The 72089-nt window shown below is 42.6% G+C and overlaps 5 protein-coding genes across 5 annotated transcripts; 3 read left to right on the top strand and 2 right to left on the bottom strand.

Moving 5' to 3' along the window:
• Positions 1-24715: 24715 nt before the first annotated feature.
• LOC311182127 (olfactory receptor 52I2-like) lies at positions 24716-25690 on the top strand (the record flags this gene model as incomplete). Its single annotated transcript, XM_084250727.1, has 1 exon — positions 24716-25690. The coding sequence occupies one exon, from the start codon at positions 24716-24718 to the stop codon at positions 25688-25690; it is 975 nt and encodes a 324-aa protein (XP_084106853.1).
• A 4892-nt stretch (positions 25691-30582) lies between these two features.
• On the bottom strand, positions 30583-37961 carry TRIM68 (tripartite motif containing 68; the record flags this gene model as incomplete). The annotated part of the gene is made up of 6 exons (XM_084251461.1): positions 37503-37961; positions 35532-35627; positions 32386-32646; positions 31977-31999; positions 31325-31425; positions 30583-31133 (listed from the first exon to the last, which is right to left on the bottom strand). The coding sequence occupies exons 1-6, from the start codon at positions 37926-37928 to the stop codon at positions 30583-30585; spliced, it is 1458 nt and encodes a 485-aa protein (XP_084107587.1). The 5' UTR covers positions 37929-37961.
• An 8588-nt stretch (positions 37962-46549) lies between these two features.
• On the top strand, positions 46550-47533 carry OR51D1 (olfactory receptor family 51 subfamily D member 1; the record flags this gene model as incomplete). The annotated part of the gene is made up of 1 exon (XM_084248566.1): positions 46550-47533. The coding sequence occupies exon 1, from the start codon at positions 46559-46561 to the stop codon at positions 47531-47533; it is 975 nt and encodes a 324-aa protein (XP_084104692.1). The 5' UTR covers positions 46550-46558.
• Positions 47534-59745: 12212 nt separating this feature from the next.
• On the top strand, positions 59746-60699 carry LOC311182257 (olfactory receptor 51E1; the record flags this gene model as incomplete). The annotated part of the gene is made up of 1 exon (XM_084250924.1): positions 59746-60699. One exon carries the CDS (start codon positions 59746-59748, stop codon positions 60697-60699), a length of 954 nt encoding a protein of 317 aa, XP_084107050.1.
• A 5640-nt stretch (positions 60700-66339) lies between these two features.
• LOC311180543 (olfactory receptor 51I2-like) lies at positions 66340-67314 on the bottom strand (the record flags this gene model as incomplete). Its single annotated transcript, XM_084248471.1, has 1 exon — positions 66340-67314. Exon 1 carries the CDS (start codon positions 67300-67302, stop codon positions 66340-66342), a length of 963 nt encoding a protein of 320 aa, XP_084104597.1. The 5' UTR covers positions 67303-67314.
• Between the last annotated feature and the right edge of the window lie 4775 nt (positions 67315-72089).

Raw genomic sequence — 72089 nt, 5'->3', positions numbered from 1 at the left:
TTGTGTTCTTTTCCAATTATAAAGTATCAGAAAGAGTTTCCATTCGCATGGGATGGACAATAGTATTCATACAGTGTGCCTCAGGGTTATTGTCAACTCTTCCTGTGCCATAAAGTAGACCATAATGTGGGACGGATAGTCACAGATTATGCTAGTCCATCAAGGACATTGCTTGAGCAAAGTGATTGAGAGGTATTTTGTACAGTGGAGGCCTGAACAAGACACATGCTCTAGAGGGTGGGAGGCAAATCCTGAGAATGTTCAGGAACCTAATATGTCAGTGAATTTAGGAGTCCAATGGTGAAAAAATCTTACCAAGTAAACAATCTTTATTTCACATGTTTTACCACAAAGAAAGCATACATATGGTAGGTCACCTTGACTTCCGAAGATAATTTACTCATAACTCATCATTTAGGAATCCTAATTTGGCCCATATACCAGAAGACACAAAAGGCTTCCAACTGATTCCAGAGCAGGAAGGGACTGTGCTGTAGGTCCAGTCTGTGGTGCAAACATCACTGTTACTTAGGTCTCAGAATCTGGTGATTGAGGTACAGTGATGGGAAAAGCAGCATGGAGCTGTGGAATAATCCATAATATAAGTTGTGTCTCATCTGCAGCAGGAAATTGTTTAGATTTATGCAAGAACTGGGGTACAGGCCAGATACATGGGAGGGTGAGAGGATTCACCAGAGAGCGGGGAACAGAACAGGCAGACTGATGAAATACACTGCTGAGGGGAGCAGTGGGTGAGACAGGAGAGGTCTGCGGCGCCATGTGGGATTCTTGCTGGCCAGCAGGGATAGAACCGGCACTGCAGAGGCTGCGGACAGCTTCACGGTGCAGCGCTCAACCGCCTGCGCCACTAGGGGAGGCCCAAATTGTTTAGCAACTATTCATTGTGAATTAAGTCTCAAACCCACTAAAATTGGACAAGTGCAGCAGTATATTATGAGATAACAGTTTATCCAGGATCAAACCAAGTAGGATCAGAGGTCATAAGTTGAGAATCCCAGACCCATGTCATCCACATTCATACTTTCCCCAGATCACATCAATGGTCATATGAAGTAGTCTCGTATAGCAAAGTGGAGGAAAAAAGATGGGTTCTTTTACATATTGTGGTGCAATCGATTATCCACTCTGCTAAAGGACACAGACCTAGAAAGGTAGAATAGATCTGAAGCACAGAGGCCTGGGATAGAGGTATAAAGATGGGAATATGGGAGTTACTCAAATTGTAAAGGCTATTTTTATTCATACGAAGCGCCCAAAAGAGGCACTGAGGAACTAGATGAAGTAATTCTGGCAGTTGACATTCATCACTGGTCACCTCAGCTGATCGTCTATGGGCAACAGTGGCAGTAAAGAGACTATAGGCCCAGCCTTGTAGCCTGCCACTCACTAAGGTGACTACCTACTGCTATGAGCATCAGCAAGAGGTTAGTGCTTAAAACCAGAGGTAACACTGTTATTCCAAGGAGACCACTTGGTGATAGTCAGCTACTTTGGGCATCTTCATCCCGGAAGAGGCAGTGGGCTATACTGCCAGTGACACTTCTGATCGTGTATTTGCCTGTCTTTTCCATTGAACTTCATCCAGCACTACTCTGAGGGGTTCCTGAATGCCCAAAAGTGTATAGGCAAGAGATTTCAGTGTTGGTATCAAGAGTGGATATGCAGGACAGTGCTCATGACCATGGGCCCCTACTTCTAATATCACATCACCTCCCCAAAAAGCAGTTAGCCTCACAGAGTGCTGGAGAAGTCTTCTGAAGACAACTACAAAAGATGTTTAGAGACAGCACTTTACAAATATGGGGAATAATCTTTTAGGCTGCAGTACATGCATAGAATCAGATCTCTATGTGGTGCTGGGTCCTCAATAGAAGGACTACAGGGGTATAGGATCAAAGCAGTAAAGGCAGAATATTCCACATTCTCATTAGTCCAGTATGGAATTTGTTTGTCTCTGCAAATCATGGTTCTGGAGGATTGAAGTCCTGGTCCCCCAAAGGGACTTAATATCGCACAATTCTCAATAGTCCAGTATGGAATTTGTCTTCTGTCTCTGCAAATCATGGTCCTGGAGGATTGAAGTCCTGGTCCCCCAAAGGGACTTAATATTCCACATATTCAATAATCCAGTATGGAATCTGTTTCCTGTCTTTGCAAATCATGGTTCTGGAGGATTGAAGTCCTGGTCTCCCAAAGGGATTTACTTAATATTCCACATATTCTTCATAGTCCAGTATGGAATCTGTTTTCTGTCTCTGCAAATCATGGTTCTGGAGGATTGAAGTCCTGGTCCCCCAAAGGGACTTAATATTCCACATATTAATATTCCAGTATGGAATTTGTCTTCTGTCTCTGCAAATCATGGTCCTGGAGGATTGAAGTCCTGGTCCCCCAAAGGGACTTAATATTCCACATATTAATATTCCAGTATGGAATTTGTTTCCTGTCTCTGCAAATTGTGGTTCTGGAGAATTGAAGTCCTGATCCCCAAAAGGGACTTACTTTGGTTAAGGAACACAGTAGGATACTGTATAGAAGTAAGGAATGACTACATTCTAATTTAACACAGAAAAAGAGAAACATGGTTCTTGTGCTATTTTCTAAGTTGGAGCTCACTTCATTTGAGCTGCTTCCAAGAGAGACATCTTGTGATGAACATGAACTTGGGACTGCCACCACTCTACAGAGACATGTCTTTACTGTTCCCACTGGCTTTCTAAATCTGAAGTTGTATTTCACTAGTCTATATGCTACTATCATAGACTAGGCATAATAGACATTGTTTGTGTTGAAGAGCTACATGCCCTTGGGATGTCCAGTTATATAGACTAGCTGGATCTCTTAGGTACCACACATATTTTTGGCAACTTTATTGGGCAAAGAATTTGTAGCTGAAAGCATTACAAAAACACTCAACTTCATGAAATCAAAATTCTAAATTTAGGTTTGCCTTATTGCCCAGCATAGAGAGCTAAACTTTGGCCCATTTTTCTTCTTCCTTAGTGTGATCTCCAGCCTGTATTATTCCCTGGAGGAATCTGAGCCACTGGGCAGTTGAGTCAAGCATCTAACATGTTGATAAAAAGTAACAGTTAAGGGTAAATACAGACAACCAAAACCCAATTTGGGTCTCCCTGATGTGAAGTGTAAGGGCAAAACCTTTCCCACTCTTTGAACACCCACTTTAGAAGAGTTCTATTTCAAAGGGCCCATAATTACAAGTATTTTTAAACCCAAATAAGCCTCTTGCCCTTTATAATGTAATATTTGGTCAGTAGTCCAGTATGAAATTTATTTCCTGTCTCTGCAAATCATGGTTCTGGAGGATTGAAGTCTTGGTCCCCAAAAGGGACTTACTTTGGTTAAGGAACACAGGACACTGTTGAGTGTCCTTTGGGAGTTTCTGTGGGAGGGTAAGAAATTGCCTTCAGCCAATGCTTAGCTTTAAGTTACAAGCTTCCTTGCATTACAAAGGTGAGAAATTTCTTTTGGATAAAGGCAATTAAGCAGGGGGACAGGTAAATTTCAGGTGAGCTAGATGACCAATGGTGCTATTTAGTTCCTAGTTATTTACCTCAATAATTTGCATATGCTTGTGTATACAAATGCATACAATTTCAGTCATCAACTCTTTAGACATTCCTTGTAATGAGCATCACATGCTATTATTAACTCAAACCTTCTCTGCTCCCTTTGAGAAGTAATCTGTTGGCAAAAGGTTAGGTTTGTTGTTTTTTTGGTGGGACCCTTGCTGGCGGCCAGGTAACAAACCGGTGCTGCAGGGGCTGTGGGCAGCATCACAGCCCAGCGTTCAACCTCTGCGCCACCAGGGGAGGCCCAAGAGATTAGGTTTTCTTTTAGGCAAAATTAGTAGTCAGGATGCTGAGTTGAGTTGTCATTTCAACTCTACCAAAGTCCTAGGCTCCCAACAGTGATGCTGTCTTAGTTTCTGGGTTATCTTATTCAGAATCTGCTATTAGCCCTCAACCAGAATCTGTCTCAGACCATTAGGAAGTTTAACTACTTGTGACATCTTTTTCAGCTTGCAAGGAGGCCTGTTACTTCTTTATTCCTTAAGCATTAAGGAGGGAGAGAGAATTTAGAAAAGTAAATGTAATCATGTGTTATTAACACAGCAGAACTATGCCTGAGGCTGTCTTTTTCAAAGTTCTCTCCCTCTACTTTTAAATTAGAAATTTCCCCATTATCCCTTGTATCTGCTTGTTTCTTTCCTTTAAACTTCGAGTCCTCACTGCATTTATTAATGTCAGCTAGCATTTAAACAGGCAGCTTTTTCTTGGTTCTTGAGGACTCTAGTTATCTTCATCTTGAGTTAGCTGATTCACTGTTCTGATCCACCTTGCTATGATTAATTTTCTGTCAAACTTCACTGACCACATGTTCCCAAGTCATTTGAAAACACATTCTAGATATGCCTGAGGTTTATTTATGGATATAATACAGAAAATGATAAACTGAATCAGATGCCCTCCCTAATGGGGGTGGGCCTTCAATCACTTGGAGATCTGAATAGAAAAGGCTGAATATGAGTGTAGGGTAAGGAAAAATGTCAGGCTTTTCTGCCCTCCCGCCATCAGGCTAGATGATAGATCCTTGTGGTCCTGAATGCATTCCTGATGGCGGGCACCTGGAGTAGGGTGTGGGCAGATGTAGATGGGATTCACCTGGGCTAAGACTGAGCTTCTAAAGGCGGCGTCATGAGGACCCCAGTAGAAGCCGGAAGAAGAGAGAGAGAACACCAGAGAGCCCAGATAGAGTGAAGACTTGCTGGGGGCCGGGAGGCCTGCCAGCCTCCTAGCCCCCCAGTACCGCTGCCTGCTGTGTACCTGGTAAACCCCAATAAAAGCCTGCAAAAAGCCACTGAGTACTGACTCCTCCTTTACCTGGTCTGCTGGATCATAGAAAACCTGCACCATGGTCTTCCAACCCCGACAATGAGGAACTTCTGTGTAACTGCTTTAATTTGGGGCAACAGTCTTCTCCTGCCTTTGGACTATGATTGGAACATTGGTTCTTCCTGGGCCTCCAGCTTCCTGGCTTCAGAACTTACAGCATAGATTTTCTGCGTCTCAGGCTTTGGACTTTGAGTGCATCAGTGGTTCCCCTGGGAACTGGGCTTGCCACCTTCATATCTCTACTTCTCAGCTTCTAACGGCACAAGCCAATTCCACGTAACTTATAGGCATAAGCTATAGGCTATGTTTCTCTGGAGAATGATTTGACTTGTCCCAGTTTTTTAAATGCCAGAATTCTCTACCCTGGTCTTGTCAGATCAGTAACTTATTTCCTTCCCCCCCCTCTTTAATAAGCCAATCTGGTGGTTAAGGAACAGGGAGAAGGACTTTCCATTTTCTGAAATGCTTAGCTATATAAATAGCTAAACTTAAAGAACCTAGGTAATTTTTTTAAAGATTTATTTATGCATACAAGAACTGGGGTACAGACCAGAGGTGCTGGGGGTGGGGGGGGGTGAGGATTCACCGGAGACAGTGGGGAGCAGAACAGGTGGATTTATTGAAATGCACTGCTGAGGGGAGCAGCGGGGTGAGACAGGAGAGGTCTGCTGCACCATGTGGGTTGCTCCCTGGCTGGCTGAGGATCGAACTTGTGCTGTAGAGGCTGCAGTGTCGGGGACCAGCCTTTGGCAAAATGTGTCAGGGGTTTCTGAAAGGATGAGACGGCGTTGGCGAAAACGAAAGGACTGAGGGGAAGGGGATGAGGTAGAATGAGGAGACACTGACACTTGGTGAGGTGCTAGTATCTTTTGCCGAGAGACTTAGGTTATTTTAAGTAGAAAAAAAATATTGTTATGTGTAAAGTAGAAACAATTAGTGTATTTTATTTTCATGGACTACTGGCTCCTATAGGTCTCAGTTAGATGGTAGCCTTTAAGGTTAATAGATAAAAAACCAGACCTACACTAAAATTTTTTTAGCTAGACAATTATCTAAGACAGTGGATAGTCGCCAGTACATTCCTATTAGCTAAAGCCTCAGCATCAAAAGACTAGTTCGTTTACATGGCCTTTAGCTGGAGACCAGCTGCTGCTTAGCTATTAGAACTTTTTTTACCTACAAACTTAACACAGTCAACTTTATTTTTAAAACTTTCCTAAGTTTTAGAGAGAACAAAAAAGTACCTACTATTGTATTGCAACGCTTGTCAGGCATGCTCAATAAGTTGTCTCCCATTGTCAAGTAGGCCAAATTGTTTAATTAGTTTTTAACAGATAATTTTTCGTGTTGTTTATTTGCAGTATACTGATGCATATAATGTAGTGCCTAATGTACTTTTTGGGAAATTTTTTTTTATGACCAAGAACAAAAAGTGAAGGAATGTTAGATCTTCAGCCCCATGGTGTGAAACACAAGGAATCTTTAGCCCCACAGTGTGAGGCTTTTTAGCTTTGGCCCCATGGTGTGAGGCCCTTTACCTTCGCTGCTTGCCAGTGTCTTATCTGGCTGGGGCATCAAGGCCTCCTGCACTACAGATAGCTTTACAGTCTGTGCTTAACCCCTTGTGCCACTGGGGAGGCCCAAGAACCTAGATAATTCTTAAGTTTATGCTTTGTACATACTCATTTTTCATATTATCACAATACTGGGTTTGTTGTTTCGTTTTCAGACAATGTGGTGGGACTTACCCACTGAGTTCAAGCACATAATAGGTTTACTCATTATCCTTGCTAAGGGACTCCATCCAACACAGGCTTCCAGAGTAGCGATACACTGTTCCCGTTCTCTTTCAACTCAAGTCTGAGAAGATGTAGGCAGCATCAGACTTCTACATGGTAGAACAGTGTTCCCATAGCATCTTTGGGTAAAAGTGGGAAAGGAAGGCCTGGGCCTGAACTAGGAAGTTGGGCTGGTTAAAAGGTAAACAAGGTTAAGAAATCTGTCAGGCCTAGATACCAGCTGCCATACGTTTGACTTTTAGCCATTTCTGAGCTATCTTTTCACAGCTTATCAAATGGCTGCTATGGGGGAAAAGGGAGTTGCAGACCCTGAAAAGTCAGACCTTGAGACCAGAGCGGTTCAACCTGGAGCTGTTTGACAATTAACAACTCAATTAGGAATAAAATTAACTTCAGCCAAGCCTACGGTCCTTGCTTCCTCAGTCAATGAGGTTTAATACCTTGTTCTCACACCCCAGTCCTAAAACCTAGATAGACCCCTATCCCCGGCACCTCCTCGAGTCCCTCAGATCCAGAGAGGTCTCCCCAGACCTCTTTCCTTGCTGTTTCACTCGCCTGTAAATCCTGACTCTGCCCATCTTCTGACTCCAGGGTCTGGAGTCCTCTTTTCAATTTTGACCAGCAGGTTTTCAAGAGCCCTTTCCCTGTCTGGGAGCAGGGCCTCCTGGGTCCATCCCTTCAATTCCCACTAGGCTGATCAGTGGACAGTGGCTAGCTTCCTCCCAGCTCAGCCACCTGTGTGACTGGAGGGTGGGATCGGGCTGAGAGCCCCAAGCTCTCAAGACTCCCTTGCCTGGTGACCTGGGCACTGCAGTTGTTACTGGATAACACCCCACTGCAGAAAGGCCCAGCTCTTAGGAGTCCAAACTTCCCTATTTTCAAGATGGCATTGCTTCCCATTTAGAATTGTTCAAGAAGGAGATTGTGGATTCTCAGAACACAGCAAGGTTGGAGCTGCTCATCCTTCATGTCTTTTTCTGAGGATAGTTATCCCTGCTGATTCTTATTTCCATAAAAGGTAACAGCTGAAGCATAGAACTGCTTTAAAACATCCTGCATTGAATCCTGCTCAGGAGTCATCACCTAAGAACTCCCCCCCAAAAAAAAGCCCAGGGGATGCGAATCATCTTTGGCAGGAAACTATTCAGATGCATATATCTGAGTATCTGGTGAACTATCATGGAAACAGCAATTGCTTCTTTGGGACAAGAAGTCTTTGGGACAAATTAGATCATGTAATACTCTTAGCCAGTCAGGAAATATTAAATCCTAGGGAAGTCTCCACTGGGCTTTAATAGATATCAGTGAGTGCCAGTTGCTGAAAATGTGTTAGGTTGAGCAGCAACACTTGGCCCCATAGCTCCGCTGCATTCCCTGAGGGGATTCTCGAGGCTACACGCCTATGGGGCCTGCACCTGGCAGGTCTCCTTAGTTGTCCTGTTCTCCTTTGCTGTTGCAAACTTTCTTCATCCTCTGATCCAGGCTATTACCACTTTCTTTCCCCCTAAACATACATTGTTAGTGGGTGTCTGGTCTGTTTAGTATCTTTATCTAAAGATTTCCTGGAAGTTTCTAGGAAATGGGATCCTGAGATACCCAGTCAATAGTCGCAAAACCTGAGAAAGTTTATCTATTCTTCCCTGGGTCAAGATAAACTCCAGAGGAAGGTGGCCATGGTGGGCCCTCTCATCCTACTGGCACAGTAGTCTTTAGGTGATGAAGAACATCTGTTAGTTTCTGAATTAAGGACATGCTTAGCCCTCAGAAAATTGATAAGCACTATTCATGTACTGTAAGGAAAAAACCTTTCAATCCACTTCCAGGGGCTAACAAGCAAATGCCACAGGAAGCACACTTAGCTTTCACCCAGCAGCCAAATAACTCTTCCAGTCAAGGGTAATAAAACTAGCTTGAAGTTATCATGCTAAAGTTAAACTGCCTCTCATGGCTTCTGGCTGATCAGGATTCTTTCATTCTCTAAGGAGAGAAGTAGCTTGAGCTTGAGGAGGGGATGAAAATTTCTAGGATCTGGTTCACAATCCCATTCATTATCCCTCAAGCCCATATACATTCCAGGGATCTTGTTGCTAAGTTACAATTAACATAAGGTAAAGTAGAGGCTCAGCGGCAGACTGAGTAACAGTAGAGTGGAAAAACCCATCACAAAATGGATTCTGGATCTAGGATCTCACAAGAAAGCTGCAGATAGGATTTCAGAAATGTTACAATGAACTCTACGGTCCCAGGACCGTAAGAGATTTAAAAAATGGACCATGTGAAATAAGAGTTAATAGCCTCCAGTACTGGAACAGCCAGAGGACAACGAAGTATGATGGAAGAGACCAGATGCTTCTGCTAGGATAAAACCACCACCAAGTATGAGCTTGAAAGGCAAAGGGAGAGAGCCAAGCAGTAGGAATTTAAGAAGTTAGGGGAAGTGTTTGTATCCCCCGGTAAACTTCATTCTCTTGCCTTGGGGCCTCCTAAGTAACAGTGAGACAAGTCTAGTCAGACCTTTAAGTGAATACCAAGCGTCTTCCAGATTTTGAGGCACAGAAGAGGTTGATTGAGAGGTAAAATAGAATCAGGAAAGTTGATTTAGACCAATAGTCCTCGGGTCCTAAAAAAGGTTTTTTTTTTTTTTAATGGAGCTTAGGCAAGGCAGATATTCTAGAAAATATAGATGTTTAGAGTTCTTGAAATGAGTTTGAGGTGGGAGGTAGCAGTAAGGCCAGCCTGGTGGAGGTTCTAGGTAGATCATAGGATATATACACTTAGTTTCCTTTTGAAGTGGGGTATTTTGAGTCAGAATAAGAAAGTAGCTGCTAACCTCCAAGCAAGGGTAGTGAAACTACTTTGAAGATATACTGAACTTAGAACTAAAGTTAAGGTAGCCAGATAAGGTTTTTCTAACAGCCTTCTGTTTGAAGAGATGCTAAATTTAAGGATTAAAAATGTCCTTCCCAATATCAGGATTAATGCACCAATCCCAGCTTCTTAGCTACATTCATTTTTGAGAATAACTTCCAGTTGCAGGTTTTCCAAAAGACCACAACAAGCCAAGTCAAGGAAAGAGGGGAAGTAGGAAGGAGTGCATCGAGAGAAGAAATTTTTAGTAATTGATCAGCCCAAAGAATTTCCCTCGAGCTAGTTCTAAGTTACACTTCAATATTGAAAGAAAATGTTGAGTTTGTTGCCCCAGTCTTGACTGCTTGGGCATATTTTGTGATTACGAGTAAGATGAAAGAAAAGAGAGCTCAGCCTAAGAGCCTTTCTCATTTTGCCTGTTCTTTGCACAGTCACACACCAGGAAAGCCCCTGACTCTTAAAGGAGGCAGAAAGAGAAAAACAGCGAGAAACATACAGAAAGTAGAGACTTTGAGAGCTTCTGGCTTCTTCCCCCCACAACCCTGCTCAGGCTCAGCCCTCAGCTTCAGTCAGCAGCTAGAATCCTGGCTGCCTGTATAAGTCTCACTTAAATAGAAGGCGAGAGAACGTGAATGGTCAGGGCTGAGGTCAGATTGGCTGCTCAAAAGCCAATGAGCTTTTAGAATCGATTAAGACAGAAGTAAAGTGGCAGCTGGTGTAGATTTTTTAAAATTGAGATACCCCTGAGTGTGTTCGCCTGTAACTACAGCATGATCATTCACCCTCCAAATTTACTATCTGGCTTCACAAGGGAAACAAAAAGTTAATGTTAAAAATATGCCAGAATTCAAAATTTGATACTAAAGAAAATAAATGTGATATTACACATGAAACACCTAGGATAACATTAAATAGCTCAGAGGATGCACATTATGTTACTTTCTATGCGAGCATAAACCCCTGCCTACTTCCTCCATTTTAAATTTTTTTTTTTATAACTTGTGGCCAATTAGTCACTTCATGGGCTCAAGTATTTCATGAGATGCCTGTACTTGATGTCAAAATTCACTTTTTATGCCATAGAGGTTTTTTTCCAGCAGAGTATCTGCATCCTTAGCTTTGAGCTTAGGAGAATTGGTAAAATGTCTACTGAAGACAACTGGCATGCAATTATTATTTTTACCCTGACAAAACCACCTTTGTAGCTGTCAGGAGAATATTGAAGTTCACGAATCTTCTCTCCAACAGCTTTACAGCAAAGTCACCTGAGACATAGTAAAAATGCAATTTTTCAATCTTTTTGAATCAGAAACTTTGGAGGTAGCATTCAAGAATTAACAAGTCCTTCAGGTGGTTCCAAGGCAGGCTAAAGTTGGAGAAATGGTGCTCTATACAAATTAAGACAGAATCAAGGGACCATGTAGCTTTTCTAACCATCAGGTGTTGCTATTGTGAAGCTCTCTGGATTCTGTCGATGTTCAGCTGAGGTTGTTAACTGCTGCCTTCATTATCTGTGGATTGAGTTACCATCTCTGCAAACTACAGATGCTTACCAAATCTTTATCTCTGATTCAGACCACCCTCCTCACCCTCAAGTCAATATATCCAATGATTTGCAGAGAACTAATTACACGTGGGGCTAAGTACTAAGTATTTCACATTTACTACTTTGTGTGATTCCTCTGAGATAGCTATTGTCACACCTCTTTTATAGTTGAAGAACTGAGTGTTCTAGATATTAAATAACTAAACATTTAATAAACTGTTAAGTCTGGATTCAAGAACATGACTTTCTTGATGACCACTGTGCTGTTATTGTCCTTGCTACTGCCCAGCTCTTCATTCATAAATGGAAACAACTGATAGGATCAAGGGAGAGAATAGATTTAGAATAATTGAGAGACTTCTGGGAATTATAGAAGGGCTAGGATACATACAAAGTACAGAAAATCCTGAAAGAAGGGTCTTAAGAACACGAACACAGTTCTAGATTTGGGGGAATAAAGTTGAGACCTTTCTTTGAAGTGTCAAGAAAATCTTTTCTCTCAATATACTGCCTTCATTTCCCCTGCTATACAATAAAGGTTTTAAACTGTATTAGTCCTAAGGTTACCAAATATTTGTGTTTTTTAAAAAGGTCATCTAATTTCCTAGAACTATAAAGAGGAGGAAAGCTACTTAGTAGCACTGAGGAATTTCTGGTTCAATGAGTTATTAAATCAACAAACAACTAGTAGTCAAATATCTCCTATGAGTCAAAAGCTCTTCCACATATAGACAAAAGTCTATGGGCAGAAAGTAATTTCTATAGAGAAGCCCTGATGGAAATCCACCATTTGAGGAGGCTATTGCACAATATAAATATGGAAAGTGTGTCACAATTCATTTTATGGAAGTAATGTCTTCCTAAACTCAAATTAGGATAATAATGGTATAGAAAAGAAATAAACAAAATTACATATACCATTGGATCATGAAAAAAGATAAAAATCCTAAAAAAAGTAAAAATCAGTAAATCAAAACTAAAGGTACATTATAATGATAATATACAAATAACCAAAAGATTCCAATCCAAACATACAAAAATAGATTAACATTAGGTAACTTGTTAATGAAATTCATTTTTTAAAAAAGCATTCCTGATTGATCACAGATTAATAGAGTCTTATTTGTCCTTATTAGGTTATTTTAAATCCATGAATTATTCATCCAGGAATCAGAGGTCAGGTGCCCACCGAGAGGAGTGGCTATAGTAAATTTTAGAGAACTTATATGGCAGGGGTGGGGGTCACAGCTGTCAGACACACTATAGCAGCACTTAGAATATTCCTCCATCTGGATGCTCAAAACTTGTTGAACCTCTGCCCTTTTAGATCGGGGAATTAGGTCACTACTCAAAAAAAAAAAAAAACAAAACTAAAAACAACAAACACTGATTTTATGTGTATCCTTTCAGGGGATGTTTATACAGTCTTTTGGCTTCTTGAGCCAAACACAATGTCACCAACATTTGACATTTCATTCTGGGCCAAAAAAAAAAAAAAAAAAAAAAAGCAGAATTAGTGTCTGTGGATCTTCAATTAATATTTCTGTTTCCAGCTTCTTTCATTCTCGAAAGACCATTTCCTTCCTGTTACATTTACAGAATTAAGACATTAATATTTCGTGAATAAATTCAACCTGTATTAAACGGTCCTCTACATGCCAGGAATTTCACTGCGGGAAAAGGAGGGAAATCAGAAAGACACAGCAACCTGCCTAAAGAGAGGTGCATTCTAGCATAGAAGCTTAGGGAAGGTAAACAGATTATTCTGTATGGGTCCCTTCGGGGGGAACGCCTGAAACTTATTTACTATGACTTTATTGAGGGTTGTTATTTTGGAGAAGCAAGAACGAGGAAAGGGGCGAATGCTATAGAGAAGAAAGGAAAGTCAATAGGGTGGTTTGTTAGTTCCTAGACTCTACCATTTATAACAAATATGATGGAATACTGACCAGCACGGATGGCACTGTTTCATAAGAACACATGAATGTCATGTTAGAAGACCCTTACGAGAGTAAGGAGAGGGAGGACAATGTATCTGCCGGTTTCCATAACCAGTTAATAGCACTGGTTGGACAAGTTGTCCACTCTGCGTTGCCCATGCCTGGGCTCCAAGCGGGTTCTACAAGATCTTATGACTCAGTGGCAACAAGAAGTCTAGAGTTGGGAAGTGAGAGAAGAGCAATTTGGACACGAGGTGAAGGGCTGATGGTAGTGCCCACAGGAACTTCATCTGGCTCCACACGGAGCAGCTGTCACAGCAGTGGCTGGAATGAAACGAGTGGATGAAAATCAAGGAGACACATGAAGATGAGATGATCCAAAATGGTGTAAAAGTGAATATAGTGGTCCTCCCTGGTGGCACAGTTGTTAAAGACAGCGCTATCAATCTATCGCCAGCCACTGCAGCACGAGTTCGATCTCCTGCTGCTGGCCAGGAGCAACCCAAATGGCGCAGCAGACCTCTCCTGTATGGCTCACTGCTCCCCTCAGCAGTGTATTTCAGTGGATCGCCCTGTTGGGCTCCCCGCTCTGTCTCTGGTGAGTCCTTTCACACACCCCCACCCCCTGCACCTCTGGTTTGCACCCCAGTTCTTGTATGCATAAATAAATAAATCTTAAAAAAAGTGAATGTACTGCCAAATGTACCTCCGCCAGGGAAGTGTGGCATTTGGGGACACCATGACTGAAAATGTAATGCAGCAGCAGTCTACTTGTAGCTAGCACCAATGTACCCTGTTATATTTCCTTCTGCCAGGTAGTCACCAGAAACACCTTGAAAGACCATCAGTCTGAGCGAGGGACTGTTTGGTCAGGGTATGGGGTGTGAAGCTTTGAGTAGCCATTTTCATTTATGTCTCCCCATCCTCCACACACATCTTGGACATCTGTTTCCTTGGCCTCTCCTCCATCTAGTCTAGCCTCTCTGAGTCCTTCTTCACCAGTCACATATGTGAGGAGAAATAGTTAAATATGGAAAGGGAATGGTTTCTTGAAACTCTTTCTTCTTTTCAGCAAACAGCAGACCCTGCACAAGGCTCTCTTGGATCTTTCCTAGTTCTTTTTCTTTAGGGATGACTTCTCCTTTGAGTCAACACTGTTGGACATTCCTTTCTCGCCCTTCTCTGACTTCCTCCCATGTCTGAAGGTCATGGAGTTATGCCAGCAGGAGTCATTATCCTGGTCTCCTCTTTAGGGCCACTTTTGTGAAAGTGCAAGGTTGTGCAAGTATAACCTGATTGTTAAAACCGTCACTTCAGTGGGTCTGTGTTGCTTCTCTGTGGGACAGCTCTTCCCTACAGCCTATCCCTGACCCTGAAGTTCTTATCTTAGCCTTCCCCTTGGCTCCTTCTCCATTAGTCCACACTTCAGGATTCTCTTCTCTGCTATAGGGCAATTTAATTTTCTTCACAAGAACAATGATATATATTCAAGGGGACAAATTACTCAGGCCTAGGCTATGTTGAAAATTGGCGTGCACTTTCTTTTCTTTTAAAGATTTATTTATTTATTTATACAAGCACTGGGTACAGTCAGAAGCGCGGGAGGGTGAGAGAATTCGCCAGAGCGGGGAGCAGAGCAGGCAGAAGGACCGAAGTACACTGCTGAGGGGAGCAGCGGGCAGCAGGAGAGGTCTGTGCGCCATGTGGGACCCTCCTCCGGTGGCCGGGGAGCAGCCGGGGATCGAACCAGCGCTGCAAAGGCTGCGGGCAGCTTTGCAGCCCAGCACTCAACAGCTGCGCCACTGGGGAGGCCCAGCACTTTCTGATTTGAAATCAGGATCTTAGAGAGAGATCTGAACCTCTCTCGTCATTGCAGCATTATTCACAATAATCAAGTCAAATGTGAAAACCACCCAAATGTCCATCAACAGATGAATGGGTAAATAAATGTGTCATATACATTCAATGGAATATTATTCAGTCTCAAAAAAAGAAATACTACTACAATTACTCAAGGGTATGAATAACAGGAAGTGGGAATCACTGGGACCATCTGAGAGGCTGCCTACTCTACCCTCCTGCTTAAAACCTAAATTCAATCAACTCTAGAACCAACTCAGAATAAAGACACTCAATCAATATTAGTTAACCAATATTAGTTAAAAGTACCTTTAAATGTAATAAAACAATAAAAAAGGGAAGACTATGGACCAATGTGATGTTCTCTTGTTTGAATTCTGTCCAGGGCAGCTTAGAAAATGGTCTTCTGGGCTCTCATTTCCAGTCTGCTAACTTGTCACAGTGGAACCTACTTTCTCAATCTACTCCTGCTAACAACTATCTTAAGTTGTGCTCTCCAGGAACAGACTCAGACCCTTTTAAGGGGTCTCACTTTATCATGGAATATCTTCAGAAACAACCATGTGGCCAGGTATTAAAGGCAGGTGTGAAGCACTGTGCAGAGGGAGAAGATGAATGACAATGATGTTCCAGCAGATTCTTAGTCAATCTCACAAGGACTTGAGCTCAGTTGGGACAGTAACCTTTTCCTGAACTGGGCAATCTTTATGCCCAAGATCAACTAGTCACTAGATGCAGCAAGTACATTAGGAGGAGCATAACCCAGGCAGCATGCATGGGCTGCAGTTAACTTCTGGAAAGGAATGAAGATGTGATACTTCAGTGTGATACTCCCAGCTGCTGAGTGAATGAGCGCTTCAACTCTGAAGGGGAATCTATAGTGCTGCACAATTTACTACTAGAAAAAGTTCATAACTGATTAGAATTATGAGATGGTTGGGTGTATATAAAGGAAATAAAGCCTCAGACTTTTTGTGATTGGACAATGGACTCTCCCATTGTTGTTCCCATGCTTATTATCTTACCTCTTGATTGAGAAATCATGAAACAAATAAAACAAAAGTCAACATAATTTTAAAATATAATAGAGACCAAAGAAATGAACAGAAATAAAATCAATGAGATACAATGCAAATGGTCAATGTAATGAAAATACATTCACTTTCTCAATTTAATTGTCATTTTTCATTCAAATGTTCAATGAATGAAAAGATAAAATTATTAGAACTAAAATGTGAGAAACAGATAAATTTAGAAAATTAATTTAAATACTCACCTGAATTTGTTTGTATTTTATTGGTTAACTTTCTAGCAATAGAAAACATAGGAAAGGATGCATATAGGTGGTTGGAAGTAATAGATTCTCATGGCAGAAAGATTCCTAAAATAATTGATGTGTCTCTATCTGAGCCCTGATCTCAAGAGACTTGTTAAACTGATATAACTCTGAGGAGAATAATTCTGCTGTTTGGAAAACTCTGCTTTATACTCTATAATAAAGAGAAACTTTTATGGAGAAGCAATTGAAATCTTGTACACTTTTAATTTGGTGGTATCATGACTGGGTACAAAATGAAATTCTTTCCTTGAAACATATGACAACGTCCTAGTGAAAAGTAGCTCAAGCAAAAAAGGGCTATGTGATTGAAAGGGGAATGTGTACTAATACTTGCACGCTCAGACATATGCACAAACATGTCACACATAAGCCTGATACATGCTTAGGTAGCATGTCCAAATACATTTTTGGATTAATGAATTATAGATATAATTAGTTCCCACTAACATAATTTCCTAAGGTTTTGGTGTCTGCAGGCAGTTGAAAAGTTCTGCTATTGCCTAAAATCCATCCACCTGTTGATTAAACCATCTCGTTTCATGCTGTCCTTCACTGAGCTACCTAATGTATGTCCTAGGCCAGTTTAAGTCATAGATTTTCATTTACAAAAAGACTATAAATGTGATCTAAAAATATTGGAGTCATTAATTACTCTAATAGACCTATATGACATGACACCATATCAGCTAGAGAATAAACCTCTAAATTCTCCTTCTTGGCTGTATGCTGGGGCTTACTGCCATACCACTATGCTTAAATCTGTGATTTTAAAAATGAGTGGTCTATGCTAGTGTTTCAGAAATCTTAATATGCACACAAATCACTTGGGAGGTCTCGTTAAAATGTAGTCTTTCATTAACAGTCTGGGTTGAAACACAAAATTTTGCATTTTAACAAGCTCCCAGGTGAGATTTATACTACTGGCCTGAGTAGCATCCTTTGAGTAGCAAGAGTTTAACAGACCTTGATAATTTTCTAAGCATAGCTGAGATCTTAACAACAATATAGAGTATTGTACTTGTAATAAGTATTATTTTGATTATCACAATTATAAATATTTATTAACACATACATACATTATATGTTTTCTTTGCTTTCATTATGATCTTCATAAAAATGAAATAAACTATGACACTCCATTGTTTTTCAAATAAAATTAATTAAGAGCTAAGGGGTTATTTGTCTTGGATCATCACTTGGCATTGTGTAGAAAATATGATCATATGTATAATTTGGCATAATTAGCTCTATGCTATAAAAGACTGACACCTCCTATCAAATTTACCCAGTTGTTTGGTCATGGCACATTTCATTGACCTTTGAATCAGGAAATCTAAGTTTACTGGGTTTATAGAGCAATCAAGAGAATGCTATGATAATACAGATTTGTATGAGTGATATGCTCAAGCTGATTCATTGGCGACTATTTTCAACTGAACATTAGTTGCTCTTGAAGCAGTGGGAAAATATGGATGACATAGAAGAACTTGTCTTTTTCATCCTGGACCAATCAAATTCAGTCAGTGCTTTCATAGGCATTCTCAGCTATGCAAAATTAATTTCTGCAAATTGTGAAGATTGTTCTGCTTGGGTATTAACCTCCCTAATTTTGTTATATGTGTTCTTTCATTAAATTTACTTAACCTTCTTTTCTGGTAGTTTCTGACATTGTAATCATTTCCATTTTCTAGACTCTTGGAAAACATGGGCATAATATTCATGATGTTTAAAATTTAAACTAGAACGCTATACAAAGCACACAATTAATCCACTGGTAAAGTCATTGACAAACTGTAAATGTTTATAATAACAGTAAAAGACAGTATAAAGACAGGGAAGAGATTTCCTGCTCATAGATTGGAAGAATCAACATTAAAATGTCTATTATACCCAAAGCAATATACAATGCACCCCAATCAAAATTTCAGTGACATTCTTGAAAGAAATGGAGGAAACATTACTGAAATTTATGTGGAGCCACAAAAGACTCCAAATAGCTGATAAAAAGGAATGGTGCTATCACACTCCAACTTCAAACTATACCACAAAGCTACAGTAACCAAAACAGTATTGTATTGATATAAAATGGAATAGAATTGAAATCTCAAAGTAAACCTATATTTATATGGACAGTTTATCTATGACAAAGGAATCAAGAGTATTCTCTGGAAAAAGAAAATTCTTCAACAAATCAGGGTCAGAAAACTGGACAGCCATTGCAGAAGACTGAAACTAGACCTCTGCCTCACACTAAACTAAAAAAAAATCAACTCAAAGTGGATTAAAGACTTAGACATAGATCAGGAAATCATAAAATATATAGAATAAAACATAGGCAAACACTCAGTAACATTGGCTAAGGAGATGTCTTTTGGGACTTGACTCTAACAGCTAGGGAAACAAAAGCAAAAATAAACAAATGGGAATATATTTAACTAAAAATCTCCTCATTAAAACAGAGACACCTACAGAACGGGAGGAAACATTTTCTCATCCTGCATCTGAAATATGTGCGTCTACAAGTGACAATGTGTCTACAAATATATTTGTCTATAAGAATGCATATATTTCAACAAAAAGAGAAGAAATAATACAATTGAAAATTGGGCAGAAGAGCTAAACAGAGATTTCTCCAAAGAATATACATAGAAATTGCCAAAAGTCACATGAAAAAAAATGCACATTTTCACTTATCTTCAGGGATGTGCAAATAAAAACCACATTGAGATACCTCATGCCTGTAAGAATGACCCATATCAATAAAGAACAGAAACAAGTGTTGGTAAGGGTGAGGGGGAAAAGGAACACTACACTGTGAGTGGAGATAGACTAGTCAAGCCCCTATGTAAAATTGTATGGACGTTTCTCAAGATATTAAAAATAGATCCATGTATCATCTAGCAATTCCACTCCTAGAATGCAAAAACACTAATTCAAAGGGATATATGCACTCCTGTGTTCATTGCGACACTTTTTATGATAGCCAACTTATGAAAACAACCTAGTGGCCAACAACAGATGAGTGGATTAAAAAGTTTTGGTAAACAAACACAATGGAATACTACTGAGTTTTAAAAATGATGAAATATTAATATTTGTGAGGCTATAGAGGGAACTGGAGGTAAATATGATAAGAAAAATAAGTCAGAAGACAAATCACCAGATGATTTTACTCATGTGGACTACAGAGAAATAAAACAAAGGAATAATCAAAACAAAACCCCCCAAGCCCTAGAAATTTGACTGAAGAATGGAGGCTACCAGAGGGAGATGGTAGAGAGGGTAGGGAGCACAGGGTGCATGAGGCTCAGTGGACTATGTGGAATATTATGGGTGCTTTGATTGTGTTATGACATACACTTGGGGATGTCTGAATCTTATACCTCTAAATCATATAGTGTTGAAAACTAAATCACTTCAATAGAAAATAATAAATCTCTCAAAAATTAAAAAAGAAATACAGTGTCATAACAAATGTTTAATCATTGAAGCCCACCATGAGTTCACAGGCAGAACTGGGGAACTGAACAGTGACGAGGACTTTGAGACATTATGTATACTATTTGTGTGAATAATTCTACAATAAAAAGGAGTGAATGATTCCTAGGCTTTGAATACTGTCTCTTACTAGCTTTGTGACCTCCTACATACCTCAGATTCATCTTTAAAGTGTGGATGTGATAATGGCAGCTACTTCAGAGGGTTGTAAAAATAGAATAATCACTGTTGAACAGTAATTAGAAGTGTGCTCGTCATGTAGCAGGCTTTTCCAAATCTAATTAATCTTGGGCTTTTTGTTTTCCTTTCAGGATATAATCTATATTCGAACTTTCAGGTATCCTCTGAGGACTTGGAGAAACAAAGACTCTTTATCTGTGATACATCTGTCTCCTCCTGCGATCTGGAAAGCACTAGGGATTGCAGCACAAAGAAAAGCATCTCTGGAGGAGTTAGTGTTGGCTGCCGGGCAGAGGCCAAGGGAAGCTGGGGTGTCCAGGGAAAGAGCAGGAGATAAAGCATCTAAAGGAGAAAGAGGATTCCCAATGGGAGTCTTTGAAAGTGACAACATGCCTCACATGACTCTATGTTGTTCATCTTTGATCTCGTGTCACTTTCCCTGCTCCTCCTCAATGATCTGTATAAATCCTTTCGAATGAAAGAAATGTGGATGACCAGGCATAGACACATCAGAGGATGTTGAACAGAGAAAACTTCAGGGATGTGGGTAACTGACCTGGGGACTGGGTGTTGGGCTGATGGAGTCTCAAGGCTGGGGTCACCCTAGAAATGAGGATGTCGGCCCCAAGCCTATTATAAAGGCTGGCCAGGTTTGGTGAGTACGGCTGAATCCAAGATCACCTTCTGGAAATGATAGGAGATGGGTGAGAGGCAGAGAACAGGGAACACAAGATTATTTTGGATCAAAGTTGTGAGAGTAAGTGGTAAGTCCAACCTTGGAACAAAGAAGGGACAGCTTTCAGGGACTAGGAGTAGTCATGAGGAAAGAAATTGAGCAGCAGGGCTGGTTGGGTACATGTTTGTTTGGTTGGAGAGGGGTAGTAGAGGGTTACCATAAACACGAAGGCTCCATTCAAATGAGTTTAACATTACTGCTTTTGCCGTTAAGGCAATTTTAATTTGAATTGTGTTTCTCCCATCATTTAAACAAGGATTAAAAATCCTTACATGTCCTATGATTTAAGTTATTAAATTACTTGTGTAAGCTTTACTTTTTTTTTTAAGGTTTGTGTGTAGAAGAATAACTGGGGTGTAGACCAGAGCTCTGTGTGTGTGTGGAGAGGTGGGTGAGAGGATTCACCAGAGCCAGAGTGGGGAGCAGAGCAGGTGGATTTACTGAAATACACTGCTAAAAGGGAGCAGGGGGTGAGACAAGAGAGGTCTGTTGCACCATTTGTGGGTTAGCTCCCTGGCTGGGGATGGAACTCAGGTTGTCATGGTAGCTCTGAGACCTAACCCCTAGGCCAGCAGGGAGGCCCTAAGCTTTTCTTTAGTGATTGAACCTCCAGGTCTTCCTGTAAATGTCTCTGCAGTGTTGAAGGCAATGGCAGTTTGTGTAAGGGAGAGCTGGCCTGAGCTTTTTCAACAGTGCACCTCAACAACCAGAAAGCAATTGTGTCTGCATCTTGGTCTGGGTAGTAGCCATGAGTGCGTTTATAGGTTCATTTTATAACAGTTTATCAAGCTGTATATCTGAGATTTGTGCATTTTAAGATGTATATGTTATAGTTACAAATGTATGTATATAGTATGATATATAATTTTATGGCTAACCATAAAAATGAGGGAGCAGGTAGTGACTGGCACTAAATGTTTTGGATAGTAAAATTATGAATGAAAATACATCACTGATTTGGCAACAGGTGGTTGATGAACATCATTGTTGATCTTAGCAAGACATTTTTCAGCAGCAATAGATTGAAAAGTGAGATAAAAATGTCAAAAGATCATCAGTCACACTAAACATCCTGTTGTCTGTGAAGACTAATATATGTAAACCTCTAATAGTGTGAATCAAGAAGAAAAAGAAATGAGGAAAATTAAACACTCTCCAGGGAATGAAAGGTGTGAACAGGTAGAAGTTGCTGGGCTGAAGAGAGGAGGGGTGGGTAGGGAAAAGGTGGATTTATGGAGGGCCCTGAGCCAGGATAGGAAGGTCCTGGATCAGAGGTGAGTGGGAGGAAGCTGGCTTTCTGGCTCCTCAGGCTCTTTCTTATTCAGCTGATTAAGCAGTGAAGCTCAACTGGGTTTGTGGCATCCAGAAAAACCACACCACTTGTGAATTATTTTTGCTACTCACTCTCCATTAGTATTCTACTTCAAAAGCTCTCTCGGTTCTCTCATCAATACTGCAGAAGATGTCTCACCGTAGCTATATATAGCAAGTTTCTTTTAATATGACCATGAAGCAGAGCTCACTATTTTCTTTTTTTTTCTTTTTTTTTTTTTTGGGTATCTTGAAATTTTGACTTTTATTTTACAAACATTTATGAGTATCATTTGAGAGTAATTGTCTTTTCTTAATTTTTTTTTATTATTAATTTTTTGCTTATTCAGCATTTATTTATTTATTTATTTATTTATTTATTTATTTATTTTTTTAGAGCTCACTATTTTCATCAATGTTTTCCACTATAAGGCATTTCTTATATCTAGGTTTTTTGTTGGTGGTGGTAGGTGGTTTGTGTGTTTCAATAAAGATCACTGTTTATAGTCATATTCTAGAAATTTAAACTTTTAGAAAACTTCAGAGACTCCTATCTAGTCTGGCACTCAGGTATGTATGGAGTCAGGAAAAGCTAGTTGCTTAAGGGGGTACTCGGAAGGGACAAATATGTCACTTGGTTAGGACTGAGACCCAGGTGAATGCTTATCAAGGGTTTGGTTTAACAGAGAATATGTCTGCCTCATCTGATGGGGCTTGGCGGCCACAACTCCATCAATCTGATATCCTCAGTTATTCTCAGGGAGGGGCCATTCCTCCACTGAGAAATAGAAAAGGGGTAAGTAGAAAAAGCATCCAAGGGTAGGGACATGGAAACTTCATAGCCTAGAAGCCGGTTATTGAGGACAGAAAATGATAGTTGAGGGCAGGTTAGTCTTGACACTTGACAGGTAAGCAACCCTTCATTTAAAATTGCTGGGTCATCTAGAAAGGAACCCTGTTTTACTTGTAACTCTTTAATCTACTATTGAACTTTGCTCTGCAGGAAAACAGGCTGAAATTTAGAGAAAGCAGGGATTATACACATCTTCAGGCTGTTTATTATCTCCTATGGAAAGTGACCATGTTGCTCTCTTGTGACCTTATTTTCATGAACACATTAATTCTTCAACAAGAATGCTTTATGCATCTTCAGTCAAGGCACTATACTAAGGGAACAAAATGTGACATGTAGTGTCTCACAAAGCTCATTGTTTGATTCCATAATTATTAACCCTTTGCACTCCGAACCATTCTGGACATTGGCTACCAGCTACTCGACGCTACTTTGCGGCAGAAACGTGCATTTACAGACCCTCGTATTATTTAGTATAATTTTGGAACCAAGTAACGTATTATAATAATATTGGACTTATATGAATTGGGTGACGTCGAGGAATGTATATTTGCAAAAAAACCAATATTTTATTGTTTATAATTTTGTACAGTATGATAAGTTTTGTAACACTCCCCAATATGCATTGCAGGCTGATTAGTGATGTTTGACATGTCTGTATAGAGGTCTATCTGGAGCTCATCTTCACTACTACTTGTGTCATGAGGCTCATTCGTGGTTGGACGCTTTGCCATTGTTCTAATAAAAATATGAATAAATGCATGGGTTGAAAATTTCTAATTGTTATTACTAACTGACAAGATGATATTTACCAAAATAGCTTTCACCAAACAATTTATTCACTAAGAGAAGAATCACTTTTCCAATTTTCTCCTCGTTAGATCTATGTGCACTGCTCGAAGCTTCAAACCAAAATGAGCTCAGCTTTGAAAATCTTTTCCTCCAGATGTAGACTTGTTTATTTGTAATTATATATCTCACTATACAGTGTGCGCTATGTTCGAAAACCGACCTTTCTTCTACAAACTCCCCTTATCGCTCTTTTCAAGTGGCGTCGCGAAGTGCTCAGACCGTCGTGAGCACGCATCTCACGTTCTCGTCCGACACAAAACCCGCTGACATTTCTTGTATATATCTTAGTAATTTTACGATATTTTGATTTAATTTCTTGTGCCATTTCAAGATAAAACTTCAGGGAAACATGCATGTCTCAAAAAGTTGCGTTGAAATAACTCAATTCCCCGTAATCACTAATAAATTGCAATGTCCCCTGAGAGGGGACATCCGAGTGATATGCTAGAATTCCGATGTCCCCTGAGAGGGGACAGTGGAGTGCAAAGGGTTAAGTCTTAGGAATTGAACATTTAAAGAAAAAACTTTTCCTTCTGATTTCTCATTCTATGGAAAGTATTTGCTATATTGAGCACACCTATCTTCTCTTAATGGGCTTTTGCACCATGACCATGGGTCATACATTTGGTATGCCATGAACAAAACGTACACAATTAGATCATTGGTACTGTCATCAATTTAGGCCCTTCAGAAGTCAACATGGAACATTCAATGAAAGCTCAGAAGAAAGGTACCTGAGTTAGCCTCAAATGGGATGAGGGAGATTTCCCAAAGGACGTAACCTAAAAGCTGATCATTGAACAAATAGAAATTAGTAAGGCAAAGAATAGTGAGGAGGATGGAAGGTGGGGCAGGACAACGTATCAGCTGTCAGTTTTTTGAACCCATGGTCCAGAGCTGGGAATAGCTCTCCTAACAACTCAGCTAGGCGCAAGTCTTATAGGATTATAATCTTTTCTCATTTTATTTATTAACAGGAAAGCTGTTTCCTATGTGATGGTGGGGCCAGCTGACAACCACACAGTGGAACCCCCTGACAATTTCTTCCTTGTGGGTATCCCAGGTCTGCAGTCTTCCCATCTTTGGCTGGCTATTACGCTGACTGCCATGTATACTATAGTCCTGTTGGGAAACACCCTCATCATGACAGTAATATGCATGGATTCTACTCTACGAGAGCCCATGTACTGCTTTCTGTGTGTTCTAGCTGCCGTGGACATAGTTATGGCTTCCTCGGTGGTGCCCAAAATGGTGGTCATCTTTTTCTCAGGAGACAACTCCATCAGCTTTAATGGCTGTTTCATTCAGATGTATTTTGTCCATGCAGCCACAGCTGTGGAGACAGGGCTGCTGCTGGCCATGGCTTTTGACCGCTATGTAGCCATCTGTAAGCCCCTACACTACAAGAGGATTCTCACCCCTCAAGTGATGCTGGGAATGTGTGTGGCCATCACCATCAGAGCTGTCATATTCATGACTCCTCTCAGTTGGATGGTGAGTCACCTACCTTTCTGTGACTCCAAAGTGGTTCTCCATTCTTACTGTGAGCACATAGCTGTGGCCAAGTTGGCATGTGCCAACCCCATGCCCAGTAGTCTCTACAGTATGATTGGTTCTTCTATTATTGTGGGCTGTGATGTGGTCTTCATTGCTGCGTCCTATAACCTGATTCTCCGGGCAGTATTTGGTCTCTCTTCAAAGAATGCTCAGTTGAAAGCATTAAGCACATGTGGCTCCCACATGGGTGTTATGGCTCTGTACTACCTGCCTGGGATGGCGTCCATCTACGTGGCCTGGATAGGGAAGGGCACAGTGCCTTTACACACACAAGTGCTGTTAGCGGACTTGTACCTGGTCATCCCACCCACCTTAAACCCCATCATTTATGGCCTGAGGACCAAACAAATAAGGCAGCAAACACTGAGTTTGCTGATGAGCTGCCTCTTTGGCCACCCCAACCTTGGTTCATGAACCCAAAGTCTGGTCAGACCTTGAGCATTCCATCCAATATCGAAGACGCCTTAGAGATCTGTGGAGGTGGTTTGGTTCACCTGGTGCTACAGGATATCCTGTGTAAAGGATATCCTTGCATCATTTTTCAATTTTTAACAAGAACATGAAAGAAATAACTAATTTCCTGACAATACTTTTAATGGTTTAATCAACTAGTATCTGAATCAGAGATAAGTTTGGGCAGAGAAGATATATTTAGGGTTTTTCTTTTCTTGTCTTATTACCTATTATTTCTAATTTAGTGTCTACTAGTTTCAGAAGAAACCAACTCTTTGACCACTGTACACCTAGATGATTTTCTCAGGTTATATGGAAGCAACTGTTAACATATGACCCTGCCCTGTGGTCCAATGATGAGTCCATTAAATTTGGCTCTTGTGTGCAGACTTGCACCAGAGTCCTTCTCCAGTCAAAGTGGATTTGAGTTTATCTGAGGAGAGAACTTGGGACCACTGCACTGATGGAGGCCTTTTTCCAACACATGAATTTGGGAAGAACCTGTTCCTCTTCAAGGGAGGCAAATTAGCAAGGGAGGCAAATTAACAAAATGAGATGAATAAACTGAGTCTCTGGTTAGTTTATTTTGGACACCCAGGTATATCCCTATTATTAAGTTCCATAAGATTCCTCTTCTTTTCCTATATTCCCTATTGGTAAGCAGTTGAAATCAGTGTGTATAATTACCACTCTTCTGTTTCTGAGCAGAAGCTAACGGGATGTGAGTTTGGTTTTGGGCATTTTGTCTCTGCTTTCTAATCTTGCTTAACTCTAAGACCCAAAAGGGATCAGATACAACACACGTCTTTCTTCTTTTGGATACATTAATGGAAAATAATATCAATAATGAAGCTGAAATGTCACTACTCCAGATACTTACTTGGCTTTTGTTTTTATTTTCCCCTTTCAGAAAGTCTTAAATGGAATAATCAGTGTATGTTAAAAAATTTTATATATAAGATACATATATTTAATTCTGGTACACTTGGAAATCTTAATTAAAGATAATTTCCTAAGTGTTGATAATAAGTTTTCTGAGTTCTAGTATCTCCTCCTAGTTGGGGGAAACAATGCTAATTCATAGAGTACTGAAAACAACAAATATAAAGCATACAATGTAACACTGATATAGTTTAAAAGTATAGGCAATAAATTTCAAATTCTGTAATTTTAAAGGTAGTTTTAGGCACTATTGAAACTGCAGTTCTGATCAGTACTTGTGATAATTGTAGACTTGTTATTCAACAACTAGCACTCATACCTTGTGCTAACACTGGGCTTGTTTACCTACCAGAATGTACTCTATCCTTTTATACCTGTATTAGGATTTAGCCTCTAAAAATCTGATAATGACGCACTGAATTCCCAAAGAATAGTAAAGAACTCTTCTCCCTGTGCAATCCCTAACCTAAAAACAAATTAAGATCAGGAAGCAGTTAAGCATTTTTGATTAAGATTTCATTTTGTAAAGTCATATAATTCTTTCTCCATAAGCAACCCCAAGAGTCGACTATGATATGCACTAAAGAAACTGAGGTAAGGTGACAAAGGTATGGTCCAACCTGTGCCCTAAACAGAAATTGTTCCCCAGCATTTCCGCTGGAAGCCTGACCTGCTGGCTCTGTATTCTACCATCACTGGTATTCCCTGAAACTACCTGGGACCCACTGTTGGTACTCAAATATTTATTGCATTACATATTTCTAAAGTAGACTGGCTCCCTCCCATGGCTACCCCAAAACATACAATCCTGGACTTCTCCAAATATATTCAGATCTGACCCCTGTTCTATCACATGAAGCAGTACGTACTCAGTTAACTAGTGCCTGGGACCCACAGTAGATGCGATGCTTGAATATTAAGACATTACAACCAATCTTGCTCCAAAAGAAGTGCTACTGGATCTCCTGTGGGGAGTTATAAACCCAAGGATTTGCCCTGTCTCTTCCCTTCAACCTTTTAGCAGCCTTTTTCTTCACTGCTCAGGCTCTGCGTTCCTTGGTTTCTCTGAGAGTAAAACAGGCAGGGGCAAAACTCATCCCTACCTTGTAGTGAATGATCACACCAAGGTGCTGGCCATCCCAAGCAGTCCAGGGAAGGTGCTGGCACTGTGTTCTCTACCTGCCTGCTTCTTCCTCTTCTGGCCTACTTTTGTAATTATTCCTTAAATTAGTTTTGAACAAGATTATAACTAAGCGGCATTCAGTATTTCAAACATCTATGAGGCAGAAGAGTTAATTTCTGTTTTGATTCTAGACATATGAAAGAAAAGTCCCTCACTTAAATATTTATCAACATGTCACTAGACTCACTAGATCTAATGACTCATGTCACTAGACTCACTAGATCTGGTGACCCAGATCTCTGTCTTCATGGGGTTCTTACAAGGGAAGTATAAACAACTACCCTGGAGAAAAGGGTTTTCATATCTATGAACTCCAATTTTCTTGCCTGCTCTTAAAAAATCAGACAATTGGAAATAAACAATGAAGCATCATTTAACCTTGTAATCATTCTAACAAGTAATGATAACATGTAAATTAGCTTATATCAAATAACAACAAAAAGAACAATAGCACATTATAAACAAGGTCATCCTGCCCCTTAACTCATCTTGATTTCAAAGAATTTATCACCAAATAATGTACCTTTTCTAGAAACCTTCCAAGATGTGTCCTAATAAAACCATAGTAAAAGAATACTACCGACTGGACCAGTAGCTTCTTCTGCTAAGTGTCCATGAACATAACTGGAAGAGCTCCCTAAGGACCTACTTTTCACATCCCTATGCAAAGATTTATGTCCCACTAATACAAGTCAGCTCTACCTCTGCCAAGACCAGATTTGTGAGTGAGCAGTTCATTCCCATCCAAATGGCAGATGGACGGAGACTTCTCCCCATCTACTGTCAATACTAAAGGATCAACTTAGAAGCATGTGGGTAGAATGAGTTTTTTTTTTTCATTTGGCTTGTTTCCCTTCCTTCACAGGGGACTGACTAGCCAATACAATTAAGGTAGAGACTATTTTTGCTATTCTTTATTACAGCCATTTGGAACTGCTAAAATACAAGGCTAGTATCTACTCTGCTGCCAATCCTAAACCCCAAATCACTCCCTTCAAGTTTAAACCATATGGAAGATTGTGTTACACAGCATCACGGTGACAATGGCATGTTGTACTATTGTAGTCCCTTGCAATAAGCAATGCCAGTAATTCTCATGAGCTTGCCTTGCAGTTTGTTAGTTTCCAGCCACAATCACAAGACCTGGGGTGAACTGTTTTTGCCACACATAACAATCAGTCTAAGATCAATGGCCCAGATGAATAGTCTTAGTTCCCTTTTATTTTATATATGGCTTCCCAATATGCATTTTGAGCACAGTCATATTTCTTCTCAGACTCCCCTCCCCCATTCCTCTTTATATCACAGATTTAGAGGAGACAGAAGCAGGGAGACTATTTCAGCTACCAGAACCACAGACTTTCTTGGTGACATGAAAAGATCCAATCTTTAGCTCAGCCAGCTTGTGGGAGAGGCTTCCTTGCTGTCATTTGTTTTATTTTTTCTTTTTACTATCTTTATTCTCTACCCTGAGGTCCCGTCCCCATCCCAATTCAAAGACAACAGACAGAATATATTCCTATGGGCTGGAGTTTGCCACTGGCATGGGTGCATTTCTGTCTAAAGGGCCCTAGGTGGCTTGCAGAGAGACTCTAGGGAGTGAAGGCACTGCTGTAAAGATGGAAGATGCTGGCTGTCCAAAGGTGAGAGAGGAAGGTCCCTACATGCAAACCCATGGCTTGCCTTCCTCGGCTCTTGAGACAGGAGCAAAAGTATGAGATAGATCTAAGATATTCACATCGATCCTGGGAGGCAGGAGAGCACACACTGACTATGCACATTTCCCACTGAAGACACTGAGCACCTTCCAAACATGGGGGCTGTTCCAGACCCTTGAGTAATGAATGATACATACAGACATGCGACCTGAGAAGCGAGTTTGTCAATCCTGTTTCATTTCAGCATGAGAAACACATTATAATCTTTACAATCTTCTTTTAATAGCTCTGTGAGGAATAACTTCTGCATTGAGGCCATTTCAGTTTCTTCATCCATAAAGCGAAAACAAAAATACGGCTCAGGGGTTTTCTGATTTTGTCATGTAAGAGAAAAGGGCAGGGCTGGGATCCGACTCTTTATAGAGTTTGAGACCAAGTGATTTGAGTAACTTGCCCAGCTCATGGCTAGCGAGAGCATGGCCACTGGGGGGGTGGTCTGGGCAAGCCCCATACCCTTTGCTGCAATGCATTTCTCTAGTCAAGAGGTCAGGGAGCTGGAGTCAAAGCAGTTTACTCAGTAGAGGTCAGGGAGCTGGAGTCAAAGCAGTTTGCTCAGTAGCAGCAAACCTCAGGTGCTTCTGGTACCAACTGGTACCAGCATAGCCACCACTCTGGAAATGGACTGTTTGGCTTGTTGGCTAACCCCACCCAAAGGGTTCCCTGGAGGATGGACCAACATCCTCATCCTCACTGACTTAATTCTGACAAGGGCAGGGAGGGGGGAAATGGGGTGTGAACTACAGAGAGGTCAGCATCCTGATCCTTAGAACTGCTTTGACCCTTACCATCAGCCCTGTCATCTTTCCCTCACCAAGGCGTGGTGCTCATTTGACTGTGTCTGAGGCTTAGTGAGAGAATTTGGCCCAGTAGCACCAGACCACTGGGTCAGACAAAGCTACCCCTGGGTTCTTGCTCAGCTCAGTTCAAGGGGACGCTTGTCAGTGGCAGGTCCACCAAGTCCCCTACGGGCAGGAGCAACTCTAAGGCCTCTTGCTGGGAGGGTGGCTCTCCTAGTCCTCCCCATCCAGGGTGCAGATGGCCAGAGGCATGGTGTTGTTAGTGTCAATGCTATAGCAAGGGCTAAAATAGGGCAGGAGGCGCCCGGGGAAGGGGTCGTGGGGGAATGTGAAAATGTGGGAGTCATTGTCTGTCACGTTGTAGAAGGAGATCTCATGGGCTTCGTAATCCAGGAAGACTCCCACCCGGCGGGGAGGCACTGACAGGGACAGGAGCGGGTACTCATCAGTGCCTGCCCGGTACTCATTTCCCTTCCTCAGCCTTATCACCCAGAATCCACAGTGTGGGGATAAGTAGACCTCCTCCTTCCGATCCACATTCTCCTTACACACTCCCAGGCCCCATTCAGACCTGTCTCCCACCTCCACCTCCCAGTAGTGCCGGCCTGAGGAGATGCATTGGCTGCCCAGGACGATATTGTAGCGGTAGAACCGCTCAGGGTTGTCTGGCAGGTTCTGCTTGGTGTCTCCATAGTGCACGCATTTTCTGTCCTCTGACACGATGAGGTGGGAATAAGCAGTGTCTGGATCCAGGCGCACATCAGCTAGGGAAAAAGATCCGCTTGTGAGCTGACAGAGAGCCAGCACGCCTGGGCGTGGTCTCCTGATTAGTACAACCACAGGTTCCTCAGCGATGAGATGGGGGTTGGATGGGGCATCCAGAGGACACTGAACTGTTTTATTCCCCAGGAGGGTCCCTCCCACTGCTCATCACAACCTCCGCCAGCACCATTACCTGCATATGACCGCAGAATCTTTTTTAGTCCCAACACACGGCAATCTGTCTTCAGCTCCAGGGAGACTGGCTCTGGCCGCTGCAGGCTCCACGACTTGCTCCTGGTAGAGGAGGAATAAGCCTTGGGGCCGGAAGTCCTGGCTCTGCACCTGGGCCTTCCCTTAGCATGGGGAGGGGGTTTGGCCAGGGATCTAGTCAGTGAGGGACCAGGCAAAGCAGAGCTGTGATGGTTTTCTGACTGGCTTTAAGGGCATGTAGAAGTGAGAGAACCGTCACATTCCTACGCTGTGGGGGGGTGAGAGGTCCACCTGACAGCAGGAGGGGAAGAGGTGTAATGCAGGGGAGAGGCTGGTGCTTGGGATTTAGAGCATCGCCGAAGGACACACTGTAGTCTTCTCCCCAATCTTGGGGGAATCTACTGGAAACCATGTGTTTTGCAAATTCTAATTGGGACAACTGGAAATAAAATTGACCATGTACAAAGATGAAAAAAGGTGAGCAAAGCTTTAGCCAAGACCATGAGAGAGAAGGTTATGGGCCAGCACATGTTTTCTGTAAGTGCGGGGGTCCCTGTTCCTTCCCCACTTCTGGCTCTGGCCAGACCTCACTTTCCCTTACCAGACTGTGAGGGGATCCAAGGATGGGCACATACCTATTTAAGACTTCATGAATATCCTAGAAAGAGAAAAATAATCAGGACATGAGTATGTGCTATTCCTCAACGGGATTAGACAGACACTGAGCCACAGGGCTGGGTGGGTTACCAAGGGAATGTGACACAGAGAGTAAGGTGGGAGAGAAGTCACCAGAGACACACCCACAGGAGGGAAGCAGAGCATGCTGAGCTCTGGTTGGCATGTTGCCAGAGCTACCTGAAGCTGCCCCATCTATGAGGCACCAGGTCAGTCATCCATAGGGGGTAGTAATCTTGGCGGTACACAGGATCCAAGCCTGCAGGTGCAGTGCTGTCAGGGCCCACTGAAGACTAGCTAATCCTCTCTTCTGAGTCCCAGGCTCTCTTCAGCTCCCACTCAGGGTTCCCAAGAAGCCCTGCTACTCACCTTCAGCATCCAGCGGACAGGCCATTGGGACCGCTCTTTCAGCTCCTCAATCATCCTCCACAGGACCTGGCTCTGCTCGGTCAGCTTCTCATGACTTAGTTGCAGCTTCTGCATGGTCTCCCTTTCCTCCCGCTCCAGGCTGGCCAAAGCTGCGGATGCCTCTGCCTCTAGCTGCCGACCTGGGGGCTGCTTGTTCTCTAGTAACCTCCGATACTTCTCAAACTCCCACATGACACTCTGCTTCCGGGTTTCCACCTGCATCTGCAGAGCCATGACTGGAATCAGCACTGATATTATTTGTATAAAGGTCTCCCAGGATTGAGCACACTGGCATATACATATACATGCTCACATGGTCTAGAATGTTTTGGTACCAACCGTGTGCCATGCATTGTAGAGATCAAGGACATGAGTTTTCCTGCCTTTCTGTTCCCATAGCTTCAGCACATGCTGTTGAGCCCTGATTCCTACTCCTATTGATCCTGGGAGGGTCCAAAACATTTCTTGGTACTATATACTCCAGACTTTTCTATTTTCAGAATAATGATGATAGCTACACTTAAGAATCTAAGACAGTGTAGTTTACACTATTAGATGTTTTTGCTTCTTACTGGTACTGTATCAATTCAACACACTGTATTAGGCTGGTTCAACATTATCTTCTACTGATCAAAATTTTTGATAGTTTGGTAGTTATGGGCCTCAAATTTCAGAGATGATTTTCTAATATTTAATAACTCTTGGTAAATATGTTCTAACTGGGTGTAGGGTAAGGTAAAAGGTATCAGGCTTTTCTGCCCTTCCGCCATCAGGATAGATGATGGATCCTTGTCCTGAATGCATGCCTGATGGCGGGCACCTGGAATAGGGTGTGGGCATAGGTAGATGGGATTCAGCTGAGCTAAGACTATGCTTTTAAGGGCGGCGTCACGGGGGGACGCCAGCAGCCCCAGCCAGCAGCAGCAGAACCTGAAGGAGAAGCCGACGCAGAAGCAGAGAACGCCAGAGAGCCCAGATAGAGTAAAGACTTGCTGGGGGCTGGGAGGCCTGCCAGCCTCCCAGCCCCCCAGCCAGCACCCCTACCTGCCATATGCCTGGTGAACCCCAAATAAAAAACCTGCAAAACTACTGAGGACTCTGACTCCTCCTTTACCCGGTCTGCATGGGATCAGAAAACCTGCACCTGTGCCCAGTCCTGACCTTACAATTGGCGTAGTCGGCAGGATACATGCAGACGGGTATTGGAGCCCTCTGAAGACCTGGAGGGACTAAGGAGAACAGACTGTTTGCCTTTGATGATGCTGGAGGCGCCATGGTGGCACAGAAGGTGGACAACTTCCACGAGCTACAGGACGAGACCTGGCGTGAAGGAGACGCCCAAAAGGACCAGCCAACGACACCGGAAAGGACCAGCCAACGACACCGGAAAGGACCAGCCAATGACCCCTGAGGCAGCAGGCTGTTGCTGATGCAGGGAGAGGCCAATGGAGTTGAACTGATGGACTGATGGACTAGGACTGACAATACCCGCCAGAAGGCGGAGGACCTTGCAGGTTGATATGTTTTGGGACCCTGGGGGTGGAACAGTTTTGTTTGTAAACCCCAGGAGATGGGAATCTGGGGGTGGCCAGTGGGCCTAGATGGCCAAAAGCAGCCTGTTATGCCCAGCCAGGTGGAGGAGAAAAGCCAACTAAGAAGGCAAAAGCTGGTACTGATGCTAAGTTGAGAAGCCCTAAGAGGCTGTTAAGCAGCCTGGGTATGCTGAAGAACTGTGAGTCTCGTAAAATCACCTGTGGGTGATGCCCTGCTCATTCTTGAGTGAGGGTGAGGAGCTGAGGAACCTGTTCTTGGGGGACGGGTGGGGAATGTGGCTTGGGGTGGAGCCCAAGCCGAATACAGAGTTTGGATCCCCGACCCATGTGATTGTGCAGTGGGTTGGCTTGAGTGCAGGGGTCTGTGAGTCACATTGCTGTGAAGGCCGAGTGTTGGAGCGACTGCAGACAGAAACCCTGAGGGTTGGCGATTACCCCCAACAGAATAAAATTGCCAATCCCAGAGCTAGTGCATCCTGGGGGTGGATGCTGTGTGTGCCTTGTAGCCGAGACTACAGCCAGAGAAGGCCAGGAAGCCTGACGGCTCCTGGCATGTTGCAAAAGATGTCGTGAGTGATTCCCCTCCCTCATATGAGCAGTGCCTTTGGCAGCAGATTTGGTGGCTCATCTGCTGGTACCAATAATTGTCTTTTGCACTAGGTTGGTGCCCAGCCTGGACTTATTTGTGTTCTGTTGTATTTTGTTATATTGTGTTTTGTTATATTTGATGTATTTGTTTTTGTGGGCCATGGCTGCATTGTTTGTTTGCTTAGAAAATTGTATATATATGTATAGACTGTATGGCAGAAAACCCTGAGGGGGTGGACTGTAGGGTAAAGAAAATGTCAGGCTTTTCTGCCCTTCCGCCATCAGGATAGATGATGGATCCTTGTCCTGAATGCATGCCTGATGGCGGGCACCTGGAATAGGGTGTGGGCATAGGTAGATGGGATTCAGCTGAGCTAAGACTGTGCTTTTAAGGGCGGCGTCACGGGGGGACGCCAGCAGCCCCAGCCAGCAGCAGCAGAACCTGAAGGAGAAGCCGACGCAGAAGCAGAGAACGCCAGAGAGCCCAGATAGAGTAAAGACTTGCACCCCTACCTGCCATATGCCTGGTGAACCCCAAATAAAAAACCTGCAAAACTACTGAGGACTCTGACTCCTCCTTTACCCAGTCTGCATGGGATCAGAAAACCTGCACCTGTGCCCAGTCCTGACCTTACACTGGGGAAAATAAAACAGAAACTATGCTTTAGTAAGTATTGCACAAGTTATACCACTGTGATCTAATGCCTAAGTGAGGCACATGCTTTTCCTTTCTCACATATAAGGGCTTAGGCCCAGGGGTTATCCCTACATCACAATCAGGAAACTGGAATTGAGGGGGTACATGGCCTACGAAGGCCTCACACCTGGTAAAGAAAGCTGGTATGTGAACCACAGGCTCTCCGATTTCAAACCCCACCTCCTGCCTGAGAGATGAGGAAGCTGCCAAAGGCCAGCTTCAAGATCACACAAGGCTCATACAAACTCTGTCCCCTGGTAGCAACCTGCCTTCCAGTTGGCAGTTTGTTTCTTCTCACCAACTTCCAGCTTCCAGGCATCTTCTTGCTCTTTCCTCAGATGTTCCAGAGCCTCATGGAGTTTCCACTGGAAGAGATGAAACACTCATGAGGCCCTCTCAGGCAGCCCAGTTTGATAAGACTTCCTCGCACTGTTGGGTAATGAGAAACAAGTGTTCCTCAGGTGATGGGCCAGGAGAATCCTGGGAGAGAAGGCAATGACATAAAGATGGGATTCCTGCCCAATGACATCCAGTGTAGCTCTCAATCTGAGAATCATTTAAACTCCTACACTCTGTCAGTTTCCTTAAAGTAGGTCTATTTCCAAGCTTGCCAGAAAAGTACCTTTGATTTTCCTTCCCATGCCTATTTTTATCCTTATCTGCTATGTTAGCCTATTACCTCTCAAAACCTTGCTATTCAAAACAGATCAGCATAACCTGGGAACTTGTTAGACATGCAGGTTGTTGGGCCTCACCCCAGACCTACTGAATTAGAACCTGAATTTTAGGAAGATCCTTGGGTGGCTCACTTGCATATTAAGAGTAAGAAGTACTAGCCTAGAATATTAATATAAGAGATTACTATTGGAAAGCACAAAGTATTCTGATAATAACATTAACCACTTTAGTAAAGATTTACCAGGTGTCACATATGGCTTAAGCACTAAATACACCATTAATACTCCAAACCTCTTGAGATTTGTATTCTTCCCATTGTACAGATACAAAAGCAGACTAAGAGACTTACTCAAAGTCATTCAGTAGGTAAATGGTTGGGCAGAGGTTCAACCCAGCTTCTTAACTGCCATATTATACTGCCTCCTTATTATAAATCTCTCAGAACAAACTTAATAAGTACTTTTAATTTTTTACAATGCTTCTTGAATAGAAAAACAGCTACCTTCTAATTTCAACTTCAAGACAGAGAATTAAGACTAGTGCTGGATTGGTGGATCACAGAATTATGGGGATATTGAGATTCTGAGAAAGATGTCAGCATGGGCAACTGAAGAGAGATTAAGAAGCTTGAAGTAGATGAGGGTAGCTACAAAAAAGCAGTGTTAGAGGTGGCTTTTCAAAGGAGAAAGGGAAAGGAGAAAGAATGCTGGTCAATGAGCAAGAAGAGCTGAGTTGTAGCTTTTTTTTAAAGAATTATTTATTTATTTTTTCAAGATTTATTTATTTATACAAGCACTGGGTACAGTCAGAAGCGCAGGAGGGTGAGAGAATCCACCAGAGCCAGAGCGGGGAGCAGAGCAGGCAGAAGGACCGAAGTACACCGCTGAGGGGAGCAGGCGGGCGGCAGGAGAGGTCTGCGCGCCATGCGGGACCCTCCTCTGGAGGCCGGGGAGCAGCCGGGATCGAACCAGCGCTGCAGAGGCTGCAGGCAGCTTCGCAACCTAGCGCTCAACCGCTACGCCACCGGGGAAGCCCCAAGTTGTAGCTTTTAATCTCTATTTGACTAACATAAAGTGAGAAGGAACCTTAGCACGTTAGAAAATTTCACTACAGCACTTCCTGATGGTCCTTTCCAGTTCAAAAGCCAACTGTCAGGATCTCAAATTTCTAAGGGTCACTTCTGTCTACGAGGGAGTTAAAGTGTCTCAGTCAATGTCAAGTGACTGTAGAACTGTTACAAAGAGGGTTGTAGGTTCTGATAGGTGCAGTCTTGACTACTACTCAAGCCCAAACTCATCTGAGGCACCCAGAACCCCAGCTAAAACAAACTGGGTCTTGAAATTCTTAGCAAGGAATGCATCTCTGGATTAGGCATTAAGCCACGTTGCAATCTGGTGTGGATGTGGGAGTGAATGCAAGGTGAGGGGGGGACTGTATCAGGTGCCAGAGATTTGTGGGTGTCAGAAGCCAAAGGAATCAGGGTACCCTGATCAACTCTCTGACCTAGAGATAGTTAAGTGAGGGGTGGAGGAGAGACTGAGGTGCCAACCTCTACCTCCTACCTTATACTCCCAGGCAACATCTTCCATGGGCACGACACTGTGGGTGTCATGCTTGGGGGAATGGCTGCAGGCCTGGCACATGATCAGGCCGTCTTCTCTGCAGAACACCTTTAGCTGTTGCCCATGGAGCTCACACACATCGCCCTTCAGCCCCATTTCTGGATGCAGTTCTAGTAGCCGGACTTTTTCCACCACATTGGCCAGTTGCCAATTAGGCCGCTGGTTACTTGGCTCAACAGGTGCCCGGCAGAGTGGACATGTGTAACTCCAGTTCTGAGAATCCCCCGGCACCTTCCAGAGTCCAGAGAGACAGCTCTGGCAGAAGCTGTGGCCACAGTCAATGCTCACAGGCTCCCTGAGAAAGGTCATGCAGATGGGACAGGCCACTTCTTCCACAACAGCTTCCACCAATGCCGCAGGATCCATGGCTCCTTCTCATACCCTCCTCAGAACATAAACAAAACCACACAGTAGTAGTGATGACTGAAAAGAAAAATAAGAGAAAAAAGAAACACAAAAGCAGAGGGATCAGTAAAAGGATAATTAATGACTAAAAAACCCAACTTTCTTCTATGGGTCCTTTATTCACCTTGTTTAATAAGCACTTCCCAACTGGGTTATGTTACTCATGGCACAGAGGGGTATCTGGGGATGCCTAAGCAAGTGATTGTAGGATGTTTAGTTCCTAAACCCAGAAAGCTTTTTTTAAAATAAATTTTATTTTTATATTCCCTATACAATTGCAACCCCCTTATTTTGACCCCAATCCCTCCCCTCCCCACACCCCACCCCCCATAGAGTGTCTCTGGTTCATAGTTTTTTTGTTGATTTTGATTTTTACTTTCTTATAGTTATTCATTTTCCTAGTCCCTTATTTAAGTTTTCTAGATTCCTGATATGAGTGAGACCATCCGGTATTTTTCTTTTTCTTTCTTAAACCCAGAAAGCTTTTATACTGTTGGGTAATTGAGAGCATATCATCATCATCATAATAATAGAAGGCACTTCTTGAGCATATTATTGGCCAGGCACTATTCTGGGCATTTCAAATGGATTAATTCAGTTAATTTCACAATCCTAAGTAGAAATCATTTATTTTACTGTTCTCATTTTACAGATGCTTGGTGCTGGGCTCCACTATTCTCTCTTGTGTAAATTACTCAACCTTTTTAGCTTCAAAGTATGACAAAAATCCAAGAGGAGAAAGATAACACTGGGGTTTAGGGTAGTCCAATAAGGCTTCCTGAAAGTGAGGCAGTAAGCAAATTTTGAGGATTCTTCTAGGGGATGTGCAGATCATGCCTTTGCTCTGGCCTCTCTGCTTCCTGCTTTTCTTCCTTCCTTTATAATGACCAATTTATAAGGTCTAGCATCCTAAACTTAGTCACTAACCTAGGGAAGAGTATACCCTGGTTCCTCAGCACCCCAATAGGAAATTCTCTCTCTCCACCCTGAAACTGATTCTGTGTCCAGTCAAGCAAAGGGAGAAATGGCCACACTTTCCAACAGACCCCATTCCACTCACTACAGCCCACAGGGTTCCTGCTGCTTTCTCAGCTTCAAATGACCTATATGCAACTCTGCATTTAACTGACATGTACTGCTTCCCACCTTCTCACACTGTATGTTTCATGAAGACAGGGACACTATTTTGTTCACTACTACTTCCCCAATGCCAAGAACAGTGCCTCCAATATTTTTGAATACATGAGAATTAAATGTAAACGATGAGGTCCAGATGATAGTATGTTGGAAACAGAAGTGTCCATATCCTCATCTAATTCAAAAAGGCAGCAGACTTTCCACCTAAAGTTGACACAACAGAAGCTGATGCCTATTACTGGAAGCTACAAAAACACATAGTGAAAGCAGCAGTTTTATTTTTTATTTATTTATTTATTTTTTTAAATAATAAATTTTATTTTTATATTCCCCCATACAATTGCAAACGCCCCATTCTGACCCCAATCCTTCCCCTCCCGCCCCCCACCCCCCAAAAAGTGTCTCTGGTTCATAATTTTTGGTTGATTTTGATTTTCACTTTCTTATATTCATTTTCCTGGTCCCTTATTTAAGTTTTCTAGATTCCTGCTATGAGTGAGACCATCCGGTATTTTTCTTTTTCTTTTTGGCTTATTTCGCTGAGCATGATCCCTTCCAGCACCATCCATGTTGCTGCAAATTGCATGTGTTTATCTTTTTTGAATGCTGAGTAATATTCCATGGTATATATGTACCACATCTTCTTGATCCAGTCATCTATTTTTGGGCATTTGGGTTGTTTCCAAAGCTTAGCTATTGTAAACAGTGCTGGAAAGCAGCAGTTTTAAACCGAGAAGATGGTGCCAATAGGAAAGTGGGGTAAAGAAACACCAAACGATAAACCAAGAAAGGTGCAGCAAGCATATTAAGCATATTATGTAGATGAACAGGATCATAAAAAGATTAATAATAAGCTTATTAATAATAAGCTCTAAATACGAAAAAGTTAAAAGTGGTTGCTTTGCAAGGAGGATTTAGGAGCGGATAGCTATTGCTCTTCAATATAAGACCTATTTTAAACGTTTAATTGCTTTCACTCTTCCCAGCTGGGGGCCAGTCTGGGAAAGACTTCCGTGGGGGTAGGAAAAGGCTAGAGGGAGGACTAAAGAGAGGATCGCTGCGGAGAGAGGGGCGAGGAGAACGTGCGGGGTTGGAGAGCAGGGGGGCGGCCGACCTCAGGCCTCGAGTGCCGGGGGCAGCAGGCAGGTGAGCCTCGCAGGAGGGTGAGCCTCGTAGGGGCGGGTGAGCCTCGCAGAAGGGTGAGCCGCCCAGAAGGGTGAGCCGCCCAGGAGGGTGAGCCTCGCAGGAGGGTGAGCCGCCCAGGAGGGTGAGCCTCGTAGGACGGGTGAGCCGCCCAGAAGGGCGAGCCCCCCAGGAGGGTGAGCCGCCCAGGAGGGTGAGCCTGCAGGACCGCAAACTTCGGAGGTGGCTTGGGGGTCGGCTGTTACCCACCTTCCTCCTCAACCCGGACCAGCGCTTGGAGGACGAGGACCGCGAAAACGGAGACTCTGGTTCCCACGGCCGGCGTCCCAGCTCCGGAGGCGGCGGGTCCGGCCCGCACAGCACTCACGGCCCCCGGCGACCCGGGCTACAGCTACTTCCGCTTCAGGCGAGGCCCTGAGGGTTTCCGGGGTCCCGCCCCCACCGCGGGAGCCAATGGCCGGCCGAGGCTGAGTACAGGGATCCGCCCACCCGGAGGCGCTTTGTAGGAGCAGCCAATTGTAGACAAGGATCCGGGCGACGCTAGCCAATCGGAGGCGGGGAAGTAGACTGCGCACCTCTGAGCTGGCGATATATATGTGGGGTACCTCGCATTTTCCCAGTTTTCCTCCCTACCCAGGACCCCTTAAATTGAAAAGGGTCCTGGAGTCAGCTCTGGGGCGAGTCCGATTGAGGATCCTGCTATTCAGGCTTTACATTAGCAGAGACTCAGCTGACCTTGTGACTCACGCTTCCACTTTGGCTGCTCATAACTCTCCAGAGAACCTTGTTCTTTCCGGTGACAACATTGGATAAAGCAGTTCATTTAGGGGCCGCCCTGGTGGCGCAGGGGTTAAAGTCAGCACTATCAACTTATGACCAGCCACTGCAGCATGAGTTCCATCCCCGGGCAGGGAGCTACCCACATGGCGCTGTAGTTCTCTCCTGTCTGGTCTGCGGCTCCCCTCAGCAGTGTATTCAGTAGATGCACCTGTTACTGCTCCCCACTCTGTCTCTGGTGAGTCCTCTCACCCCCACCCAACCTCTGGCCTACACCCCCACTTCTTGTGTGTATTTAAAAAAAAGTGCAATGGATTAAGACGCAACCTGTGAAGCTGTTCATAGCCACTGCAGCACGAGTTCCATCCCCGGCCAGGGAGCTACCCACATGGTGCGGCAGACCTCTCCTGACTCACCTGCTGTTCCCCTCAGCAGTGCTTTCGGTCCGTCTGCCTGTTCTGTTCCCCACTCTGTCTCTGGTGAATCCTCTCACTCCCCTCCCCCCACCACACCTCTGGCCTGTGCCTCAGCTCTTGTATGCACAAATAAATAAATCTTTTTTTAAGAAAAAAAGCGTATTGGGACCCACAGGAAAGGAGTAGAAGGGACCAGCATGTCTGGGAATAGAAGGAGCACAATGAAAATTGAGATAAAACCCGCCATTGTTAACCTCCCCACTGGTCACTCTCACCCACATCTATTTCAACCAGTCCAAGACCAAGAAACAAGTGCAGCTTCTTCATATGTCTCTCTGCTCCGTGTGCCTCCTTCAGGTTTCTTTCTGGCTCTATTCGTCTTCCTTTTTTCCTCCAATCTCTTCTTCTACTCCCTGCGCAGCTTCACCCGTCCCTGGGTGGGGCAGGGAACCTGGAACTTTCTCTTTCTCTGGGAACCACCCTTTTACATTTGTAATACTTTCATTTAGGCAGTGGAAGAGCATCAGGGATGAAGGAGGAGGCCTAGAAGCTAACACCTAAAATTCGGTTTAGAAAAGGTGGAAATCTTTTTTGGAAGTGCTCCTGAGTTACTGGGGACCAACCACTGGATGCAAGAGGAGAGTAGAGTCACCAAGAAAACATATTTAGGCTTAGCTGTCCAAAGAGGGGGTGGGTAGGGAGGTGGGAGGGGGTGGAGTGGGTGGTGTGGAGTAGAGAAAAGAGAGCCACTCTGGAAGCAAAGGGATGGAGCAGGAACAGTAGAAAGTCCTAGCGAGAATGTGGTGGGACAACTTCTGTGTGAAATGCCATGAATGGGAATATAGCAGTATATATGTGTGGAGTGTAGGCTGGAGGAACCCTGACGAGGACCCAGCACCTGTAAGAGATGCCAGGTCGTTGAGTACACATTTATTAAAAAAATGACATGTGAGAGACTCTAACACATAAAATACACTACGGTGAAAGCTTAATTGTGATAGAAAGCATTGAAGTAGTAGGGTAATTTCAGTGTATCTGGGACTTAGCATGCAGGAAGAGAGGTATAATCCTTGGAGATGGGGATGGAGAGATGGACTGAGATGGCTGACAGGCATTATGTGCTGGACTGCTGTGAGCATGAACTTCAACCTGTCATTCTAAGGCCACTGGGAGGATGCTACGAACTGATTTGTGTTTGGAAGACTATACTGGCCATAGTGTGGACAGTAAATTGGTAAGAAATATCTTTATTTGGTGACCAATAAATAAGTTTTACTGATGATGATCAAGTAAAGAGATAATCTTGGCTTGGACTGGAGTAAAGGCAAAGGAGATACAGAAAAAATCACCTGATTCACAAGATATCCAGGAGGCAAAATAAAGAGGACTTGGTGACTGGCTGGGTCTGGTTGGAGAGGCAGGTGAGAGAGAGAGAGGGTGAAGGTAGAGATGATGGCATCTAGATTTCTGGCTTGGGTAATGGAATAATTTCTGTGATAGGGAATATAAAACATATAGATTGGGGGCATGGACTGAGGACCAGAGACAATCAGTTTATTTGGAGGCACTGTATTTGAGGTGCTGAGAGACACCTAAATGGTGATGTTCAATAGACAATACAGCACCATGTTTGTAGTTCAGAATATTGGCCTAATTAAATGAAGGAAACTATGGGACCAAGTAACACATTTAACCCTCTAGACATGACTTTGTGATGGTGAATGGTCTACTTGGGTCATTGTCTTGAACACCACTGGGAATGTGACAAATAAAGGACAGGGAACCTCTCTACCATTCCATCTTATTGATATTTAATAGCATTCGATCCTGTTCTAGGTCCAGAATATACATTAAAAAAAACTCTCCTTACAGCTATCAATTCTTCATGTAGTGTCCATTTTATTCCTTTTCTTCACATACAAACTTCCTAAAAGAGTAATCTACTTCTACTTTCTCCATTTCTTTCCAACACCCTCCTCATGTTGCTGCATTCAAACTTCTATTCCCACTAACCTGTGGCAACAGTTCATCTCAGGTAACCTTTAACATTTTATTTTGTGTGTATACTGCTTGATCTCTCAGCAGCCTTCTCTACTGCTGTCCACTCTTCCTTCCCAATGTATTTTCTTCCTCTGACTGTGTAGCTCTATCTCACCTAGAGTTCCTCCTACTTCACTGGCTCTTCCAATTGTTTCGGCACTAATAGTAAGCATCAACATTCATGGAGAATTGCTAGTAACTCATTTTGTTTTTGACATCCAACTGAGGCTAGTGTTGGTCATACCATTAGTAAGAAGTTGTGTTATAGAGCAGCCCCGATATTAAACGGGTTCCTGGCTGTGGGTCCTCACCCGCGCGCTTTAAAGAGACTTATGAATACTCTACTACAGACACATGCAAAAGGGTTAATAAAAGGTTTATTTACAAGAGGAAAGGAAATAAGGAAAATGTACAACTCAGGGAGAAAATAGGGAAATAAAGTCTTTAATGCGTCCTACCCGATCCGACGACCTGGAAACCCAAAGTCACTCTCAGAGCTGGCCGGACGCTCCGAGCTGGCCGAGAGCCCAAAAATGGAGAGCCCCCCAAAGCCCACGTGTCTGCCTTTTGTATCCACCTGGCTGCTTAACCCCACCCTCAGGTCCCAGCCACCTTCCCTTTGGTGGTGATGGGATTTGGAGTTCCCAGTGTCTTTGGCTTTGACCTGGGGTGGGGGTGGAGTCCACAAAGCCTGTATGGAATTTGCTTTGGGACCGCCTTTTCCCCCTAACAGTTGGACTCAGATTTGGACTCAAGTCTGAGTCCTGATAGAACCCCACATTTAAACAACCACTCTCAAAAGTTTTATTTCTGGGAGGACAGGAGAGTCATGATTAGAAACAGGAGAGTCATGATTAGAAAGGAAGAAAGGGTTGGCTTGAGAGGGAGGGAGAGCTAAGGCGCTGCGTGGGGCAGTGGGAAGAACTCAGACTGACAGATCCTCTGTCCTTGAATTATTCTGAGTCATCACCCAATTGCCAGGAGACTGCAACTCCCATATGAGACCACAAGGGGGCAGCATCAAGAAGCTGAGGGGAAACCTGCCCGGGATCCTCATGGATAGTGCAGTCTGAGCATAAATGTGTCTGTGTGCTTTCTGGTGCGAGCCCACACCACTATTCCACTAGCTCTTCTCTTCCAACGCCTGTCATTCCTGTTGTCTCCCACTTCAGGGCACTTCCCTACCTTCTAGACTGAGCTGGTTGGAGTTAGCTCTCTTGGAGCCCCAGAGCAGAGCTTTTCTCCAAGGGAGCCCTGGTAACTCACTCTTCACCATCCCCCACAATTCTCTAGGGTTTCAGAGAAGTTATATATATCCAGCAGCCTGGATTGGCCAGACAGGAAGGACTAGTGAGCTGTGGAGCTGGCCTCTGTGCAGACAACCTGGTGGTTTGGGGACATCTGTCAGCTGCATACTTACCAGATTCCAGCTGCCTAAGTTCCAAACCTTATTCAGTGATCTACCCAACGAGGACTTTCTTCAAACCATGTGAGGCCCATTCCAATCTTTGTGTATCCTTTATGCCAGGAAAGACCCCTGAATCCAGACTCCTACCCTTCACTGAAGAAACAAGGTGAAGGGAGTCCATTTACCCAGAGAAAAAGACTCGTGTGGTGGTAGTGATTGGTAATGAAGAAGGAAACTGAGAAGCTAGGTTGGAAAGTTAATTCAAAACACCATGAAAGATCTTGAATGCAGACTAAGGGGTTCCAAGTTCATCTTGAAGGCTATGGGTGACTTGCTCCTGGTAACTTGCTAGAAAGGAGCCTGTCCAGTTTTACTGTGTGCATGGAAATGACGTGGGGGGTGACTTGAGATAAACTGGACTGGCTGGCAGGAAGGTGTGTTAGGAAGTTCTTTTCATAATTGAAACAGAGTGGGTATAATATAATGCTATAATTATATGATGTAATGATATGATATGAGGTTTGGGAGGAAGTCAGGGAGGGTGTGTTAAGTAAGAGGAATGACTATAGTAGTTTCATTAGAAAAGCAAAATCATGCCTGGAGATAAAGGGCAGGGAAATGAAGATGGGGCTAGCTGCCCTGATCTGGATAGATTGGGGGGTCAAGTTGTAACATTTGGAAGGAGTCTAATATTTGGGCAGGATGAGTATGAAATGCACAGGCTGTCCAAGTGGAAATATGAAGATGCGCAAGTTATATGGGTCTGTATCTCAGGACAGAAACTTAGAACAGTGCAGTCTGTGTTAAGACAGGAGGCTGAGCCTGGGGTGTCCTCGGCAGGGAGAGGAGTAGAAAAAAGATAATGAGCCTGTGAACACCAGCTAGTCCTGGTTTTCTGTCCATGTCTCAGCTGCACTGGGCTTCCATGTCATACCCCAGCCAAGCACAATCTGGGGCTGACTCACGTGGACCTTGAAAGTTTCTTATGAAAGAGTCTATTCTCTGTTGGGACTAGAAGTACTGGGAGTGATTGTCTTTCTTACCTGCATTTCCCCAAACACCAGAACAGATCTCCCCAAATTTCTGTTATTAAAAAACCAAATTACCCTGGAGAAAGAATTTATTGTTTTTAAATCAGATTTATGGACTCGTCCCCTGGAAATTTTGATTCTCTGGGCCAGGAATAGGACCTGGGGGGATAATGTTGCACTAACAGCTTGAGATGATTCTATTAGGGAAGCCTGCCAAGTGCTACTCAGACCTAAACAAAAACCTGTCTTTTGGAGTCTAATTCTTGATTGAACCTTGCACCATAGACTGAGCCTCAGACTTTGGACCTGAACCAACCTAAGCCCTGTAGGCATTAGAAGAGCTAGCTGGGGTCAGTGTGGAAGGTTCTGTGCAAACCTTTCTGCACAGTGACGAAGAGCAGTGTTGCTAGTTTGAAACAGCCACTCTGGAAATGAGAGCTGTTATGTACATTTTCTGAGATTAATGGGACCCCTGGGGGAGAATTAGAAGAAGGAGAATTAGAACAGAAAGAGAGACTGGAATTCAGAATTACTAGAGTTACTTAATCTTTCAGTTTGCTACTTTCATTGCTCTAGTGCCCCTTCCTTATAAATTCTCTCTCTCCTCTATTTTCCCTTTTCAGAGACCCTGTACTTGGCATGCAGAATCCTAAGCTCTTGGTTGCAGTCAAAGCTACTTCAAATGGAACTCTGATCCACCCAGCATACTTTCTGCTGGTGGGCATCCCTGGCCTGGGACCTAGCACACACTTCTGGCTGGCCCTCCCACTGTGTTTTATGTATGCCTTGGCCACCCTGGGCAACCTGGCCATTGTCCTGATCATCCGTGTGGAACGGCGCCTGCATGAACCCATGTACCTCTTTCTGGCCATGCTTTCTACCATTGACCTGGTCCTTTCTTCTGTCACCATGCCCAAGATGGCCAGCCTCTTTCTAACAGGAACCCAGGAGATTGAGTTCAACGTTTGTCTGGCCCAGATGTTCCTTATTCATGCTTTGTCAGCCATGGAATCAGCTGTCCTGTTGGCCATGGCTTTTGACCGCTTTGTGGCCATCTGCTACCCACTGCGGCATGCTTCTGTGCTCACAGGGCCTACGGTTGCCAAGATAGGACTAGCAGCCCTGGCCAGGGGATTTGTGTTCTTCTTCCCTTTGCCCTTCATCCTGAAGCGGCTGTCATACTGCCAAAAACACACCGTCACACACTCCTTCTGTTTACACCAAGATATTATGAAGCTGTCCTGTACTGACACGACGGTCAATGTAGTATATGGGCTCTTCATCATCCTCTCAGTCATGGGTGTGGACTCCCTCTTCATCGGCTTCTCCTACATCCTCATCCTGAGGGCTGTATTGGCGCTATCCTCTCGGGGGGCAGCACTCAAGGCTTTCAACACCTGCATCTCCCATCTCTGTGCAGTTCTGGTCTTTTATGTGCCTCTCATTGGACTCTCAGTGGTGCACAGACTGGGGGGCCCTACTTCCCTGCTCCATGTGATCATGGCTAATGTCTACCTCCTACTACCACCTGTGGTCAACCCTGTTGTCTATGGTGCCAAGACCAAAGAGATCCGTTTACGTGTCCTCCGTTTGTTCTCCCGGGATAACAGTTGAGCAGGATAACCTCCCTGGTGTCTGCAGTCCTTGCCAAAGATAGGAACAGTAGAATCCTTTCAAATGGTTTGGTGATTGCAACATCCAACCCACTGGGCTGTGGACTTTTTCTGCTTCCTGCTATCTAAATGGACCTTGGATTTTTATCTCCAGGACTTTGTCACTATGAAGGAACTTATGATCTGGACAGGCCATCCTGGAGAATCTTCATTCTGGTGTCTCTGCTATAGTCCTTGGGTTAGCCTGCTGTTCTAATCAGAACACATAAACAATTTAGACATGAGAAGACTGTAAAAGCCACACTCATAATTCTTTTCAGTCTTAATGTATCATTTTAATTATTATTGCTCCCTTGCATTCATGTTAAAGACTCTTTGTTGCTTATAAAGCTTCTTTCTTGGATCCCAAAGTGGTTATGTGGTTATTTTTAGGGGTTAATGGAGGTATTTGGGTGATTATAACTGGAGCCAGGGAAGGTAGATGGCAGTAGGAGAGGAGAAAGCTGACACCAAGTATTTATGTTTCTGTATTCATTGTGTATATTCATGTGGAACCTGTCCTCATGCATCTGTGTGGCACCACTGGACACCATAAGAGCACTGTGTGTTCTGGTTGTGACTGTGAGTATGCGGGTATGTCTATGTTATTGGCAGTGTGTGTGTATGAGTGAGCACATAGAATTTGTGTCTGTGATATCTCAGTGAAGGTGTTAGCTGTGCCCTGATGTGTGTGTGTGTGTGTCATGAATAATATCTGTGATGGCACATTTTTTGTATCTAGGCACTTTCTGTGAGTAGGTGTGTGACATGCATCTTTGCATGTCTGATGAAAATATTGCCTGCATCTTATCTTTATATTTGTAAGATGAAAATATAGAATGTAATATGTAGAATGTAATGTGCAGAATGTAAAGCATTATGTATTTGTAGCAAAGTAGAATATGCAGCGTGCATGAGTGTGTGAAATGTGTAGGTAGGGCTGGCTCTGCCTTTCAGTGTGCGTTTCATCCATCTTTACACATGTCTGTCGTGCATAGTGTTTGTGAGATGAAGTCATTTTGTGTGATTTCATGTTTTCAGTCACAGGTAGGTGGCTTGCCATACCTGAAGGATGTGTGTGCGTTGTCTGTGATGATTGTGGTTGGGCATATACCTGGTGCGTGTTTTAGGGCATGTTTCCTTCACGTAGCAGCAGCTCTGGGTTGTATGGTACGAGAGCGAGAATGCATTTGTGTCCTGATGGATGGATGTCAAGCATCTGGGCACTGATGGATGAATGGTGTCTGCATCAGAGATGGAAGTGGGAGATTACAGAGGTTTTGATTGTGAACTACAGGTGTTATTTGCCAATATGAGAGCTGGGACTTTAGGAGGCAGTTTCTTGGCCTGGGCTTCACATGGGTTATGCCTTAGACTCAGGGAGTGATAGAAGCTACAAACTTCCTCTTTCCATCTTCTCAAAGGAATTTCAGTGCTTCTGTCACTTCCCACCTCCCCTCCCACATGTCCTGTCCTGAGGTATTTACCTTCTTAAATCCCTGGCCTTCAGCCTTAGGAGCAGGTTGCAATTTCACTCCCTCTTCCTGCCCTTTCTTGTTGGTATACGGACCATGTCTCTTAAAAAAATTGTCTTATATTTGGGGTGCTTTTGTTTTTTGACATCTCACCGCTAAAATAAAACATGTAAATCTACAGGCCCTAGCTTCATGAATTTCAGTATCTCTACACATCTGTGACCAACACCCAGTGAGGAGCAGACTGTTTCCATTGCTTTAGAAGACCCCTTGTGCCCCTTTCCAGTCAGTCTTCCTGCCAGATGCAATCACTGTTCTGATTTCTATCACCCTCAGATTAACCAAACATATTTAAACATCCTCAGTTGCAGGGATTTTTGTTAATACCTTTGGGGAAGTTGTGAGCAAGGGTGGAATGGGGTGGCCAATATGACATTTCAAGGGCTCTGGCATCTCCCAGAGGCCTCTCACTCCAGGGATGCTGGCTTAAGTTCAGTTCTTGGAATCTGTTAGGTAAAAAACACACACAGTGAAAAATTATAGGCAGGAAAAAATGTAGGTTCATTTGAGGCAGATGAATGAATACAGAAGAAATCCCAGAAATGTCATAAACAGCTTATCATATAACATCTCTGGCTCTCACTCGCTCTTCTGTATCCTATGACAATAACAGTGATGTTGCAAAGCTTAAATACTATGGATGTTCTTTGTAAATTGCAAAGTGTTATAAACATGCAAGAAATGATTATATTCATGTTTGTCTTATGGTACAATTTTAGGAAGCAATACTCACGTTATAGTGTATGTGGAGGTGCTTCCAGAAATGTGCAGTCAATTATCAGCTTGAGCATGTATGGCTGCCCTTACTTTTTGTCAGTAAAAACAGCTCTTTAGTTCTTAATGAATTGTTTTCACAAAGTTTCAGGGAAATTGAAATTCTTTGAATGTCTGATTTACAAATGAAATTCAGATTTACCAATAAAAGTGGAGGATAAGAGCCTCCTCTGGTGGCGTAGGTGGTTGAGTGCATCGCTGTGAAGCTGTCCGCAGCCTCTGCAGAGCGGTTTCGATCCTAGCCAGGGAGATTCACACGTGGTGCGGCAGACCTCTCCTGTCTCGCCCACTGCTCCCCTTAGCAGTGTGTTTCGTCAGTCTGCCTATTCTGTTCCCCGCTCTGTCTCTGGTGAATCCTCTCACCCTCCGGAGCATCTGGCCTATACCCTGGTTCTTGTATGTATGCAAATAAATAAATCTTTAAAAAAAAAGTGGAGGAAAAGGCAACCTTGCTAAGAGCTTCCTTTATATGTGGCTTATATTCATGTCAGGAAAAGAGACAATATGGAGTTGGTATTAGATGTGATATAGGTTAGAATCTCTGGCTTTGCTATGTGGGCCAATTACTTAGCCTATAGAACCTCAGTGATTTTGGAAAGTGTAAATACAGAAATATAATATAGAAATATAAAGCAGAAATATAATAGATCCTGATAGGTGGTTGTGATTAAATAGGGTCATAGGTATGAAAATACATGGAAAACAGAAAGAGGTAAATAAATGTCAGTGGCAATAGTATTAAATAACAACACTGATAAAATAAGTTATGTTAGTCCATCATAGGGGTCAGGGATCAAAGTTCGGCAGTGTTCACCTTCCACAGCCCCCTAGCTAGTCCCTTATTTAGTTTGCAGTGTCACTGTCTTCAGACTAACTCGTGGTCCTTTTTTATCAGAAGATTGTGGGATAACTCCAAGTCACCTGGACAACTGGTAGTGACTAGGGTAATTATTGCTGGTTTAAAAACTTGGCTAATTGCCAGACAATATTAAAGGCTTCTTTTAGTCCCCTCACCCCCCCACCCCCCCCACACCATCTCTCTTCTATTCTGTCTCCTTTGAGGGCAAGGGTTAGGTTTTATTTACCTCCAGGACCTTGCATATAATGTGAATAATGACCTTTCAGACAGAGGGAGAATCTGAGTGGGTTCAGGTTCAATTTAGATATACAAGTTCATTCTTATTCCCTCCATCCACTCTCATCTTATTTCTTTCTCTATAAATCAATTTGATCTATGTTATTTTATAAAGTCCACAAAGTACTTTCCTGAGCTACTAATGATTAATTATGATCGAAAAACAGCATTTTACTGTAGATAACATCTCTGGTCCCATTTTACAGAGTTGAAAATCAAGGCTCTAAGAAGTTAAGTGAGTAGCCCAAGGTCATACAGCTAAAAGTAGGATAGTGACTCAATTCTAAGGTTCTTTTCCCAGTGTCACCACTTGAAAGCCTCAGATATGAGATTCTGTTAATACGTGGTGGAAGTTGTGAAAAACGTCAAGTGCTGGAATGAGTCAAACTACCTCAGAGCATCCCTGTATTGGTGCACCCCACTTCAGTACCCCTTACCTTGTCTGGCCCAGGAAAAGGCCACTTAAGTATGTTTGCTTTAAAAAAAATTATTTTTTAGCCAGGTGATTAGATAGATGGAGGGATATCCCACAGCCATATTTCTAAAGTAGGTAATTCTTTGAGCAATACCCACATATTCTGTCGTCCTCAGTGGAGGAGATTCATATTCCCTCCCTGTCATGTTTGCCCCTCCCAACCCTATCTTTCAGCAGAGTGCGTGGTGCACTCAGGCTTGGGAAAAATCACTGATAAGTTTCAAAGACCAAGTGAGAGATGCTGTTTCTTCACCGTGGCTTCCACAGCTCTGCGGCCATCCCACCTCATCTGTGATTACTGAATGACATGGAATTGTGGAAGGGGACGGATACATCTAATACTTAACTAGAGGGTGCTGGGTGTTGCAGACTCACTGGGTGGTTCTTTGATACCAAAGATAAACTCTTCTTGTTCATAAAACAGTCACTATCGTCCTGCACTCACTTCTTATTCTAAAATTCTCCTCTTGGGACAAAGAATGTCATGAGGATCCTTAGTCCCAGCAGAACTGAGGGTGAGTCCAGTTCTGCTGTTCCCCTAGACAATGGGCATCTGGGTGGGCTTGGATTCTCTGAGAAGCAGTTGCCAAGGTGAGATGAGATTAGGTGCCCATGAGATTTTTTTTGGGGGGAGACTTAGGTATTATTTGCCTCCAATCCTTGGATATATTTAATTTTTAATTCATTACTGACATATAATTGGTGCAAAATAAATGGCATACTTTTAAAGTATATAATTTGATAAGCCTTGACATGTTCACACCCATAAAATCATACTACAATCAAGATAAGAAGCATATTCATCACCCAAAAAATTTCCTTGTACCCTTTTGAAATCCTTACTCCTATCCCTCCTGGTCACCCCTTGCTCTACTCCCCAAGAACCACTGAAATGCTTTAAGTGACCCTATGTTAGTTTACAGTTTTTAAATTTTTATATAATGAAAATCATACAGTGTGCATTATTTTCTTGTCTGGTTTATTTCTTAGTTTCTTCAGGTGGATGCTACTTCCTATTACTCCATCATGATCAGAAGTTCCTGGGGGTATGTGTGTGTGTGTGTGTGTGTGTGTGTGTGTATATGTGTGTGTGTATATATATATATGTGTGTGTGTGTGTATATATGTGTGTGTGTATATATATATATATATATATTAGCATTTCACATGGTCTACATGTGGGGACATTGAGGGCAGGAGCAGAAATGACTCAAGGATGACGGCAGTGAGTGTCAATCTGCCAGTTGACAGGCTCCTGAAGCTCTTATCACTGGCCCTGATTCCCCTCAAATTCCCCTCAAATAAGCCAAATAATTTGAAGTCTAATTTTTCCCAGCTTGAGTTCACATGCCCTGGGTTATAAATTTAAAGCTCGCAGTTATGAAAGTGATGAGTAAAAAATAAGGGAAAATCAACTAATATTCTCTTTGTTTTATTTATAGACTTCCTTTTAGTTAAATATGTGAGACATTTAGTTTCACATTATTCAAATTGCTCTACAATCCTTCAAAATGTTCTATCACTATTTTTGCTTTTAAGAGACAAACCAGATGCCATTGGTCTTATATGGCTGGATTGGGGGGAGGGGATAGATCAGGAAACCACATCCTTTTTCCTCAACCAGATGTTCAGAAACCCAAGGCCAGGGAGTGGAAGATAGAGACAAAGGCCCTGGGGGCCCCTGTTATGAGTTAGCTAGACATAGCCTCAGAGGCTGGGAGACAAAGATGAAGCCCTAGAGCTATGGGGAAAGGTAGCTGGGCCCATTGGGAACCAGTTTCAGCAAGGCCCTAAGAGAGGGCCACCAATAGAAAGAAGGTACAGAATAGAGAGAGTTTCAGGAAGGAGATAAACTTAATCATGGCGTCTCCCTGAACGCTTCTTTTGCTTTTCCTTTGGCTGAGATTGTTAATTCTGGTGAAAAAACTTAGCAAATTCCCCTCACAGGAACCAGGGTCACAGAAATGAGTTTCTTCCAGCTTATCTCCACTTGTTTCCCTGGCGAACTTCACACTAGGAGCTGGTAAGAGGATCCTAGCTGGCACAGGGCCCATCTGTGGGAGACTCTAGAGACCCCTCTATCCACTCCCTCCTCCCACTGCCCCCACACACCTTCCCAGGACGCAGAGGCCAGACCCACCATTGGCTATTGAGGGGTACCTGCTGAATAGACCCCCGGGCAGTCCTCTCCCCCAGCCGGGAGAAGTAGGAGGGAAGAAGGAAGACAGAATAAATAACTGACCAGGGAGGTCCAGGGCAGGAGGCGGAGACAGAGCAGGCTGCACTTTGGTGCAGTTTGCTGGAGCTCTTCAGGAAGCTTCCTGGAAGGAAAGGCACCGGTTCCTTCAGGGAAACTGAGGTGAGTGCAGGAGACAGCTGTGTCCAGGTGTGGGTTTCTTGCAGCTAGGAGACTCTCCTTGAACCTGCAAAGGGAGTGAGAAGCCAGGCGGTGAAGAGCCAGCCATGCAGGGGTGGAGCCGGGGGCTATGAAGGAAGGTCTTGCCTCAGAAGATAGACAGCCTTTGCAAGTTCTCTGCTTGTCCGGTGAATGAAAGCATGGGAGGTGTTAGTGGCTGCCTATGGGTAGGTTTCGAGCAATATTCCAGTGATCAGTGTACTGGCGTGCCCATCGGGGACCTGGCAGGAATTGGCCTAAAAGAAAGGGAACTGTGGCAGACGATGTAGTTGGGACTGGGAACTGGGGGCCTTGTTTGACTAGGGTCCTGGTCCTTCTCAGGACCAATTACTGAATGTGGTTAGCGTGTTAGTGTGGTCAAAGCTCAGTCTGTGATCAAGGGGTTAGACTATTGCTTTCTTTGGGGCGCAGGCTTTGAAGGCAGTGCGGCTCATTTGATATTCTGCAAAGGGAGAGAGGCTTGGTGGAGAATGGGTCTCAGCAGTCTTCCTGGGGTTCTGACCCTGATCCAGTCTGTGACTAGGCTCAGGGCTCAGTTTCAACCCACTTAAAAAGCTGAGTCATGTCCACATGGCTGCTCCCTTGCCTTGCACACTTAATCCCAGTCACATTGAATCCCCTGTAGCTTTTCAAGTGCTGTCTCTCTTCTTGTGTTTACACTTACAAAAATTAGATCAGTTCTATTGTTTAAATTCCTCCAAGTCACTCGGAATTAGATCAAAGCTCCTTGTAATGTCCTGCAAGGCACTGCATGGTCTGGTCCCTGCCCTCCCCTCTGACCTTTTCCTCTAAGCCACTCCTGTTCTCTCAATACTCCAGCACAGTCACCTTCTTTCTGTGCTGAACCCTCAAACACATCACACCTCAAGACTTTTAGCTCTTGTATGCTCTGCCTGGGATGTTCTTTCTCTAGACCTTGGAATTAACTGCTGGCATTTTCTATCACACAGTTCTCATCTCACATATCACCTCCTTAGAGTGTCTGTCACTGATCCCCTATCTCAACTATGGGTGTCCTACCCCTGCCCTTTTCTATCCTACCCTCTACCTTGTCTTCAGTGCCCTAATCTTTCTTTGAAAAATTTTGGGTGCATTTATTTCTTTACTTTTTGGTAATACTCTCCTGGTTCATGGGTTCTATGAGAGCAGTGATCTTTTCCTTTTTAATCTCCAGATTTAGACACATAGTAGGCACTTAATATGTTTTTGTTTTCTAGTTGAATGCTGCTGTGTCTGCTTAGTTATCTCCTCAGGGAACTCTACTGCGTGTGACAACTTGCTGAACCACTGTCTGTTTTGCTCCCTGAGGTCCTTGCGCTGCCCCTTGTCCTAGCATTTTTCACAGGACACTGTGACGGCTGCCTATTTGTCTCAATTTCTTCCCACCATTTGAGGGTGACTTGTGACTCTGTATCTCAGTGTCTCCAGTGCTGAGCACACAGAAGTCAGTCAGTTGTTAAAAAAATCAGTGTGTTGATCAAATCCCCAGATCCTGCCTCTACCCCAGCACATCTCCGTGCTGCAGCTACATGCAGAGCAGCTCTGAAGGGACCTGGGATCTGGAGGGTAACTAGTTCAAGCTTTGACCTAGACCTCTGTAGGACTTTGAGTAGCTCTGGCCCCACTTGGGAAGTGGAGGGAAAGGGACCCGAACCTTTGGAATTCTGCATGGAAATGATTTTGGAGGGCTAACTTAGGTGAGTAGAGTGGGACTTGGAGCATCATTTTGCTTTATTGAATTAGAAATTACTTTTTCTAGTTTTCAATTTTTATCTTAGATGTTCTAAAAAATAAGATCAAAGCGCTGTAAGGCTTCATGTGCCTTATGAAATCCAAGCAAGTTAGGGGGACAGAGGATGAAGATGAGTTGGTGTGAATGTGATTCTGGGGGTACCTCCTCCATAGAGTGTTAGGGAAATCCCTCTCTAGGAATCAGTGATGAGCTCTGACCGTCCTTGCCGACCACAGCCTTGTCCCCAAGGCCTGCCTTCCCTCTCTGTGTCTGGGAGTAAGAGCCAGAGACTCCCAGGTATTTCTGGGCTTCTCTCCAAGGACATTCTCTTCCAGATGTTCCCACAGGGGCTGGCGCCAGCACCAGAGGCCCCTCTCTACAGCTCTAGGCAGAGCGTATGTGTATGTTCCATAGTAGTCTGTATGTGAGGTAATGGCAGTGGCTACCCATTTTCACTCATTCTCTTTTTGTTTCCCTTCCCCACAGAACCTAAATAGGGAGAGCTGGTCAGGTGCGTCCTGGAGAGGCCCTCTGGATTCCTGGGTCCTCAAATTTTGGATTCCTTAGAGATTAACTTTGAAATAGTCTTTGGGAAGAGGGACAGGGCAGTTTGTTGGCATATTGGAAAGTGCATAGATTTGACACTGAGAATTCAAATCCTCAACACCCTTCTATCATGCTTGCCTGACAGTTGGATGAGTCTCTAAACATATAAGAAATGAATAGTCTGTAGAGGATGACGCTTTGAAATCTCCATTGGGGGTCTGCCCAAGTCATAGCCAGAGGATTTTGGGCTGAGAGGAGCATGTACAGGCCCAGTCCAGGGAGGACCTCTGACTGCCCTTTGTTTTCCTCTTCAAGGGTCTACCTGGGCCAGGTATTCTGCTCACCAAGCCCTTCTCTCCTGCCTCATGAGCAGGTCTTACTAGCTTCAGAAGGTGCAATATAATGAAAGGTGCCATAAAATCGGGACAATGGTACAAGATTTTGACTTAGACAGCCCAGGTTAAATTTCTGCTTTACCAGGGAGTTCCATGAAAGGGGTGAGGATGGGCTAGTGGGGGGAATAAGAGGGCACTGGATATAGAGTCCAGGAGGCCGGGGGTGGAATGAGCCTTGAGAGCCTCAGAATGGATTTCCATTCTGTGCCCATGGGCATCATGCTCCATCTTCAAGAAAAGCTAAGTTGTTCTTCCCTGTTCCCTAAGAAACTTCCCTGAGACTTGCAAAGTTAGTGTAACATTTTTTCAGAGAAAATTGAAAGCATGGGGCTATTTTCTGAGTAATAGAGTGGGCTCTTTAAGAAAGCAAAAAAGAACAAACTTTTTTCACTTTTCCTCAACTGTATTTTATTTTCAAAAGAGCAATTTAGCTCCAATTTCTTCTAGGGTTCCTAAGGTTCTAATTAATAACGGCTGGGCCACTCAAATTCCTTTCTGCTGCTGAGCCACTTTCCTTCCAAGTTGGTTGACTCTTCCTCTCTTTGATTTCTAGTTTCTCCATACGGTGCTTACTCTGTGCTATTATTTGAGACTGACTGCCAATCGGTAGGTGTGTGAGTGTGTGCATGAAGTGAAGTGACAATTAAGCTGACAAATGGGGGCTGGGGGTGAAAAGTGTTTGAAAACTTCGGACACCTTCAGAAAACTGTTCCTCATTTTTATGGAAACATGAAGAAAATGCTATGATGCAGTTTTTACAATGTCTTTTGATAATCCTTAGCTCATTTACTTTCACAACAGCACTATGCTCTTGTTATTATCCTCTACTTTATTTAGAACCAGGGCTTGCCTTCCTAACTCCAGGGCTTGCCTTCCTATCTCTGCTCACCACGACACTATACCCTCAGAGATATAGGGTTGAATACGTTGATTTATCATTTTTCCCAAGGTGTTTCCAAAGGGAGCACATTTTAATCTGGGAATTGTTGTATTCTACCATGCCTGCTGATATGAAATCTCTGGGTAATTTTATCATTGATCCTCTGGATTATCAGCACCTTCTTGGTGATGTTTGCTGGTTAGGAATCCTAGGTGTTTCCCCCTTGTGGGCATAAACTCTGCTGCAGTTTCGCTTTGTATTCATTTAGAGCCACCTGCCAGGCACCCAGTGCCTCCTTGCATGCCTGCGGGCAACCTGGCTAAGAAAGGCCTTTTCTGTTTGACTCAAAGATTCTTGTTCTGAAATGAAGACCACCCTGCACTGGCCTTTCAAAACATTCTTTCATTCTTCTCAAAAGTCTTTATAGTTCAGACAACTGACAGTCCTTCCTTGCTGTGCTATTTTCATTCGAGACCTATTGAGAGATTCTTCTTTTCATAAAACTCATTTTCGTTTTCAATAAACATTTGCTCAAAACTAATTAATAAATATTTTACATTTCCTGCCGTTAAGGAATTCATAATTCAGGTATAAATATAGCAATAATTATAATTCATGACTATAAAAGCATAAAAGAGACCTAAGCAAAGTTCTTTGACAATTCAGAGCAGGAAACATTTAATTATACCCTGGGGAAAGAGGCCTAGGAAAATAGTTCAGGGCCGAAACAGTGAATCAGGACGTGAAAGGTAAGATTTTGCACGGTGGGAAGTTGCAAACTCAAGTTTGCCTCCTCATCTGGGTAGGGGAAGGGGTTTATCTTGGTTTGGGGAGTGGGGTTGAGAGCAGTGGAGTTAAGTTTTGACTGAGGAGTGGGTGAGTGGCAGGTAGGTTTGTAGAAATGTAGGTTTGGCTGAAATTCATGGGCTATCATAGGGTGGACGATACACAGGGAACTATGAAGAGGCTTTTTTTTTCCCCCCCAGATCAATGGAACTTTAAACTTCTGTTGGTGGGTCTCCTGCCTCTGGGTAGCTCCCTTCCTCTGTTTTGGCTGAAAACAAGGTTATTTTATTCTGTGCCTGCTCAGGCTAAGTCGTATGCTGTGACATTCCAGGCTCTATTGTCTACAAAAACAAGCCTCAAAAAGAAATTTAGGTAAGTTTTAAATTTTATTTTCTTTTGTGTGCTAGGGTCTGAGAATAATTTAAGCCTTTAACCTTGGCAGGATTTCCAATGTGACTAGAGCATAAAGGTCACAGTGGGGAGAGGCCAGAGAGAAATGAGGGCCAGATGCAGAAAAAGAAAGACAGACATTTTGCCATTTTGTAATAATTTAGTCTTTATTCTAGAATTAATTTGGAGCTTTCAAGGCATTTTAAAAAATAATAGAGAGTGACCTGAGTTTATTTAATTAGAAGATATGTGGACTGTAGAGGTGAAGGACAGGATAGAAGTGACGGAAGTTTTTATTATCTAAATCTAATGTGTACTCAGTAACTTATCTTTGATGAAATTAATGATTTAAAATACAATTAGAATTTTTACTTTAGTATTTTACTTGTTTTCAGGATTTTCTTTAGAGGTTGGGTTAATAAGTAGAACTGGGTGAATGCTCATTTGAGTTATGAAGAATGGTTAGCTTGAATTTAGGATAGAATCCGAGTTTAAAATAGAATCTGACTTCAGAATAGAATCAGAGTTTAGATAAGCACTCACATTAGAATTTGGGTCAATCAAAAAGATAAACTCATGCCATTCGCAGCAATATGGATGGACCTAGAAGGAACTATGTTCAGTGAAATAAGTCAGAAGAAAAAGAAAAATATCACACGGTTTCACTTATAGGAGGAATATAGGGGAACCAAATAAGGTATCAGGGGAAAAATAATAACAATACAAAACACAACACAACAAAACAAAACAAAACAAAAACAAACAAATAATTATAAACTAGAGACATCCTGCAGGGGAAGGGGAGGGTGAAGGATCAGTGGGAGGGAGTTGTACACAGGACTGAGTGATGGTGCATGGGTGCATTGGTGGAGGAAATTCTATGGGTACTACATTGGAGGGGGCGGGGGAAGCAAATATTATTTAAAAATGAACAAAGATGTAATAAATAAATAAATAAATAAATAATAGAAAAAAGAATTTGGGTCAGAAAATAGGACATCAGGGTAAAGGGGAAAACATGGTATGGGGATTCTGGAGGACCTGACAATGGCTTTTGTTTGCATTCCAGCCTCTACCTGCCTGTCACTAGTTGTGCTCAGCTTCTTCACCATGGTGGGCCCCAATGACAATGGATCCAGTGCCACATATTTCATTCTAATAGGCCTCCCAGGCTTGGAAGAGGCTCAGTTCTGGTTAGCATTCCCACTGTGCTCCCTCTACCTTATTGCTGTGCTTGGTAACTTGACAATCATCTACATTGTGCGGACTGAGCACAGCCTACATGAGCCCATGTATATCTTCCTTTGCATGCTTTCTGGCCTTGATGTCCTCATCTCCACCTCATCCATGCCCAAAATGATGGCTATCTTCTGGTTCAACTCCACTACCATCCAGTTTGATGCATGTCTGCTGCAGATGTTTGCCATCCACTCCTTATCTGGCATGGAGTCCACGGTACTGCTGGCCATGGCCTTTGACCGCTATGTGGCCATCTGCCACCCACTACACCATGCCACTGTGCTAACGTTGCCTCGTGTTACCAAGATTGGCATGGCTGCTGTGCTCCGGGGTGCTGCACTTATGGCACCCCTGCCTGTATTCATCAAACGACTTCCTTTCTGCCGCTCCAATGTCCTTTCCCATTCTTATTGCCTTCATCAAGATGTCATGAAGTTGGCTTGTGCTGACATCCGTGTCAATATCATCTATGGCCTCATTGTCATCATCTCTGCCATCGGCCTGGACTCACTGCTCATCTCTGTGTCATACCTGCTTATCCTCAAGACTGTGCTGGGTTTGACCCGTGAAGCCCAGGCAAAGGCATTTGGCACATGTGTCTCTCATGTGTGTGCTGTTTTCATATTCTACGTTCCTTTCATTGGGTTGTCTATGGTGCACCGCTTTGGTAAACGGCACGATTCCCTCTTGCCCGTCATCATGGCCAATGTCTATCTGCTCGTCCCTCCTGTGCTCAACCCTATTGTCTATGGAGTGAAGACAAAGCAGATCCGGCAGCGCATCCTTCGTCTTTTCCACGTGACCACCCACACTTCAGATCCGTAGGTGTCAGTGATTAAACTCCCTTTTCCTTCAAAGTGCTTCAATTCAGACCTTAATATCAACATTTTGGAAGACAATAATAGGAAAAATATCTTTAATAAATGCTCAACTGATCCTTCAAAGATGAAACTGTGAGCAAAGTCTTCATGTGGGTAGGGGTAGCAGAAATGGCCTATTCTCAATTCCCATTTTTCAATATTATTTTTCTCTGTAGTTCTTCACACCATATATAATTATTAAAGCCCTGAGGTGGCTGAGTTGGAGGGATATTTCTTCCCATTTAACTCTTCATCCCAAAATCTCTAAATTGCTTGTACTAACAGTCACAGCAATTGGAGATATGGGGTGGGGGGTGTTGTGAGGGTTCATCTAAAGAACATTCACCAAATGCTTAAACATGGCATAAGTAAAACAAACATAAGATTACAATATAATCAAATAATTTGGCTTAAAACTTTCCAGAATCCATACTGGATCTCTGAAAAAGAGATCTATGTGGATTTTCTTCTTCAGAATGACTCCCACAGAGAATTTAACATCTCTTTTTTTCTAAAACACCAGTTTGAAAAAGGAGGATTAGAAGTAAAACCAAGAAAACTCTACATTTACCTACATTAATGGAAGATAATGGGATCTGCTCTGACAGTTTTCACAGGCCATTGTTGATACTTTTCCTTATTTAATTTTCTTATCAATTTTGAGATTTAATATTGACTGGAATTCAGAAGATGAAAATTGCAAGAGGTACAAAGTCTGCTAGGCCTGGGTGAGTGGAGGCCAGCAGAACTAGGGGCAGAAAGTAGTCAGTCCTGCTTTTGGTCACTTTGGACTGTGTGGCAGATCAGCCCATTTCCCAGGAATGCCCTGTCATTGGGGGGGGGGGGAGAGAGAGAGAGAGAGAGAGAGAGAGAGAGAAAGGGAGAATAATATATGATCACTGGGCTCTCCCTTTTGTTTCATTGCTCTATGTACCTGATTTTATTGCCAATAAATTTGCTTTGATCATAGAGATTTGTAATATAGTTTGAAATTAGAGGCCCTGATGTCCTCAACTTTTTCTTTTCAAGATTGCTTTGGCTATTCTGGCTCTTTTGTAGATCCATATCAATTTTAGGACATTTTCTTTTCTTTTTGTGAAAAAAGACAGTGAAATCATGATAGACAGTCCATTTAATCTGTAGATTTCTTTGAATAAAGTGGACATTTTCACAATATTAATTCTTCCAAATTGTAAGCAAAGAATTGATATCAGGATCTCAAGGAGATATTTGATGAAGCATTTTTTTAAAGATTTATTTATTTATGCATACAAGAGCTAGGGTACAGGCCAGAGATGCGGGGGGTGAGAGGATTCATCAGAGACAGAGTGGGGAGCAGAACAGGCAGACTGACTGAAATACACTGCTGAGGGGAGCAGCGGGAGAGACAGGAGAGGTCTGCTGCACCATGTGGGTTGCTCCCTGGCTGGCTGGGGATCAAACTCGTGCTGCAGAGGCTGTGGATTGCCCCATAGTGCAGTGCTCCACCCCCTGAGCCACTAGAGAGGCCCCTGATGAAGCATCTTAAGTGAATGTACCATTGTCCTGCCAGTGAGGAAGGAGCTGCCTGAGTAGTCTCTTTGGGCTGATTGTGAAATGAAGATGTCCCTGGCCTAGGGACACTGACCTTTAAGAGGGGAGGCAGAAGACAGTGAAGTTAATATTATTATCTCAGGTACAAGGCCAGAGGGAGGCCATTCTTGAGCAGGAAGTGTCATTCTTGAGCAGGAAGTGATCAGATTTACCTTAAAAAACTAAAAAGGGAAATGCTGTATGACCCAGCATTCTCACTCTTGGGCATTTATCCAGATACATGAAACCACCAACTCAAACACATGCTCTTCATTGTTTATTGCAGCATTATTTGCAATAGCCAGGACGTGGGAACAACTTAAGCGCTTACTGATAGAGGACTGGTTTAAGAAGTCGTAGTATATCCACATGATGGAATATTATTCAGCCAAACAGAAAGGTGAAATGCTGCCATTTACTGCAAAATAGAAGTAGTTCCACAGAATTATGTGTCAGAATGCAAGAAAACAAGTCAGATTGACTAAGACAAATTGAACATTTACATAGCGGATAATTCAACAATAGCAAAAAAAAAAAAACAAAAAACAAAAAACAAAAAACTCCACAAAAATTAACAGACACTAAGAAAGGAAGTGAATTTAAAAGGGTGGAGAGATGGAGAAAGGATCAAAAAGGGGGATGAGAGATGCTGATGGGAGAAAAAAAGGACAAAAAATGATTTTAAAAAAATGAAGAAAATTTCTGCGCTCTCCATTTATCTTGGAAATCCTGAGGATTACTTTTCCTTGGGATAAATGTCACCACTTTATTTCTTTCATCCTGCATTGATTTCTCTATTATTGGGTTACCTATAAGCCTTCCATCCTTGCCTTAGATTTGCTTTTGTCTCATAGTTGACACACAGGTCCTTTACAACTCTGATAGTTTCCTGATGTATTGTTTTGGTCTCTGGGAAAAGGATTCAAATGCCAAGGTATGCTAAACATACCTTAGCGCTCACAAGGGTAAAATTATTTGGTATCATTTAAGACGATTGCCAAAAATAAGGACCAACTCTCAAGTGTATCTTGAAGCCCAGGCAATGGCCTTTCTATCCCTTTTTGTGTTTTGTGAATATTTCAGGTCTGAGAGGGTCTGACATTGGGAAGGGAATCTCTGTGGGGAAAGGACAGTATTTCTGTTCTTTCATTCAGATGTCTTAGTTGCCCAGTTCTTTTGGCATGATTCCTGGCCCCTTCACAGTTCAAAAGCAGTAGCTTAAATCACAGAAGCCTGATACAAGACAAGGTTTGGTCTTCTGTAATTATATCCAGGACAATAAAGGGCCAAAATATTTTAAACAACTTTTTTTTAAAAAGAAAAAGTCAAGCTGTTTGTAAACCAAAGGCTAAATTGAGCATTTTTTTTTTTTTTTTAATTTCACCTCTGTTCTAAGTGCTTTTCTTAGAATTGTGTCTGGGCCCCGTGTTATTCACCCGGCTTGCTGTTACAGTCTTCACTATGTCTGCACATCCTGAGGGAACCCAGGAAAACTGTGCAGCTGAAAACTGCTGTCTTTATACCACCGGCTGGATGGCTTACTGAGTTGGCGCTCCCCAGGGGATGTGCAGGTCACAGACCACAGTCTACATAAAAGAGTCTCTGCTGAGCTTTCCCTGGGCAATGGGAAGTGTCTAGGGCATGTGTTCCAACAGAGTTACAATAAAATGGGGTATTTGAGCAACTGAATTGGGGAGGAGAGGCTGGAACCATCATCTTTCAGGTTTGTTTATTCTACCACACGTGCAGGAGGTTGCTCAGGCGCTGCTGTTTCTTTGCAATGAACTTCAGTCATCAGATCTGCCACTTCTGGCCCCACTACACGCCAGCCTTTCATGGGCTCTGGTTCACTGATATTTTTTCCTCTTGCCTCTGGAGTTGTTCAGCCCCACTTCCTCAAAAGACATTGGAAAACACCATTCTATTCCATAGCAAGTATGTATCAAGTGACAGATGGGGGATGAAGTCTCCTAAAGCAGGGAGAGCAGAGGAGGGAGACATGTCGGCTAGCAACTCCTCCATCTCTGTTTTTAAGTTCTGAGAGATGGGAATGTCCTTGACCTAGGAAATTTTCCTTGATTTTCTGTTCCTTCGCCATGGGCTCTTTGCTTTTTGATAAAGTAAAATAAACTAGAAAATGTAGGGGAGCATTGACTCACAGATGCATATATATATTTGTTTGTGTGTCTATGAATATGAATAACAACATATTGAGTTATATTTGCTATACAAAATAACCGTATATATTTAGCTTGGACATATGAATATACTATTGAAACTATCATCACAATCAAAGTAATATACTTATCCCTAAATGCCAAATGTTTTCTTCAGCAAATTAAAGGATTTTCTTTTCATTTTTTTAAACACTTATTTTCCATTGTATGAGTATCCATCCATACATTGATGGATATTTGGGTGGTTTCTGTATCTTGTTTGTTGTAAATAGTGTTTTAATGAATTTGGAGATGCATATATCTTTTTGAGGTTTTTTTTTTTGATCTTCAGATATATATCTAGAAGTGAAATTACTGGTTGTAAAAATGGAAATGTCTACACTTCCTAAAGAAATCTATAAATTCAATGCAATCTCTATCAAAATTTTACTGTCATTTTTCACAGAAATAGAACAAACAACCATAAGTTTGTATGGAACCACATAAGATCCTGAATAGCCAAAACACTCCTGAGAAAAAGGAAAAAGCTGGAGGGCTCATAATTCCTATAAGGCTATAGTAGTCCAAACATTACGGTGTTGGCTAAAAAACAGACATGTAGTTCAATGAAACAGAGTAGAGAGTCCCAAAAACATTTTGATACATGTGTAATTAGTGGTTTCAGTTCTCACATTCTAATTTTTATGATTTTTGGTTAACTTTTACAAATGGTGTGAGATTGTGGTCCAATTTCCTTCTTTTTGCATGTGTCTGTCCAGATTTCCCAATATTATGTATTAAAGAGATTTTCCACATTGTATATTCTTGTCTCATTTATTGTAATTTAATTGGCCATATATGTGTGAGTGTATTTCTAGGCAAGTCTTACAGTGGAGTAGCCTTCCTATGGCTGATTTTGTTTTAAACAAAGGATGAAGATCAAATATTTTAATCTCTTCTGAAAAGGCCCAGGAAGTCTCACCACTGCCCATCAGTTCCTGCTAATGTCCTGCAGTTCTCACACCATCACACAGAATGCAAAGTCCCATCTGATGAATCACCTTTCCAGAGGGACAGCGATTTATTCTAACCTCATATTTGTGTGTTTTTTTCACATTCTTGTAAAAAAAAGTTATGTTATGCTCTTCCTTTGCAATAAATGTCTTTTTCTTTTTTTTAAAAGATTTATTTATTTATTTATACAAGCACTGGGTACAGTCAGAAGCGCCGGAAGGTGAGAGAATTCATCAGAGCCAGAGCGGGGAGCAGAGCAGGCAGAAGGACCCAAGTACACTGCTGAGGGGAGCAGCAGGTGGCAGGAGAGGTCTGCGCGCCATGTGGGACCCTCCTCTTGTGGCCGGGGAGCAGCAGGGGAACCGGCACTGCAGAGGCTGCGGGCAGCTTTGCAACCCAGCGCTCAACCGCTGCGCCACCAGGGAGGCCCATTGCAAGAAATGTCTTACTTTCCTACTTTCCTTCCAGTCTTCTTCTTACCTGACTTCTTTGTCTTTTTCTAGTGCCAAGGTAGCGAACTTCTTCTAGCTTCCTATAGTAAATTGTTGTACCTATCACAGCCCCACTATACTTTGTTATAGTTGTGTCTTTGGAGGTCTATGTACTCCAGTACATTTAAGAGACCATATATGGTTCATTTTACTATTTCCAGTAATGGGTACACATTCTGGTACAAGGAAACACTGAATAAAATAGTGGAAGCTAATGAGTGCAGAGAAGAATCCAGTCTAAAGGTACCGAATTAATTGTCATACTCTTGTTAATGGTCTGCATCAGGGTTCTGAATCTGGGCTTTCTGGACACAAGATATGACAGTTTGATCATACTTGCCCTCAAGTTCTATGACAGACATTTTCACTTTATCACTCTTGTTTCTTCTCCCTCAGTACTCTGAACATGGCCTCCCTGATGGGCTTGGACTTCACACTGTAGATGATGGGGTTGAGCACAGGGGGCACCATCAGGTAAACATAGGCAACTAGGGTATGCACAATAGGGGGCAGGTGCTTCCCAAAACGGTGGATCATGGACACACCTATGACTGGGATGTAGAAAACGAGAACAGCTAAGATATGAGACACACATGTATTGAGGGCCCGGATACGCTCCCTGGGAGAGGCCAGACCCATCACTGTATGAAGAATAAGGGTATAGGACAAGACAATAAGCAAAGAGTCTACACCCACTGTGGAAAGGACTACATAGAGCCCATAAAGAATGTTGACAATAATGTCAGCACAGGCTCGCTTCATGATATCTGCATGGAAACAGAATGAATGGGACAGGAGGATCTTGCCAGGGCAAAAGTTTAGTCGTTTCAGCAAGAAGGGTCCTGGAAAGAGGGACACAGTTGCTCGAGCCACAATGGCCAATCCAATCCTGATAATGACACTATTTGTGAGAATAGTTGCATATCGCAGGGGGTTGGAGATGGCCACAAAGCGGTCAAATGACATGGCTAATAGTACTGAGGACTCGACCACAGAAAATGAGTGGAGGAAGAACATCTGAACCAGGCAGGCATTGAAGCCAATGAGCCGATAGTCGAACCAGAGCACACCCAGAGTGGTGGGCAGTGTGGACAAGGTGAGGCCCACATCGGTGAGGGCCAGCATGGACAGGAAGTAGTACATGGGCTGGTGTAGGCTGGGAGTTCTCTTTACAGCCAGCATGATCAGGCAATTTCCAGTGAGGGCCACGGTGTACATGGAGGAGAAGGGAATGGAGATCCAGCCATGTACTGCCTCCAGTCCTGGGATGCCTATCAATAGGAAAGCAGGTGGCTGGAAGAAGGAGATGTTGACATAGGTCTGGGAGGGAAGCATTCTCAGAGAGCAGTTGAGGTGTCCAGGAAGATGTGACCTCTTCAATCTGGGCAGAAAATTAAGAAGAAAAATGAAATTTTTAGAAAAAAATCAGCTCTGATGTTATATGACTTTTATTCAGAAAATATTGCAGAGGTAAAATGTGAATGAGATTTGAAAATACATTCTAGCTGAAAGTAAAGTAGAATACATAAAATTAAACATATTGACTGCAGAAATATCACTTGGTAATATGAAGCACTGATAACCTCACACATTGAAGAAAGCAATGTTTTCTGAAGGATAGCAAAATGCAATACTGAGGAAAAAGGGAGAAAAGAGGAGGTGTCTTGTTAGTTGCCTTTAAAGCATACTATAAACCAATAGTATTTAAAATAGTGAAGTATTGGCAAAAATATAGACACATGGATCAATGGAACAGAATGAAAAGGTCAGAAAAAATGCATATATATATCAGTACTTAATTCATAATAAACAAGCCAGGACTGTACAATAGAAAGAACACATAACAGATGGTTTTGGGAAAATTGGATGGTCACAGTTAAAAGAATGAAGTTGACTCACTCCCTAACTCCATCCACAAAAATAGGCTCAACGTGGATCAAAGACATGGATATAAGAACTGCAACAATAAAACAAAGAGAAGAAAACTCTGATGATTCATTCATTATATCAGTCATAAAGAGGTTTTTGGAGACTATACCTTATGACAAGAGAAATAAAAGCAAAACAAACAATCAGGATCACCTCATATTTAAACGTTTTATCCTGTGAAAGAAAATATAAGTAGATTATAAAGACATTCTACTGAATGAGAGAAAATATTTACACATTGCACAATGGACAGAAGGTTAATATCCAAGATATTTTAAAATATATACATTTAACAATTAAAAACAAAGAACCCCATTCATAAATGGGTCACAGATCCAAACATAAAATTCATCAAAGAGCATATATAGAAAGTCAATAGGTACATGAAAAATATTCACCACCATTTTTAATAAGAGATGCCAGTAAAAAGCACAATGAGGTGGTCTCGTTCTTATGATTAATTTGAATTTTGCTCACTGTATCCCTTGGTGTCTTTTAACAGTCTGTGTGTCTGTTAGCACCAATATTCTCATAAATTGGTAATCATATTACTTTTTGGTAAGCTATTATTTAATAAGTAATAATAATTACTTCATGGTAGGCTATTATCATAGGATAGTTATCATTTTAATTATTAACTATTTTAATGACTTTTGGAACCAAGACTTTTAGGGTGAGACCAAAGGAGATGTAGCTAAAATCAAATGAGTGAATAAAAATGCTGTAATTATAAAGCTGAGTTAAGAATATCAAAATAAACTCAAGAAAGATTTCTCCTTACATAATGTAGCTTTCTCAGCTTATGAATGGTCACAGAGAATGACTATGCAAGAATAACTCAGCAACAAAGAACACTTTGAATGCTTAGATTTAGTCTCTAAATGCCAATGTCCCTTGAAAGTAACCATGTACTTTTTGATAAATGGCTGATTTCTAACTTTGGGCATATAAAATGAGCTTGGATAATTTTTTTGAGGTTTATTTATTTATGCATTCAAGAACTGGGGTGTCGGCCAGAGGTGTGGGGAATGAGAAGATTCACCAGAGACAGAGTGGGGAGCAGAACAGGTGGATCCACTGAGATCCTCCACTGAGATGCTCCACTGAGGGGAGCAGCAGGTGAGACAGGAGAGATCTGTTGGGCCCATGTGGGCTACCTCCCCAGCAGTGATAGAACTCATGCCTCAGTGGCTGGTGATAGCTTGATAGCATGGAGACTTAACTCCTGTGCCACCAGCTTGGATAATTTTTGATGTAAGAAAACAGAGACCAAAGAAAACTGAAATTATTTGAGAAGAACAAGGAAGTCAACTCAAAGAGGATCCCACTAGCCAAATATGGATTAACTGTGTATCAGTAAGAATAGTAACTTCATGAACTGGCACATATTTTGTGTGAGAAAGAGAGATTGAGAGAGAGAGAGGGAGAGAGAGCGATCTCACTGGTCAGCAAGACTAAGTAGGTATCCAGTATTCTAAGACCCAGCAAATAACTTGCTTTTTTTCTACAGATTGCTGCATGGTATAAATAAGAAAAAAAATGTTGAAAGAAAGTTTTTCTTTACAGAAGTGTTCTTGCTAATAATACAGAATTAAAGTATCACTTTTTTAATAAACTCAGTGAAATAGTGGCAAAAAAATCAACAAGTTCTGATAATTGCACAAATGAGAAAAAACTAGATATTTTAGCAAAGTAACAAAACTGGCTCCTATCAGACTACCAATTTATGAAAATATTGGAACTAACAGACACAAAGATACGTTAAAAGACACCAAAGGACACAGTGAGTAAAATTCAAATTAAAACAAAGAACTTAACAGAGCAAAATTCCTATTTTTCCACAAATAAATAAGAAAACAAAAGAAGAAAGGTGGAAAAAATAGATTAAAGATGTTTGACTCATATCAATCAAGTGCAATGGATGAACTTTGTTATAACCTTGTTTTCAGCAAACCAAATGTAAAGGTAAACAAACTAGTGAATAAAAATTCTGCTGCAAGATAACTAGGAAAATATGAATACTGGTTGAATTCTCCCTGGTGTGATTATAATATTTTGATGTGATTATAATATTATTTTTGTTTTAGGATCTGAAATTGTTTTTTTTTTTCCAGCAACACGGTTGGAGCTAGAGAGGATCTGAAATTATTTTAAGAACTTAAGTTCACTTCCAAATAATTCAGGGCATAGGGGATATTTGTGGCAGGAATTGAGAGGATATTAGCAGTGAGAATGGCTCTGAGCTGAGAATACTGGCAGTGAGATATGGAAATATAGAAATCAACTTTGTCCCCTCTTTAGTTTTGAGTATTTTTGAACTTTTTTCATGATTAAAGATGAGTAATTCAATAGCGTTCCCTCATAATCAATATGTGATAATATTTAATGGGATGTTTTCCAGTTAAACACAGGACTTGTACACAGCATTTTTCTTGCTTTCTCAAAAATCTCTTTTAAATATAATTAAAAATATTACCTCTCAGTGACAGAAGAACAGGTTGAAATATAAAGGATGTCAATGATATTATCATTGATGGATAAAAATAGGAAGAATTATAAGAAACAGGCAGAAACAGAAGATTAAGCTTGTAGAGAAGTTACGTCACAAATCCATTTCAACGTGACTAAGGATTTAGGTAGCGCTGATAAGGGCAAGAGTGGATACTGGAATTGAAAACAGGATGATTTTATAAGGAGTAGCTATAAGATTCTTTCTCCCATACCTTCCACTATTGCAGAAGATAGTTCTGGAAAAATCCTACCAGCAAGTTTCTGGACTCAGAATGCCAGAAAGAAATGAAAGATGGATAGTATTAAAACAAGGGAATTGAGAGGAGGGAAGTCCAGCTCTCTCCCCCACTTTACTCACAGAGTTCTAGCAATATGGTTTGTTCTATGCTTCAAGATGGCCACTGTGAGGAACTTGGTGTGTTGAGCATTTCAGATGAGCATGGCAAGGAATTCCTTCTGGAGAAATGCCCGTCAAGGACAGCTGAGTTGTAGAACTCAGATTGTGCTCAGTGCTCAGATGACCTCAGAATGGCAGGTGGGAAGATAATTGGACACACCGCTCATCTCTTGAAAGAGTGTGAGAGACATTTCCCCCTGAAATTGGGGTCTCAGATTCCAATTCATCTCTGAGATGTAAACTTCCTGAATCTCAAGAAGGCAACCTCCCCTGACCTTCTTCAAGCAGGTGATGTGACTACTCTCCCTTGTTATACAAGAATGATTACTTTTCTCCCTTATTTCCAGAAGTTTCCCACTGATATCTCCATCTGGGGCTGAGGAGCTGGCAGCTACCCATCTGTGAAGTGGGGAGAGTGGTGTATGGAACCCCAGGTTACTCACTCTGTATGTTGGTCCAGGTTGTTCTGTTGCCCCACATCCTGCAGAAGCCCAGAGTATTTTGTGACAGAGGGACTGCGTTTTATCTCACTGCACAGAGAGGCCTTGGCAACAATGCCAATCTCTAGGGATGACTCAGCTTAGGTCACAGAGGAACAGAGCCACTCAGGTGCCTGGGGAATGGGAAAGTTGGGGCTTACTTTGGAATTTAGGGAACTATTTAGAGGAACTAAACAATAAAGAGAAAGGGGAGACAGAGTCATAGATCCTGTAATATCCTACCAAGTTTTAAATGTTAAATTTAGAGACTGTCAGTTTCAATAGTACATCTTAGTTTGAATTCTCTCAGGACAATATTCATGAAGACTCCGCTTGCTAGGTCCTGGGATGGATCCTGCAGAAGGGTGGGATATGGAGTAGTGTGCTGGGAATCTAGAAGTGTTGGCCTAACCCAGCCTGAGGGAGTCAGGACAGACTTCCTAGAGGAAGCAGAGAGGGAGCAAACTTCTGAAAGCTCTAATAAACCCTCAGTTCTCATTCTGAGACAGGTATTAGGACTCTGGTCTTGAAGTTCCAGCCTAAGCTGGCACAGAATGCCCACATTCCTCTCTTGGGACTGACCTGCTGAATTAAACAAGTTCAGAAGGAAGAATTTGGACAGTGGAAAGAACATGAATCACAGAGTCAGTGAGACCTGGGTTGAAATTCTCTATTTCTCACCACATTGAATCTCCAGCTGCATTCTTTCTCACCGTCCGGCGTGCTCCACTTCAAATTAGCTCTGGCTTCAGCTTTTCCCTGAGTCAATTTTGACTATGGACATTCACCTAGCATTGCTTTCTATG

The sequence above is a fragment of the Talpa europaea genome (genome assembly GCF_964194135.1).
Source record: "Talpa europaea genome assembly, chromosome: 1".
Taxonomy (NCBI): Eukaryota; Metazoa; Chordata; class Mammalia; order Eulipotyphla; family Talpidae; genus Talpa; species Talpa europaea.
Note: the sequence above shows the minus strand (reverse complement) of the source record. Positions and strands in the feature narration are given on the sequence as shown.